At 37.9% G+C, this 66058-nt stretch overlaps 2 protein-coding genes across 2 annotated transcripts; both read right to left on the bottom strand.

Moving 5' to 3' along the window:
- Positions 1-4183: 4183 nt before the first annotated feature.
- On the bottom strand, positions 4184-21826 carry LOC147579328 (NKG2-A/NKG2-B type II integral membrane protein-like). Its single transcript, XM_086714089.1, has 6 exons — positions 21523-21826; positions 21117-21194; positions 20606-20659; positions 19971-20122; positions 4882-4985; positions 4184-4624 (listed from the first exon to the last, which is right to left on the bottom strand). Exons 1-6 carry the CDS (start codon positions 21707-21709, stop codon positions 4504-4506), a joined length of 696 nt encoding a protein of 231 aa, XP_086570215.1. The 5' UTR covers positions 21710-21826; the 3' UTR covers positions 4184-4503.
- An 11793-nt stretch (positions 21827-33619) lies between these two features.
- LOC112867257 (NKG2-A/NKG2-B type II integral membrane protein-like) lies at positions 33620-51932 on the bottom strand. Its single transcript, XM_086714088.1, has 6 exons — positions 51636-51932; positions 51238-51315; positions 50722-50775; positions 50022-50173; positions 34423-34526; positions 33620-34189 (listed from the first exon to the last, which is right to left on the bottom strand). Exons 1-6 carry the CDS (start codon positions 51820-51822, stop codon positions 34069-34071), a joined length of 696 nt encoding a protein of 231 aa, XP_086570214.1. The 5' UTR covers positions 51823-51932; the 3' UTR covers positions 33620-34068.
- Between the last annotated feature and the right edge of the window lie 14126 nt (positions 51933-66058).

Below are 66058 nucleotides of genomic sequence, written 5' to 3'. Positions count from 1 at the left end.
TATAGGTAGGATTAATCCAAAGCATTTATCAATGATGCCAAATCATGTAAAATTCACTAATGTCTTCTGAAGTTGGAGGTACTTACATCTATTATTCCTGTACTTATACACATTTAACTTTTAAATTAAACAATTTATATTCTCCTTTGTGACACGTAGACACATGGGTTCCCATTTTTGGTGTTTAACTGATATGAAATCTATGCCTAGCAGTATAAAAAACACCACACGCAAAATGACTCAAAATAATATGGGTAATTAGAGTTTACTTTTTGTGATATCAAGTATCTAACTATTTCTAATAATGGCAAACCAGGTGACCTAGGTACGACGGATGAACTAGATATGAAAATATCTTTGGAATATGATGGCAAGGTGAATTAGTTTTCAAGGACTCTTTTTAAAATAACTTCATTTATTTTGAGGGTGAGAGAGGGAGAGAGAGAAAAGACGGAGAGGCAGAGAGAGGGAGAGACAGAATCCCAAGCAGGCTCCATGCTGTCAGTGCAGAGCCTGATGTGATGTGAGGCTCAGTGTCATGAACCAGGAGATAATGAACTGAGCCAAAATCAGGAGTCAGACACTAAACCGACTGAGCCACCCAGGTGCCCCTAGAGATTTATCTCCAACTTTACACCCATTAGTTACCAGAACACAAAATTTTCATATTAGTAAATTTGGGACAAGAGATTCTGGATACACAGCTCAGTCCTTTCTGCATTATGGGAGCGAAAGTAATGAGCCCAATATGTACAATACCTATGCATATTGTCACAAGGTAGACACAGAGAAAAAAACCAATTTGATCTTGATATCCTGACTTCTGTGTGATTCTTTCTATTCTCAATTTATGCTTAATGATCATCTCCCTAATAATGTTCCATATTTATATATCTCCAGTGGTGTTTGTGGATCCCCTAACCCAAGCTCATAAATAATTTCCATGGCTTCATATGGGTATAAGTAATAATTTTTGCACTGTTTTATGCACATATGTAGAAATGTAAAAAATGCTTTGGGAGAAAACTGGGAGGGGTTCTGCATCAGAATATATTTAGCAGCGTCTCTTATTTGTCTCCATTCTTTATGGTAACAGATGCATACGTGTGGATGGGACACTCCAACATTGGAAGGGAAAGGACATTTCAATCCCTTCTTCACCTTGGACCCTATAGGATCTCCAAATCTACTAATCAAACAGGCTATCGTGTCACAGCTTGAAAATCCCCTTCAAATCCAAAAGAGACAGTCTTTACATATGTCCAAATAACAGACTTTGTGAGGAGACTGGGGTTCTTGGCCAATAAGGGAAAGAACAGTAATTGCGACTTGATTTCAAACTATGAAACACATATATGGAAGAAATTACTCTAGTGTCCATACATGATGTGTATTGAATTTCTCACCTTTTTTGATGCAGATTTCTTTGGTGTATATGGTCAAATTGGTGTCAGATTACATTTCTGATGTCCTGCTATTTCACTGGGTGGAAGGAAGAAGACAGAGCATCAGTTTTGCTGGAAAATGGCCTTTATTGAATAGTGGGAAATGCACAGTACAAAGAGATCACAGACAGGAAGAACTTAATGTACTTAGGCTTTATTTCAAGGATCTATAGGCATCATATTGTTTATTTGTATTTATTCCTACATAAGTTGTTACAATTAAGGTCATCATGTCACAGGTGATGGCACAAAAGCATCAAGCTCTTAAGCCAAAACGACTCAGATCTAGTGAACACACATGGGCCAAGAGGTACTGTTCAAATACTCTTCAAGTAACTATGAATAAGACTCTATTTCTTCCATAATTTCTAGCAGAGGAAACTGAGCCAGAGCAGTTACATAACTGAGCCCCAGGACTACAAGTGTGCACTTAGAAATTTCATGAAGTGACCGCGTTCACTGCCAATGTCCTTACTTTACACCTTTATGCTTATACCTTATTTGTAAGTTGATCAAGGACCGTGGTGAAAGCACCTATACCATTTTGTCTGTCACTGTAGAAAACGGCTTTAGGAGGATTTTCAGCACAGAAGAAAAAGACCCATTTGGGAAGTTAAGAAAGTACTAAATTTTTAATCCATTTCCCAATCATTTACTTTTGCAAACATATCTTTTAGAAACTATCCATATTTTCTTTTACAAACTTATCTAAATCAAGCAATATAATAAAAAAAAATTCCTATGGCTATAATGGTAGATTAGATTATTTTTAGTGAATCTACATTTCTTCCCTCTGACAACTTTGAAAAGAGTATACTCTACAGACAACCACGAGAAGGTGGCCCATGTGACTTGTTTTCACAATAGAATGTAAGGATGTGATCACTTGTTTCCACAATGTAATGTGAGTGGGAATGTGATAGCCCATGACTTCAGAGACCAGGCACTAAGAGAAACATTTCTGCTAGCTGTTATCTCTGCTATAAAATCGTAGACCAGGCAGTCCGGTCTTCTCATAATGAAATCTATACAGGGATCTGAGCTGAACGTGTATGCAGTCCGGATAAGGTCCAGCCTCGATCAGCTATAACATGTAGTCTGGAGTCAAGTCCCGCCTTGATCAGTTATAACATAGCCAAACCACAAACAGGTAAATGAAAAATTAATGTGTAATTTTCAATGTCATTTCAAACTTGGGTACTATGAAACACAACTTTAGTAATTAGTTACAGTTCCCATTAACAACTATATTCAATTCATTTTGAATATTCATATAATTTTTCTAGAAGACTATGAGGATTATGTACAGAGAATATAAGGAATATGTCTATCATCACAGATATAAATGTATGTGATATATGAATTTGGTTTGCATGTAATAATAGAGTTTAATCTCTTTCCCTCTTATAATTGAATGAGGGTAGAAATATCTCTGAATCATTATCAAATTACTCAAGTTTGTCTTGAATTCTGGCAATAACTAAACGTTTGACCCACACTAATTTCTGTAGATTTTAATTTTTTGTTTCTCTATTATTAACATTTCATTTTTTTTGCTCAAAGTATTTTTTAGCACGGTTGTAAAGACTGACAGAGGTGTAAAGACAAAGATGCATGAAAACCTTAAAAATATAAATCTTTTCCAAAATATCTGAATCCATGTAAGGAAAAAACAAATATGACACCGGTTATTATCCAACTACAAACCAATGTCTACCTCAAAATGAGTGTAACCTTTGATAGTGTGGCACCAAGACAGATTTGGAGAGTGCACTTTGGTTCCATCATCGGAGGAAGTGGGCCGATCGGAATGGCTCTTATACAGCAACCCTGTGGTTGTTCTATGATAACCTCAAGGGGCCTTTCATTTAGTACTCTCAGCTCCAAATCCACCCTCTGTGCCCTGTTGTCAGATAACGGTGGAAGATCCTATCCATTTTCTCTCTGGTCATCTCACATGAAGTTGACTTTTGTCTGTAAAAGACAATGGAGAGCCAGTGCAGCAGAAAGGGCTCTTCTTCCTGGCTTCATGGTGTTTTCTCTCCTTTGGCGGCCATGGCTTGGTTGCCAGTTGCAGTCTTGCAGGAAGTCACGTGTTTTTGTCCTCCAGCAAGTTCTTGTAGGTAATCTGTCAGATTCCTGTCTTCTGGTCTTTCCTCCTGACGCTCTGACAGGGAGCTCTTCCTGTTTGCCAGTCACAGCCTGAGATCCTTCCTCACCAAGTTCAGCCCTTGGAGTGTGGAGCTGATCTGTCCCAGGCCAATCCAGTGAGCCTGTCAGCCGTGAAGCTGTGTGTAGCCACATCGTCTTCAATGACATCTGAATCCCATCTTCAGAGAGTAGACATGGCTTCAGTGATCCGTCCTTTAATTCTAGGATATTCTTTGTAATTTTCTTTAGCTACTATCCTTTCCTTTTAGTAAGCTTTCTCTTATAAGTAGATAAATGTTTACTTCAAGTGTCCCCTTGTTTCTGTCTCCTGACTCATTTCTGACTGATAACCTCGTCACCCTGGGTGGTTCAATCCTCATTTGAGGTCCTTTAAGGGTTAGGACAAATTAATTACCTTGGAAATACAAATAGAATTATTCACTTTGTTGAGAGTTTTTACAATAATATCATGATTTGTAATATATATATATATATATATATATATATATATATACAGACATATACATATAATTAATGTTACTAAATAGCAAAAGCATAAGAAACAAATAATATATACCTGTTGAGAAACAGTTCTATACCACAAAGAATGAAGCCTCAGGTACACGTTGGACTTTGGGTGATATATATGCAACGATACGGATTCATCCTTGATAAAAAATGAAACGTTCTAGTGAATGATGGTGATAATGGAAGACCCCATGCACGTGTGCAGACAGGGGCAATAGAGGGTTCTCTGCAACTTCCTCTTAGTTTTGTTGTGAATCTAAAATTACACTAAAAAACATTATCTTCAAAATGTGCAACTAAAACAATGGTATGGCGCTTGAAGTAATGAGTGATGGATTCCTTATCAATGGTGAAACTGCATTCTACCAAAATGAGGTAACTAAAATGCCTGGTGCTTACAAACATATCGTCTTCTTATTGTGCACGGTTCAAAATAAAGTTGTTTTGTACGAAAATTGATATATGGACAATTCTTGTCAATCTCTGAAGATACTGACAACCTGAAATACAGAGAATTAAATCTCATTAATCTTACCATAAGATTACTTATATCTCTTACTATGTACCACAGTATTTTGAGGAATAAACCATCCATTTTGACTCATACTTATATATCTCCATCTCAAGATTTCCCATACCATTTTTCTCTGGAAAACCTTCAACTACTGTGCTTATCCTATTGTTCAAAAAATTGCTGTTTTTGTTTCTAAGAACAATTCTTGTGAGGCATAAAATAAAAAGTTGTCATGGGACTTACACTTCGGAAGAAAATGTTAAGGCTTTTGGCTGCACAGATGAACTATGATTGCTTCTCTGGGAGCCTCTAATCCATGGTGTAATAGAGAGTAAATTCAACAAAAACTATGAGAAAATAAAATTTATTGGGAGTCAAATACAAGCTCTTATTCTCATTTGAATTCTGTAATAACACAAAAAGTTCATCCTTTCTTCCTTTGTAGACACTTTGAAATTATAATATAATGTCACACAGTGGACACAAAAGTATAAAATTAACTTAGTAGGACTAAATGAAGAGGACAAACTGACCATGAAAACAATTTCAGAGTTTAGAAAATGGATCAAAGGTTAGTAACTTATGAAATATGGACAGTGGAGATTCAAGTCAGAAGCACATTTGTCATCTTCTCGCCTAGGATGCTCCCGTGTCTCCCCACCTGCCCACCCCTGGCTCGGTGATAAGAAGACTGAAATGTTACAACTGGGAGAAACTGCAAAGAGCAAGGGTGCTGGCGCCACAGGGGGACACCTGATCAGCGCTGGGGATGGGGACGGGTACCCATTGAATTTCAGCTCCAAGTGCTGATTTCGCTCGGAAATGATGAAGAAACCCATACTTGTCCTGGTCGGAGGTTGCAATGTTTGTGTCAAGCACCGTGACCCCCATAAATGTAATGGAAAGATACTGGATGTGAGAATATAATGGAAGAGTTGACATTGGCTCTCCAACACTCTTAGCTTATGGAAAAAATAGACACACATGGAGAGGAGACCAAGAGGAACCCAGGAGAAAGTAAGAGCAGAAGGAGACTTGGGAACTGAGAGTAAAGGTCTGAACAGTCCCCTCCCGCATTCACACACAGGCACTGAGGTCACACTGCAGAACGTGGAAGCTGTACTGACCTGCAGTATTTGAACACATCCTTTCTTAAACAAACAAACAAACAGACAAAAAACTAGTAATTAACATCAAGGCTTCAAAGTCACAAGGTCATAAAGGTAAGCAATAAGAACACCGAAAAATTGAAGAAAACTATCAGCAAACAGACTTCAGTGGAGAAGATGCTGCCATAAAGTTTTTACAACAAAAAAACATAGTAAATCTAGGAGAAATGAAACAGAATGCATATATACTAAGCTGTATTTTAAAAAGTGTCTACATAAAAAGTTAAACAATGAAAAGAGAAGTTGGAAAATATCTTCCAACAAAGGGAAAGCATAGTCATAGAAACTTCTAATGGGGTAATTGTTGCACATCTTAGAAAAAAGCATTTAAAAGTCCTACTTATAAAGATATGTAAACTATACAGAAAACTTAGTTGAAATAATTACAGGAGCATGTGATGGCAGTAATTTAGTAAGTAGGAAATATCAATAGACAAATAAAAGTATATGAAGAAACCACAGAGAATCTGAGTGAACAAATACATACCTGAAATGGAAAATTCACTAAATTTTCTCTACAGAAACTCTGGGAGGCGATAGAAAAGAACTGATGAAATTGGAGGGGTAACAAAATTTATTTATATCTTGGGTTGAGACAGAAAAAAGAGAAGAATTTACAGAATTCAGAGACTTTCAAAACAGTGTCAGGAAAGCCACTTTCAGGCTAAGTAGAACGTGAGAAGTAAAGAGGCAGAAAAAAAAAAAAAAACCAGGACAACAATCGTAAGGTACGACGAATGAACAGTTTACTAATATCATTTAAAATATTTATAGACACCAGAGACGTAGCAAGTGCTAACAGAATAAGCACGTACAAATCCACGTCTCATGACATCATAATGAAATGACCAAAGAACACTGGCAAATACAGACAAAGAAATAGTCTTGAGGGAACACAGTGGATTGTGAAGTGACTTAAGTCAGTGTGAAAATCAGGGTTGGGTGACACGTCTTCCACCCCCATCAGCCTTACGCCACACTATCTACCACAGAATCCATACACCTGCCCTGCACAATGGTTCTGACTGGAACAGGATACAAGCAGCAAGATGAAGGAAAAGAAAGACACAGATCTTAAATCCCCATGGAAACAATCCCTTAAAAATATCCAGATACAAACCCATGTATAATCGGTCTAATCAGGTTTCATAAGGATGCCAGAACGATTCAATAGGGAAACAATGGACCTTTTCAAAGGGTGTTTGGAAACTGACTACCCACATGCAGAAGAATGAAGTTGGATGTTTACATTTACACTGTATATTAAAATTAACTCCAAATGAACTAAAGACATAAATTTAGATGTAAAACTATCAAGTTCCTCAAAGAAAGAAGGGGGGATATTAAACAGCATTGTATTTGGCAATGATTTCTTGGCTATGCCACCAAAACCACAGAGCCAAGAGGAAAAGTCCATTGTAGATAAGTGGACAATATCAACCTGAAACATTTCTGTGCATTAAACGGCATGATCAGCAATGAAAATACAGAGTGGAAAAAAAACCACTTGCAAATCATATATCAAACAAGGGAATCATATCTAAAATACATAAGGAATCTACAAGTCAGAAATGACTACAGCAAACACCAGAAACACAATTAAAAAATGGGTAAAGAAATGAAATACACAAAGTTCTAAAGAATACCTACAAATGGTAAAAATCATATGAAAAGATGCTCAATATAGCTAATGAGTAGAGAAATGCAAATCAAATTCACGATGAGTTATCACCTTACACTCATTGTGATGGATGCAACATGCACACACACACACACACACACACATACACACACACACACATTTGTGTCGGGGCACCTGGATGGCTCAGTTGATAAAGTCCGAATCTTGGCTTTGGTTGAGGTCATGATCTCACAGTTTGTGGGTTTAGCCCTGCATCGGGCTTTTGTTGATGGCGTGGATCTGGTTTCAGATGCTCTCTCTCTCCCTCCTTTGGCACCTCCCCTGCTTGCTCTCTCTCTTTCTCTCTCTCTCTCAAAATAAATAAATAAACATTTCATAAAAATGTGTCAGTGAGGAGGTCGAAAAGGCGGAGACTCACACACGGTTGTTGGGAATGTAAATTTGTCATCCATTATGAAGACGTGTATGGAGCTTCTTCAAGAAATTAAAAATACAATTACCACATGAATCAGCAATCCCAAATGTAGGAAACTATCTAAAAGAATTGAAAGCAAGATCTCAAAGATATACATACACCCATGTTCACTGCAGCATTATTCCTTAGAGCCATGGGGTAGAAGCCACCCAAATGTCCACTAAGGGATGAATGGAGAAAGAAAGCGTGGTATACACATAACACTGTAATGTTATTCAGCTGTAAAAAGGAAGGAAATCCTATCACCTACTACAGTATGGATGAAACTCCAGGACATTATGCTAAGTGAAATAAGCCAGTCCTACATACGAAGTAAAAAATAAAACTGTATGATTCCACTTATATGAAGTATCCATAGTAGTAAAAGTGATAGACAGAGCAAGTAGAAGAGTGATTGCTCAGGGTTGAGGGGAAAGAGGAAAACGGGAATTATTGTTCAGTGAGTTGAGTTCCCGTTTTACAAGGTGAAATTTCTAGATATCTTTTAGGCAACAATGTGATAGTTAACACTCCTAACGTGTGCTTACGTTGGTTAGGATGCATGATCTAGCGAAATGCAATGTAAGATGTGAGACTGTATGATTCCCACTGTATCACCATCTGGAAAAAACAAAATTATGAAGACGGTAAAGACATCAGTGGTTGACAGGGTTTAGGGAGAAGGAAGGATGGATAAGTGGAGCACAGAGCATTTTGAAGGACAGGAAACTATTCTGTATAACTCCGTACGTGTCCTTATATATTTTTGCAAACATTTAAAATGCACAACATCAAGAGTAAACCTGACAGTGAACAATGGACTTTGGGTGATAAAGAGGTGTCAGTACAGGTTTAACAGTTGTAGCAAGTGAACCGCCCACGGAGGGATTTTGAAAATGAGAGAGTCTACGAACTGCTTGTGCCTTGACACCCAGACGGTAGGGGAATGCAGAAAACCTCTGTGCTATGTCTGAGTTTTGCTATGAAACTAAAACTTCTCTAACAAAGTAGTCTATTTTTTCAACATGGGTAATGTGGTAAATGTCATTTTGTTGTGTTTTGTTTTTTTTTGCAACAGCGTAAGAATAACATGAAAGGCAAGCCAAACAAAAATAGGTGATCACAGCAAGAAAAAGAGAAAAACAACTCATTATATTTAGGAAAATAACAATATGATTAATAGATAAGTTTCACCAGGAAAATACTTAAAAAAACAAAACAACAACAACAAAACCAACTCCCCGCACACACACATAAAAACCCAAAACAAAAGAAAACAAAGGAAAAAGACCTGTCAAACAAGAATTATAATTCAGCAAAGCTGTCTTTCAGAAAGAAAAGATGCATAAAGACCCCACATCAAACACAAAACTTAACAATTTTTCTTAGTACACCTGCCTTTCAGAAATGTTCTTCAAGCTAAAAGTAACTGATGCAGATGGTAATGCATACGCACAAGGAGGAATAGAGATCAGCAGAAACGACAGATGTGTCAGTAAATTTCAAAACCTGTGTATTTTTCTCTCTGAATTATGTTGAGAAAGAAGATTATCAAGGCCATTTTTACAACACTGTATGGTCGGATGTATACCATATGCCTTATATATATTAGCAGTTACTAACATTTGTGTTGCAAAGTCACCACGAATGCTTCATTTCAGGTCTCGAATGTGAAATCATGAAAGCAGAGAAGGTACGTTGATGAGTAACTGGTGTGCAGTAACCAGTGCTAGCTGGCCTCATTACAACGAGGGTAGAAGGACGGATTTCCCGTTCCCTCTGAAAGCAGATTGTTCCTATGAAAACTTTCCAAGGCTGAAATGGTGTAAAGTGAAAAAGGAAATAACATTGATTTAGATGGAAAAATGATAGAGCATTTCCTGATATAAAAAACAACCACCCCCAAAAGACCCATAACACATATAACCTCCCTAGGCTCTTGACACCTCAAGACACGCCTTGTGAGTGGATACAAAAAATAAATTGAGATGAAGCACAGACACTCAAAAATACAGTTCAAACCTATGCTTGATACTGATATACTGAGTATATAGTTTCTGAGAAATGAACTTGACAGGACGAATCTTGCTGCTTGGAGTGTGAGCTGACACTAAACAGTAAAACTAGCCCTGAACACAATTTTCACTTTTCGCCTTTTGTCCTAAACACAAAAATCCCCTTCAGATTTCTGTTGTTCAGAAAAAACTGGTATTCAGAGAGCTTTCAGAGAAGCAAAGTGAGGTAATCCAAATTTTTGGAAAGTTGAGGCATACCTACAATAGGTGGTGGAAAGGAGCTTGTTAGTGCTAATTATTATATTTTATCGGAAATTAGTCAGGATTCATGGGGCAGAGATGACAATCAGTTAATTGTATATATGTAAAGAGTGCCATGAGCAAGGTGGAGATCTAGTAGGTCATAATGCTCATCTGCCCACAAAATCAGTCAGAACAGTAACTAAACACCTTCAAACTAAAAACGGCTCAGGGAAAGCTCTAGACAACAAAGAAACACCAAAAATCTGGGGCCGATTAAAAATCCAGGATGGTCCCATGGAAAGCAAAGGAAGCATTTGGCCTGCATCACCCAACCCTGCAGCTGAGAGCCACTTGGCACCTGGAGGAATCCCCTCATGGAGAGTCACCTCATGGAAAGAAAGGGAGCAGGAGAACCCACTAAGCTTCAACTATGGGGATGTCTGCAGCTTTTGCAACAGAAGGGGCCCATCCATTCTAATCCCAGTTGTTGGAGCAGCCCAGAGCGTGCCCTCTACACCTCCTCCCAGAGGCTGGAGGTGTTGCTATGATGAGACTTGCCTTCAAGGGCTCCAATTCTGCTCGGGCCATAGCACGTCGTGTATACAAGACTAGAACTGCGTCTGATTTTTGCCCACTCTTGGTCCCAGGTTAGGGCATTGTGTCACATTACTGGGGCTGTTTCCTGAGACCTGACCCCAGATCCTAAGGTGTGCATTAACTGCCACTATGGGTGCAGATATTTGCTGCCTCGAGCTCCACTCACCATGTTCCATTTAATGACCCTGTGTCTTCATTGCAAAGGATGCTCTTGCTATTTGGAACCCCAAAACCTCCCAGGCCTAGACTCTGAACTGCCATGGCTAACACCTGAAGGCTTTTCTCCACCTATGGTAGCTCAAGGCTCTGACCCTGCATTGGTAGGCCAAGTCACCACTGCCTTGAGTCTCTTCTCTCCGGTCCAGCTGTAGGGCTCTGAATCCTCATTGCTGCTGCTATACCGCTACATCTCCCGACACGCTTTCAACTTCCACCCTAAAGCCTTAGCTGTCATTGGAGACCAAGAATCTAGAGGTCTGTGTCCAGATCCTTGGGTCCTGACACATGGCTTTCACAAGCCACCACTGGATCATGCTGCTGCTATCTTGGAACTGCCACTTGGGACAGAGTAGAAACTAGGACTCCCCATCCCCAGCATATGCTACTACCACACACTGCCCATGGCCGCAGTCACCAATGAACCTTGTCATCCAGGGCCTCTGTACTTGCTACAATCCTCTGCTAGCCAGAGTCGCAATGGTGAGCCCCTGAGACACAGGTACAGTTTGCGTGGAATATCTACACATGTCTCTAACCGAGACCCCAGCACCACAGCCACAACAAATGAACCTATGCACCAAAAGCCAGTTGCTTTGGTAGTTCCATCTGTGTCTGATCTTGGGCAACAGATCCAATACCGCTATGAAGGATCTGAGGTCAGCTTGCCGTAGCAGACCCCAAAGAGGATCATCTCACAAGATCTTCTTCCTGTAGAAATCAGGAGACAATGGACAATGGGATGTCATTCTGAAAGTGGTCAAAGGGGAAAAAAAAATGGCAACCAAGAATGCCTTACTCAGCAAATTGTCATTCAAAAATGAAGAAGAGATAAAGACTTTCCCGGCATCCTAGAGGATGGTGTATCAAAGTTTCAACTCTTGCCACAGATGGCAGTCAGGGGAAAGCAGCAGCATGACTCCAGTGGTGGTTTTTAAAGCCATGTGGCAGAAGAAATTAAATGTGCCCTACGGAAATGCTGAAAAGAATTCATTCAATTGAAACAAAAAGACAAAAATTGTGAACATTAAAATATATAACAAATAGAAAATCACTGGTATAAGCAAAAGGAAAAAGACCCTTGACTTTGGTGTAGGTAATGATTTCAGGGATAAGTCAGAAAAATCACAGCAAATCTAAAAAAGAAAAGAGGGACTGCATTAAACTAGAGACCTTCTGCCCAGCAAAGGAAAGAATCAAATAGTTGAGAGATCATGGAGAGAAGAGAAGAAAATGTCTGTAAACCAATATCAGATAAAGGACTAATATCCAATATATATAAAGAACTCATACAACAGAATAAAAACTAAGAGAGAAATCCAATGTAAAAAATGGGCTAAATGCCTCAGTATACATGTTTTTGAAGACATACAAATGGCCAATAAGTACATGAAAGTTGTTCAATATCAAGAATCATGGAAATGCAATCCTTTGGGATTGCAATTCCTTCAGTCCTTTGGAGGAAATGTAAATTGATTCTGCCACAATGGAAAATAGTACGTCACTCTTACATATGTGTTTACAGGAAGTGATCAATGGGGCACCTGGGTGGCTCACTCGTGAGAGTGTTCAACTTCAGCTCAGGTCATGATCTCCTTGTTCATATGGATGAGCCCCACATTGGGCTCTGTGCTGAAAGTTCAGAGCCTATAGCTTCCTTTAGATTCTGTGTCTCCCTCTCTCTCTGCCGCTCCTCCCCTCAAAAATATTAAACATTAAAATTTTTTTCAAAATAAACAAAGTAACTGATCAGCAGCTCAAAGGCATAGCTGCACACCCATGCTCATTACAGCATTACGTGCAATAGCCAAGAAATGGAAGGAGCCTGAGTATCTGGCAACCGGCATAAAGTTGAAGAAAGTGTGATATATATACACGTACAAACACACAGACACACACATACACTCACACTGAAATATTATTTAACCAGGTGAAAGATGGAAATCTTGCCATTGTAACAAATGGATGGACCTTGAAGGCATTTTGCTAAGGGACGAAAATCACACAGAAATAGACAAATATTGCATTGTCTTTCGCATGAAATCTGATAGACTGAACTGGTAAAAACAAAGATTAGAATGCGTTTATCAGGGACTGTGGGTTGGGGGTTTGTGAAGATGTTTAAGAATACAAATTTACGGGATTCCTGGGTGGTTTAGTCGGTTAAGCATCCGACTTCGGTTCAGGTCACGATCTCATGGTTTCTGAGTTTGAGCCCCACGTCGGGTTCTGTGCTGACAGCTTAGAGCCTAGAGCCTGCTTCAGATTCCGTGTCTCCCTGTCTCTCTGAACTTCCACCGCTCATGTCTGTCTCTCTCCCTCTTTCTCAAAAAATAAATAAACATTGAATTTTTTTTAAAAAGGAATACAAATTTATAGCTAATAGATAATTTTTGGAGGTGTAATGTACAACATATGATTACAGACAATATTGCTGTATTATAAACTTCAAAGTTGCCTAGACCAATTCTTAGCTTCTCTCAACACATACAAAAAATGATAAATATGTGACATGAAACAGTGTTATCTAACATAGCCATAGTAATCATATGGCAATACATAAATTTATCAAATGAACAGATTGTCAGCATTAGATGTATGCAATGTGAGATGCCAACATCATTCCCAAAAACAAACAAAAGATAGGTTTGTAATACCTACAACTATTGCTAAGGAAATAACTTAAGAATATACTAAAGACAACAGTAGAGGAAGTAAAATGGAACACTAATGTAGCATATGTTCAATACAAAAGATGTGAGGTAAAGTGGAAGAGGAAAACAAGACATAAGTATAGAATAAATAGCAAATGCGATTCCTAAATCCAAATATCCCAGTAATTATACTCATGTGAATTAAATAAATATTCCAATTATAAGATAGAAAGTGTCATCCTGAATAAGAGAGTAATATCCATCTATATACTGTCTGTCACAGACACACTGTAGATTCAGACACAAAGAGGTGAAAATAAAGGGATAACAAAAAGTAGACCCTACTACCAGTAAGCAAAGATGTGAGCAGAAATGGCTGTTCTAATATCAAAGCAGCTGTTAAAACAAGAAATATTAATAGAAAGTACAAGAAACATTTCCAAATGTTAAGCCTGTCAATATAAGAGGAAGTTCAAACAATTAAAAACATACATTATTTACCTAAGAACAGAACCCTTAAACACAGGAAATAGAAACTGACAGAATTCGAAGGGGAAGTAAACAATTCAATGAGTATAGCTGAAGACTGAAATCTCTTCCTTCAGTAAGTAAGACCAGCTTGTCACAAAAGCAGGAGGACTATGGAAGACTGTCAAAACAGTGGAACCAGCTTGACTTCACTGACGTATGTAGAAAGCGTTCTAGGTCATCCATAGGGATCAAAAAGTTTAAGGATGGAAGCATGGAAATATTCAAAGTATTTCCTCTGAAGACAAGGAAACAAATGAGAAGAAACAATGCAAAGAAATCTGGGAAAGGGGCGCCTGGGTGGCGTAGCCGGTTAAGCGTCCGACTTCAGCCAGGTCACGATCTCGCGGTCCGTGGGTTTGAGCCCCGCGTCGGGCTCTGGGCTGATGGCTCAGAGCCTGGAGCCTGCTTCCGATTCTGTGTCTCCCTCTCTCTCTGCCCCTTCCCCGTTCATGCTCTGTCTCTCTCTGTCCCAAAAATAAATAAACGTTGAAAAAAAAAATTTTAAATAAAATAAAAAAAGAAATCTGGGAAATTTCCTAACATGTGGAAAGTGAGAGACTTCTGAAACTTGTACAGTTCAAAGATGAAATCTTGGAAAGTATCTTGTACTGGATGAGAGAAATCACCTTGTACTGGATGATAATAAACTGAAAATACATCAAAGCTTTTAGGATGAAGCTAAAGTAGTGTTTACAGACAATGGGTACCTTTGTCAATCACACACAAAGGAAGAATGTTATCAATGCACGATCTCAATTGCTTCCCTCTCAAGCAGCTATAAGAGAGGAGCCAGGTAAGGTTATAGAGGGAAGAAATGACACACACACATTTAGCTAAAAGCTGATCGTGAAGGATGTATAGTAGAATAACTCAAAGCAGCCCCAAATGACCAACACCCAAATATCCAAGAGCATCCGCAATAGAATGGGCAAATGCAACGTAGGACAATCCGACAACAACAGAACAGCAAAGAGATGTGGACCATTGACAACTTCATGCAGCTACATATGGATGAACCACACAAGTTTGGCTTCGCCTGAAAATGCTAAACATAAAATATGCATACTCTATGATTCTATTTCTATAAAGTGTTTTTAAAAGGCAGACAAGAAGTTGGTAGGGGCATTTCTCAGTGTTGGTAATATTCATTTTCTCATTCCACGCAGTGGTGACACTGAAAACTCGGCCATCTGTTGGCACGTGTACCATGTGACCCATCTGTATGTGCCTTGTACCACAGTAAAAGTATCAGAGGACGATATTATGAAGAAATGCGAATATATTTAAAACTAGACGGAACACTGGAAAAAATCCTACCAAATACAACGTGTGAACCAAAAGAAATAGATATAAAAATATCAGAAGTGTCTTAAAATGTCTACTACAGGGGGCGCCTGGATGGCTCAGGCTGTTAAGCATCCGACTTCGGCTGAGGTCGCGATCTCGCGGGTGCGTGAGTTCGAGCCCTGCATGGGGCTCTGTGCTGACAGCTCAAAGCCTGGAGCCTGTTTAGGATTCTGTGTCTCCCTCTCTCTGTGCCCCTCCCCCGTTCATGCTCTGTCTCTCTCTCTCTCTCAAAAATAAATAAACGTTAAAATATTTTAAAAAATATAAAATTTCTAACAATTTTTTCTGTAATTCAGAAAATTTTTCACACTCAGTTAGAAAGTATTTAGATGTTTATGAATAAAGAAAAATGTAATGCCAGTTTAAAAAGCAAAAAGAAATCATTGTAGGGTCAGAAAAGGAGGCTAATAAAATATGTGTCATATACATTTTGATGGGAATACTAAAAAAAGAAGGAAATTACATAGTGGGCCAATGATAAGTAGATTTATTGAAGTAGTACCATGTTGTATTTACATTTGAAATGCCATAAAGAATCTTCATTTATCACATTAGCAAAGAAGATCAATCGATGTGATTTCCGTGATACAGAAGGTAAATGATAAAACTAATATTTCTCTTTATGTTTAAAAAACCTTTCTAAAGGGGTGCCTGGGCGGTTCATTGGTTGAGTGTCCAACTCTTGATTTGGGCTCAGGTCATGATGTCAGGGTTTGTGAGTTTGAGCTCCGCATTGGGTTCTGCACTGACAGAGCAGAACCTTCTGGGAAGTTATTCTGTCTCCATCTCTCTCTCTCTCTCTCTCTCTCTCTCTCTCTCTCTCTGTGACCTTCTCCCATGCATTTTCTCTCTCACACAAAATAAATAAATAAATAAATAATAAACATTAAATAAAACCTTTACAAAGATAGAAATGAATAGGAAACATCCATGCAACGATCCCGAATAGGTAACATAACTCTGAAAATGAACTTGAATAAATTCACAGTTTAAAAAAGGACAATATTGTGGGCACCAGGGTAGATCAGTCATTTGTGCCTCTGAGTCTTGATTACTGCTTATGGTTCCTGAGATGGAGCCCTAAGTCAGGCTCTGTGCTGACACCATGGACCCTGCTTGGGATTCTCTGCCTCTCTCTCTCTCTCTGCCCCTCCCTCTGCTGGCATTCTCACTCTCTCAGAATAAATTAAGAAACATTTAAAATAAAAAGGACGATTTTTAAGGTACAAAACAGACATAAAAATACATAAGGACATTAATTACACAGATGAGAAAGGGCAACATTTGTACCCACACAATACGAAATGCACAATTGCACAAAAATGCAAAGTCATTCAGTGGAGAGAGTATAGTCTTTTCAACAAATGTTCTGGAAACAATGGAGTATCAAATATGATTAATGATTATATACTTTATACTACACTAAAGTGCTCAAAATTGATCACACATAAAAAAATTCAAATCTTTTATTAAAAACGCATGACCTACAGTTGGCCAGAGATTTTATAGAGTACCAAAAACACGATCCATAGAAGAAGATATTGATGAAGTGTAGTTCGTCAAGATAATATCTGCTCTTGGAAGAGAAAAGACAGTCATAAACTTGTGAAGAAACACTTAGAAACCATACATCCAATAAAAGACTTGCCCCCAGGGTACATAAAGAATTCTCAAAATACAATGAAAAAAAAGTAAAACTATTAGCAAAATATTTCAATAGATATGTCACCAAACATATATAGAACATGTATAGATGGCAAGTGAGTACAGAAAAATAGGTCCAACACTGTTAATCTTAGGAGCATTCAAATGAAAGCCACCGCAGACCCGACTTTCTATTTTGGAAAGACGGAATGGATAGACTTTTCCCTACTCCTGCCGCCAATACAGCTACAATCCCTGAGCGTTACACATAAGATGACATAAGATTCAGAAAGCTAATGAGAAAGCTGACAGATCCCAGCCCTGGAGACCCGAGGAATGGCATGGTGGTGAGCTCCCCGGAATTTCCCTCTACCTCACGTAGACTGGTGTCAGAGAGCCTAGCAAACCACAGACATCAACAGGTACACACCGAAGTCTCCAAAATATTTTTTCTCTCTGGTCAAAATAACAGAAAAAGAGGCGTGCCAGGAAGACAGAAAATTTTAGACACGAACTGCGTGATTCTAAAAAAAAAAAAAAAAACACTTTTTTATTAAAAAATAAAAAAATAAAAGGCATTGACTATCCACCAAAAAAATGAACAGGCATGCAGGGGGAAATCAAGACATTCTCTGATAAAGGAAAACTGAGAAAATGTATCACCACCAGACCTGCTCTGACAGAACTCCTAAAGAGAAAAATTGGTAAAAGAAGGCCTCTTGAATCATCAGGAAGAAAATGAGAACAAAAGAAAGAATAAAACTCTCATTAGGTCTAATGGACTTTCCTTCACTGGGTTTTCTAAATTGTTTGATATTTGAAGCAAAATTATCAGTGAAGCAAAATTGTAACATCCATGTGATTCTCAATGTAAGTAGAGAAATACTTAGGGCACTTATAGTATAAATAGGACACGGTAAGGGTCCATAGAGGCAAATAAGTCTCTGTGTTTTACTCAAACTGCCGTGAGTTGTGATGGGCTGTATAGACTGTGATCTATGAATATACAATTATCTGTATAAAGATATATAATATCTATATTCTTTATATAAAGGAGATTAGATCATACGTGTACCTATATACAACTTTAGGTATATGAAGTTGTTTATGAAGAAAAGACCTACTTTGCTATATGATGCTCTGTCAATAAGATCATAATTTAGAAAAATATAACCTTCACTTTTATCTCACAGCATCAGAAATATAGCATCACTAAAAATAATTTCTAATTGGATCATAAACCATAATTAAAACCATAAAGCATCCTTAAAACCATAAAGAAATACAGAAAAAGGTAAATCAAGGAAAGTAATATCGGAAATCATATTCATGAACTTTGGCTAACTTCTGAAATAGATCCCTAATAATCATTGGAAGACACAAAACGCTAAGTAGGACCATGGGAACATTAAAATTCTGATCATTAAAAGACTCCAATATGAGAGCAAAAATGCATGTCACAAGTATTTGCATCTTAAAATCTCAAAAAAGAGCTCGTATCTAAAATATGACAGCGACTTTTAAGAAGAGAAAAGAAGACACTGCCCTGGAGAAATGGGCAAGAGACACAACCCAGCATTTCTTATCCCACAAAACAGAATCGCCTTAAGCTTTACAACCCAGGTAAATGGTATTGTTTATAACCATCAGAACATACTAATTAATTTTATGGAGTTTGGGATCAAAGGATGATTTGCTATAATGTACATTTACACAATAAAATAGAAAAATGTAGAGATAATTCAATATATTGAAATATACACATATCCATGACTGTACAAGTTCATACTAATGGTTACAGGGTAGTGTAGTATGAACATATGTAAATACAATTATGGTATACACTTTTATCTTATTATGAAACCCATAACATTTATATAACATAAATATACTATGTAATATGTCGCTATGTGTAATAAGTGATTATAAATATGATAGGTGGAGGAAGACAAAGAAAAGACTTTTCTTAACATAATAATTCATAATACCCACATGCGAAAAAGGAACTAAATTTCTGAGAATGGTTTTTAACATGTCATATTCATAGGAGAGCAGTGAAAATTCTCAAACTATAGACAAATGTGTTAATATAGATGGATTGCAAGTAGCACCTGGGAGAGAAGAGAGACACACATAAAAATGCACCCTGAATGATTCCATTGATATACAGCCCCAAAAGAAGCAGAGATATTTCATAAAATGAAAATGGGCAGGCCTCATAAAGGCTCTAAACTTCTGTCTCATGATGTAATTTAGAATTGTGTGATTCTAAGTCTATTGTAATCAATGTGCACGATCGTATGTCTAGTTTCCTTGATGTGTTGTAAAATGAAATAGTAAAGTTAATTTCAGACAAAAGAGCATTTCCAGAAGAACAGGTTTCTATGAAAAGCAAGAACTGGAAATTATCAAATGTACATTCAAGGTATAAAAGTATAAATAATGTGTCAGAAAGTCAAACCATGGGATATTAAAGACTTTAAAAGAAATAAACGACAAATACATATAAAACTATTGATGAATTCTGGAAGCATAATATTAACTGAGAAGCTTTTAAAAATTTTTTTTAATGTTTACTTATTTCTGAGAGACAAAGAGAGAGCATGAGCAGGGGAGAAGCAGAGAGAACAGGGAACTCAGAATCTGAAACAGGCTTCAGGCTCTGAGCTGTCAGCCTGACAGAGCTTGATCTGGGACTCGAACTCACCAACCTTGAGATCATGACCTGAGTAGAAGTCAGATGTTTAATAGACTGAGCCACCCAGGCGCCCCATTAACTGACAAGCTTTTAATAGAATCTGGAAACATTTGAAAACTTACCTTGTCCTCTTCATCATCATAGTAGAGCAGGTTAGAGTTCTTAGAAGCACAGGTCGTCAAACTCTCATTCCACGATTTTCCCTCAGTGCTAATGTAATAGCAATTGTTGGAATACGTAAACCACTCTTTCGGACAATGACAACAGAGACACGCTGGAGAGAGATTGTGAGATATTATCCAAAAAGCTTTGAATATTACAAAATGAAACTTTACATAGTGTATATGGATACACATATGTGTACATAACATTCGTAGACCCTCACAAGCTGGTAAAATTAAAACAAAACACACACACACACACACACACACACACACACACACACACACTCAGAGAAGAGTCAGGCTTTCATCCCCTAATTTATGTGCCCATATAAAGCAACCAGAAAAATGTCCATCAATACATGTCCTGAGAGTCACTGAACAAAATCAGCTTTATGGAATGATTTATCTTTTATCATGTTATAGGAGGAGGAAATGTGAAGCAATTGGTAACAATGGCTATGGTGATTTTAAATGAGTATTTCTTCATATTGTTGTCTAAGAAGTAATACTCTCCTATAATCATTATTACCTACCTTAAGACAGAGATAGAAAGACACTAAACTAATAGTAGAATTTTGCAAGGGATATTGTACCTTTCTGGATCATTGTTTCCAGGGATGTTTTGTTCTGCTCTGGTCCTTCAGTAGCTAGAACATTAAAGCAATTCTCAAAAAACATAATAATAAATAAAATAAATCATAATAAGTTGAGTTTCTTACTTTAAAATTGGGTGTGCTATTTTACCAGACAAATTTAATAAAGTAATGAACATGGGAGGGGGGGGAACAATTCAAAAGCTTAAAGAACGAAACTTCACCATCTCTTACAATATTTGGTTTAAGCAATCTCAAGAATTCATGCATATTTCACCATAAAGTCTCTTGTATGAGTTGCCTTTGAGTTATTAAATACAAATATATGTTTAATTCTCCCTGTATTTATTCTCTTATTTCTACGTTAGATAACCTCTAAATGATCATTCCACACTTAGAGCACACATGCATTAAAATGAGATAATAAATTCAAAGTGCTATACAATATGTCGAGAAACTAATAATCAGTAAAGTGAAAAATTCCCTTTTAGTCATTCAAACACGTACTTACAGGGAATAACAGCTATTGTTACCACAGTGGACATCAAGACGAGGCAGAGGATTCCCAAGATACCGGCAATGAGCTTCTCTGAACATGATGGTGAGTAGTAGGAAGAGAAATGCAAACACTGAGAAAGGATGCCTGGAAACAATCATTTACGAGATATACAAGCAAGAGAACTGACAATGCACAGGGAATCACATACAATAACCTGCACCTCAAACCCATCACTCTCATTGGAATCTTCTCTCAGAATATACCAATGCGTTCAATTACAATACCATATTCCAACCTCCAGCTCTGGTCTTCACAAATGAAAACTATGTGAGATCACTTCCTACTCTTTCCCTACACCCCTACACCCCAACTTCAAATCCTAAAACAGACATACTTGTCTGCATTAAATGTTTTTTACCTTTGCGGGGAGAGTTCTTGCCATTCCCTTGAAGGTCCCGAGAAGCATTTTGAAGATTCAATTCTGCATAGGTTATCTCCTCCTCAGTTACTGAAATGGAACTTTTCGTGCCCTTAGGTTGCACTTGCTGTCTTTTTGAGCCCTTAGCATGATGGAGTTCCGCATAAGTCACGCCTTGGTTGTTCATGTCTGCAGCTGAGTAGTGTCAGCTACAATGTGGATGAAACTGCCCTGAAGGTCTTGATCAAGAGTGTGTGTCATGTGCTGACGACATTGCTAGTACAGTGACACCGTGTGGGGTGCAGGGTGAGGGATACTCCTCATTTGCAGTTGAATAATGTAAAATCTGGTACTAACTTCCACAGAGCTTGAAATAAGTGTTTCATGATAGCACAAATGTTTTTTTTTTTTACAATAATAGCGTAATAATACTGATGGAAAACAAGTAAGGCACTAAATTAGTGAAGAAAGGAACTCATGAATAATACTGTCCTCGTGAATGTAAGGAGTTTCCACAGACATATTTCAACAGTATTAGAATATTCAGGTTAAAATTAAAATGTTGTATGAGAAACAAAAGTGTTGCACCAATTTTTTGACAATGTGAAAGCCATTATTGGTTAAAAATTAAATGCTCTAGACGGGAGAATATTATTTTTAGCATATATTGGAATTTCCTGTTGCAAATGCCTTTGATTTAGATATCTTTACTAAAATATTGCTATCAAAGCAATATTTTATTTTGAACATCTATGGAGTCGTGAGAATCGTTAAATTTTAGAAGAAATATTTTATATGTTGCAAAATGTTACATGACACACTAAAATTACCCAAAGCAGGAACAATGGTGAAAACAGAAAGAAACAAAGCATTTTTTAAAAGCGGACTTAACATCAGAAAGTGACAACTGATTTAGTGGCAAAGATATGAAATCATAAAATGATGAATAAATGGGTAGATCATTTATGAAAGCACACATTTGTCACAAGCTTCTAGAAAGTTCTATGTTTTCAAAGGCAGTGATGGCAGCTCTAGGTGTATAGTTATGCTAATAAATCACAGAAATGTGTTTTCAGACTTCAGTCAAGGAGTTGTGCAGTCAGTGAACTCTGGAATTACTCCCGTCTCTCCAAGTACAAAGTACCACCTTTAAAAATTATTTCCTGTCTAGCTATCTGGTTTACTAATCTAAAATAGGAAATAAAATATGTAAAATATAATGCATATAAAGCAGTTAAACTCAATCTCTCTGTTGTAGGGTCTCAATAATATATTAGTTATTTTATTTTTTTAACACCATAACCATTCATCATTACTGATTCACCTCGTTAGACCATGGAAGATAATTCATCACACAGGAGTGTCTTTCAGTATTGAGTAACTTTCTTGGCCAAGTTTTGTTCAATTTTATAAAAATTCTTTGGATTCTTTACAGTTAAGTTTAAATTAACATTTTACAGAGAGTACCTCACTTGCATTTTATGAAAAATCAAACTGCTTTCTTTTATCAAAGTGAATGTGTGAGGCATTACATTTGACCATAAAGGTCATAAAGATGTATCATAAAGATATAACGGATTCATTTTAAGAATCTATTTTTGAAGGCCGGGTAAACATTGAATAATGTGTAACACATCCTTGATGACAATTGATGACAAATCCAAATTAAGTGTCCTTTGTCATGATGCTTATGTGACCGCACCCAAAATTCTCTTGACATGCAAACCCAATTTTGCATATGCATATGCTCTTCACGACTTCTCTACAGGTAAGAATTTGAATATTTTCAGATCTCTGATATATTTCATGCTCATTCTTGTTTGTTACCCTGAATTGTTGGAATACAGATACCAATGTTCTCTGTGATTTCATTGTATATTAGCTGTGCCTCAGGTGCATCCCACCAGCATTTATAATCTCCCACTCACTGGGGTGACTACTAGAAAGGCAGGACCCTGGTGACACATACCTTCTGCTGGCCAGTCACGCATCGTCCAGAGGGAACCAGGTTCCTCTTGTAAACAGAAAATATCTGTGGCCTTCACAGACTGCTGGCCCTGTGGGACCTCCGAGTGAGGCAATAGTGGAAAAAGTAGATTTCACATCAATGTGTCACTTCAAATTTGAACAGGAAATTCTTACCCTTGGCCTATTTTAAAGACACTTTATCTCCTCACACACCTCCAGAATGTAGAGGCTTTGAGCTTGCAGTGTGTCATTTAGTTTGTGCCTCAGCAAAGGCCTCTGACAAATTTTATGTTCCACAACACATTGGGGTCAGAGACTTGACCCCCAGGTTGTTCCCTTGTTTCCACCTGCATGACAAACACTGAGCATTTCGGTAGGCCTTGTGTAAAATATCTTTGATGTTTAAGTGTTATTTTTAGGCAAGGTTGCTACATCTATATATTATGTGCTTCTTTTTCTTATGCCCTTGATGTGTCATTTCTATTATACTGAAAATATTCTAAACTCATCAACCTATCCACAGGCATTTAATTATATTTGACACTAATAGTGAAGAATGACTACATTTTCAATTTTTTTTAACTGCCATAAAGACATCAATTTCTGGATTTATCTGCTCAATTTTTCTACCTTTGTTTTTAATATATCTACATTCTATTTATATTATATGTAAATAAGATATTGAAGCTTCTGCTGGAAAAAATAAATGCCTGTGGGAAGGATAAAACATAAAATAATATTGAGCAGCAGCATCATGCCAGAGATTTGAATATTAAATAATTATTCATGCTATTTACTTATTCATTCTCCAATGGTAACTAGGTGTCTGTATTTAAATAGGAATATTTGTTATAAATAAAAAAAGTCTTACTATGTAGGGGAAAAATTAATGAATGTTTAACAATTTCACTTAACTCAAAATACTGGGGCAGGGCAGAGAAAATACTTTTAAAAGACAATTAAATAACATGAACATCCAAGCAATAAAACTTTATATCTAAATTACCTACTTTGCATCAATGGAATTCTTTTGCTTTTTGCCATTGTTGGATTTGATATGCTACTAATTGTGGGCATATTTACCTGTATGTTTCTTTTGGTCTGTAGTTCTGTTTTGTTTTGTTCTTTGTAAAATGGGTTGACAATACTATTTTCATTTTCATGTATTTATTTTTCATGCTGTGTAGTTAACATGGGATATTACATTAAGTTCAGGTGTAGACATAATCATTCATCATTTATACACATTATGCTATCATCATCGTGATAAATCAGCATGATCACCCATCACCATACAAAAGTAATATAAGAGTATTGACTATATTCTCTATGTTGTGATTTACTGTGGGAAATAAGCTTAGGAATCCCCTGGGCTTACACCAATGGGTTAACAAGGCATAAAGAAATACAAAGCCAAAGGACGCTCTCACGTAAGTTTGGGTAAACAAGACAAGGCAACCATGAATAGGGAGGTGCAAAGGCAACCCAGAATAGAGAGGGGGTGCAGAGCCCCCAGAATAGAGAGGGAGGGGCAAAGGCACCAATATAGAACGTAGGTATATGAAATAAACAAGATTAGATATTCAGGGTGGAAACACCCCCAATTTAGTACTAGAGCAGAAAGATGCTTTCACAAGAAGAAAGGGCCAAGTTAGGTAAACAGGTAAGTTGGGCTATAGATCGCAGTTCTCCAGGTGAAGCAGCCCAGAGCAGAGATGATTAACAAAAAAAAAGGTGCCTTGTTAACTCTGAGGGTATTTCCCCTCCTGCCTCATCCCCTAGACTAGCTAAGATATACAGAGGTGATGCCTCATGTCCGCTGTAAACAACCTTCCTCCCGACTGCCAGGCGCCCAGATTGTGTTTTGTTTTAACCCAAACCCCTAACCCCAAATATCTTCAAGAACCCCTTTCCCTCACGTCCACAAGTTAATGTTCTCAGATTCATTGTCTCTTTGTGCACATCCGTCACCATGTTTGTAAGCCTTCTGACTGTAATAAAAATGGGGCAAGGACCCTTATTCGGAGCTCTTGTGTTTTCCTGGACATTAGCCATCTCTCATTTTCCATCCTGTGTCCCCCTCTCTTGTCAGAAAAGAGAGAACTTTAGACCCAGAGTCTACAACAATTTACATCCCTGTGAATTATTTATTTTACAGCTGAAAGTTTGTGCCACTTACTTTCTTTCAACCATCCCTTGTCCCCACCCCCCTACAGAAATCAACAGCTTTGGTCTCTCTGTATATGAGTCTATTTATTTTGTCTGTTTATTTGTCTGTTTCTTTGTTTTTGATTAGACATCATTAGGTAAATCATATGGTATTTGCTTTTCTCTGTCTGCTTCATTTCATTTAGCAGAAAACCCTCTTGGTCCATCAATGGAGTCAAAAAATGAGAAAAGTTTTTGAGGAACCTCCATATTGTTACCCATTGTGACTATATCAATTTAAAATCCCACCAACAGTCCGTACGATTCCCTTTCTCCACATTCACACCAATATTTGTTATTTCATGTGTTTTTGATTCAGACATGTGTGAGGTGCTATCTCATTATGGTTTTGATTTAATTTTCCTGATGATAAGTGATACTGAGCATCTTTTCACATGTCTGTTGGTGATCTGGATGTCTTCTTTTAGGAAATATCTATTCAGGTCCTCGGTCCATTTTTTAACCACGTGTTTATATTCCTTTTGTGTTAAGATGTAGGAATTCTTCATATATTTTGGATATTAACCCCTTGTCCAATATATCATTTGCAAATATCATCTCCCATTCAGTAGGTTGCCTTTTTGTTTTGTTGACAGTTTCCTTGACTGGGCAAATGCCTTGTGGTTTGCCATATTGTTTATTTTTCATTTTGCTGCCATTCTCTATGAAAACAGAACCAAAAGAATAAGGATGAGAACTATCTCCATGAGTTCATTGACTATGCTTTCTTTAGGAGTTATTGTTTCTGGTCTTACCCCTACATCTTTAATTCATTTTAGGTTTCTTTTGGGTTTGGTGTAAGCAAGTAGTCAAGTTTGATTCTTTAACACATATTTTTCCAGTTTTATAAACACCATTTACTGAAGACTCTCTTTTCCCTTGTGTCCCTTCTTGCCTTCTTGTCACATTTAATTGATCACATAGACACAGATTTATTTCTGGGCTTTTTACTCCATTCCTCTGATCTATGTGTCTTTTGTTGTCCCATACTGCTTGGATTGCTAGAGCTTTGTAGTAGACTTTGAAATATGTTTCTTCCAGTTTTGTTCCTCTTTCTGATGATTGCTTTGGGTATTCAGAGTTTCTTGTAGTTCCGTACAAACTTTGAGGTATTTATTCTAGTTCTATGAAAATGCTATTAGTATTTTCATAATGATTACATTGAATCTATACATCATTTTGCATAATATGGGTGTTTTCACAATATCATATCTTCCATTCCATAAGCACAGTATATATCATCTTATTTATTTCTTTGTGTCATCCTCAAATTTCTTCTAACAATAGCTTAAACTTTCAGCGTTTAAGAATTTCACCTCCTTGGTTAAAATATTCTTTGGTAATTGATTCTTATAAATGCAATTATAAATGTGATTGTTTTAATTTCACTTTCTCATAGTTTATTACTACTGTATAGAAGTGCAACAGATTTCTCTTTATTTTGTATCCTGCAATTTAACTGATTTCATTTATTAGTTTTAATATGTTTCTTCGGCATAGTCTCTCAGTATATTTTTTTTTCTAGAGAATTATGTCATCTGCAAATAGTGACTTCTTAGTACTTTCCATATCAGCATGGGTGTCTTTTATTTATTCTTCTCAGATTTCTGTGTCTAGGACCTCCAGTGTCGAATAAAAGTTGAATAAATGCTGTAAGAGTGGACTTTCTCATCTTGATCCTGATGTGAAAGGAAAAGCTTTTGGCTTTTCACTGTTGCAAATGATGTTAGTTGTAGGTTTGTAAAATATGAACCTTATTATATGGTGGGACATTCCTTCTCCACACACATTCTGGGAAGTATTTATTATAAATGAATGTTGATTTTTGTCAAGTGCTTTCTCTCCATCTATTGAGATTATCATATGAGTTTGATTTTCAGTCAGTTAATGTGGTGTGTCAAGTTGATGGGTTTGCAGGTCTTGAACCATCCTTGCATAAGTGGAATAAACCCATGTATCATGGTGTAAGATCCTTTTCTTGTATTGTGGAATTCAGTTTGTTAATATTTAGGTGAGGATTGTTGCATGTTGATCAGGGATATTGGCATATAATGTGGTGTGTGTGTGTGTGTGTGTGTGTGTGTGTGTTGTGTCCTTGTTTGGTTTTGATTTCAGGGTAATGCTGTCCATATGGAATGGATTTGGAAACTTTCCACTGTCATCAGTTTTGACTAATTTAAGATGAAGATGTATTAACTCACTTTAAAAGTTTTGTAGAATTGAGGCACTGGGGTAGCTCAGTCAGTTGAGACTCTAACTCGTGATTTGAGCTCAGGTCATGATCCCAGTGTCAAGGGATCGAGCCCCACATCTGGCTCTGCACTGAGCATGGAACCTGCTTCAGATTCTCTTTCTCTCTCTCTCTCTCTCTCTCTGACCTGTCCCTCTGCCTATTCATGCATTCTTTTTCTCTCTAAACAATAAAAGTAAATAAAAATAAATTAAAATATAATTAATTCTTTGTTGTTGTTCTGTTTGCATGATTTCTACTACCTTGTCTTCCAGGTAGATGATCTTTTCTGCATCACCTAATCTGTTATAGATTCATTCTAGTGTATTTTTAAACTTCCATCATTGTACTCTTCAAGTCTGATTGGTTCTTTTTTCTATTTTCCATTTCTTTGTTGAAGTTCTCACTGTGTTCATCTACCCTTTTCTTGGGTTTGGTGAACATGTTTATGATCCTTCCTTTGAACTGGTTATCAGGTACGTTGTTTATCTCCATGTTATTTCAATCTTTTTCTCAGATTTTATCTTATTCTGGAATTTGGAACATAGTCTTCTATCTCCTCATTTTGCTTCACTGTTTCTTTCTATGTATAGGTAGGATTCGAACAAAACATTCATTAATGATGCCAAAGAATGTAAAATTCACTAATGTCTTCTGAAGTTAATGTCTTATATCTATTATTCCTGTATTTGTACACACTTATGCTTTTCATTACATAATTGATAATGTTCTTTGTTACATGTAGCAATGTGGGTACCCGTTTTTGGCATTTATCACTAATGAAGGTCTATGCCTAGCAGTATAAAAGACAACACACTCAAAATTACTCAAAATAATATGGGTAGTTAGAATTTACTTTTTGATATAAAGGTATATGTTTAACTATTTCTAATAATGGCAAACCAAGTGACCTAAGACAGATGGATGAATTGGAAGTCAAAAAAAGTGAAAATATGTTTGAAATATGATGGCAAAGTGAATTTGTTTTCAAGGATCATTTTTTTTAAATGAATATATTTATGCTGGTGGGGGGAGAGGCAGAGGGCAAGGGAGAGAGAGAAAGGAAGAGAGAGAGAATCCCAAGCAGGCCCTGTGCTGTCAGCGCAGAGCCTGACGAGCTACTCGATATCATGATCCATGAGATAGTGAACTGAGCCAAAATCAAGTGTCAGACACTAAACCGACTGAGCCACCCAGGTGTCCTTCGAGTTTTCTCTCCAACTACATGCATTAATTACCAGAAAACAGAATTTTCAGATTAGTAGTACCTTTGGTACAAGAGATTACGGATACACAGCTCAGTCCTTCCTGCATTCTCCTTGGCAATGGCTGCCTGCAAAGAATACATTGTCTGCTCTGTTCCAACAAAAGTCGCTTTTAAAAGGGCACCATCCGGGGCGCCTGGGTGGCGCAGTCGGTTAAGCGTCTGACTTCAGCCAGGTCACGATCTCGCGGTCTGTGAGTTCGAGCCCCGCGTCAGGCTCTGGGCTGTATGGCTCAGAGCCTGGAGCCTGTTTCCGATTCTGTGTCTCCCTCTCTCTCTGCCCCTCCCCTGTTCATGCTCTGTCTCTCTCTGTCCCAAAAATAAATAAAAACGTTGAAAAAAAAATTAAAATAAATAAATAAATAAATAAAAGGGCAACATCTTCCTCTGAATTTATTACTAAATGGGTAATTTAATTATGGAATCCAAAATAACGAGTCCATTATGTTCGATACCTATGGCTATTCTCACAAAAGTAGACACAGAGAAAATTACCAATTTGATCCTAAATCCCTGACTTCTCTGTGACTCTTTCTATTCTCAATCTATTCTTGATTAGCAGCTCCTTAATAATGTTCCAGATTTATATATCGCCAGTAGTTTTTGTGGATCCCATAACCCAAGCTCAACAATAATTCCCATGGTTTCTTAGGGGTACAGGTAATAATTTAGGCACTGTTTTATGTATGTATTTAGACATGTAAAACATGCTTTGGAAGAAAATGGTAGGTGTTCTACATCAGAATGCATTTAGCAGCATCTCTTAAATTTCTCCATTCTTAGTGGTAATAGATGCATATGTGTGGATGGGATACTCCAACATTGGAAGGGAAAGGACATTTCGGTCCCTTCTTCCCCTTGGACCCTGAAGGATCCCTGAATCTAGGAATCAAACAGGCTATCATGTCACAGTTTAACAATCCCTTTCAAATTCTTCAATTCCAAAAGACACAGTCTTTGCATATGCCCAGATAACACACTTTGTGAGGAGACTGGGGTTCTTGACCAATAAGGGAAACAACAGTAATTCCAACTTGATTTCAGAACAGGAAACATATACGCAGAAAAAAATTACTCTAGTGCACATACATGATGCGTATTGAATTTCTCACCTTTTTTAAGGGCAAATTTCTTTAATGTATATGATCAAAATCGTTGTCAAATTACATTTCTGATGCCTGGCTCTTTCACTGGCTGGAAAGAAGAAGACAATTATATGGCTTTGGTTTTATTGGAAAATGGCCTTTATTGAACATTGGGAAAAGCAAAATATGAAGAGATCACAGACAGCAAGACCTTCATGTGCTTGGGCTTTATTTTAAGGATCTGTAGGCATTATATTATTTATTATTATTTGTTCCTCAGAACAGCCTATGAAAGTGTTATAGTTCAGATTATCACAACACAGGTGATGGCACAAAAGCATCAAGATCTTAAGCCGAAATACCTGAGAGAGAGTGAATACTTATGGGCCAAGAAGTACTGTTCAAATAATCTTCAAGTAACTATGAACAAGATCCTCTTTTTATCATATTTTCCTTCAGAGGAACCTGAGCCAGAGCAGTTCTGTAACTGAGCCCCAGGGCTAAGAGTGTGCACTTAGAAATTACATAAAGTGACCAGTTTCACTGCCAATGTCCTTAGACTTTATTTCCTTCTGCTTATACCTTATTTGATCAAGGACCATGGTGAAAGCATCTAAACCGCCATGTTTGGCACTGTACAAAACTGCTTTACAAGGATTTTGGGCACAGAAGCAAAAATTCCAGATGGGAAGGGAAGACAGTACTAAATTTTAAATCTAAATTTCCCAGTAATTTTCCTTTACAAGCTTATCTATCTCATGAAATGTAATAAAAAAAAAATCCCTATGGCTACAATGTTAGATTAGGTTACTTTCAGTGAATCTACATTTCTTCCCTCTGACCACTTTGAAAAGAGTATACTCTACAGACAACCATGAGAAGTTGGCCCATGTGATTTGTTTTCATAATATAATGTAAGGATGTGATCACTTGTTTTCACAATATAATGTGAGTGGGAATGTGATATCTTATGAATTCAGAGACCGGGCAATAAGAAACCCATTTCTGCTAGCTGTTACCTCTGGTATAAAAGATCATATGCCATGTAGCTTGGTCCTCTAAGAATGAAATCTATAAAGAGATCTGAGCTGAATCTGTATGTAGTCTGCAGTCAAGTGCATGCACGCCCAGCCTCAATCAACCCTACCATAGCCCAACCACAAACAGGTGAAAGAAAAATAAATGCTTAATTTTCAATGTCATTGTAATCTTGGGTTGTATGAAACACGACTTTAGTAATTAGTTACAGCTACCATTAACAATTATTCATATTGAATGTTCATATAATTTTTCTAGAAGAGCATAAGGATTATGTACAGAGAAAATAAAGAATATGTCTATCTCCACAAACAAAAGTATATATGAAATATGAATTTCTTTTGCAAGTAATTATCGAGTTTCAACTCTCTCCTTCTTGTAATTGATTTGGGCTGGAAATATCTCTGAGTCATTATCAACTTACTCAAGTTTATCTTGAATTCTGGCAATAACTAGCTGTTGGACCCATGCAAATATCTGTCGATTTTAGTTTTTTGTTTTCTCCATTATTTAGCATTTTTTTTTTGCATTGTTTTAAAGACTGTGAGAAGTGTGTGCATAAAAACATTAAAAAAACTAAATATCTTCCAAAATATCTGAACCCAGGTGAAGAAAACAACATACAAGACACTGGTTATTATCCAATTAGAAACCAATTTCTACCTTGAAATGAGTGTAACCTTTGATCGTGTGGCACCAAGACAGATTGGGAGAGTACACTTTGGTTCCATTCTCGGAGGAAGTGGGGCTGATCTGAATGGCTCTTATACACCAACTCTGTGGTTGTTCTATGATAATCCCGAGGGGCCGTTCATTTAGTACTCTCAGCTCCAAAACACCCTCAGTGCCCTTTTCTCAGATAACGGTGTAAGACCCTATCCATTTTCTCTCTGGTCATCTCGCATAAAATTGACTTTTGTCGGTAAGAGACAATGGAGAGACAGTGCAGCAGAAAGGGCTCTTCTTCCTGGTTTCATGATATTTTCTCTCCTTTGGCCACTATGGCTTTGTTGCCAGGTGCACGCTTGCAAGAAGTCCTGTGTATTCGTCCTCCAGCAAGTTCTTAGAGCCAATCTGTCAGTTTCCTGTCTTCTGGTCTTTTCTCTTGATGCTCTAACAGGGAGTTGCTCCTGTTTGCCAGTCACAGCCTGAGATCCTTCCTCACCAGGTTCAGGCCGTGGAGTGTGGAGCTCCTCTGTCCCAGGCCATTTCAGTGAGCATGTCAGCCGTGAAGCTGTGTGTAGCCACATCGTCTTCAATGGCATCTGAATCCCATCTTCAGAGAGTAGACCTGGCTTCAGTGATCCGTCCTTTAATTCTATGATATTCTTTGTAATTTTCTTCATTTTAGTAGGCTTTCCTCTTCGTAGACTTTCCCTTCCAAGCAGATAGTAATTGTTTACCTCAACTTCCCCTTGTTTCTGTCTCCTGCCTTAATTCTGACTCATACCTTTGTCACCCTGGGTTGCTCAATCCTCATTTGAGGACTTTTAAGGGCTAGGAGAAATCAATTAAGTAGGAAATGTAAGTGGAATTACTCACTTCATCCAGAATTTTACAATAATATTATGATATCTAACTTATATATAATTTGTTTTACTAAACAGCAAAAGCTTAAGAAATGAGTAATATATACCTGAGTATATTTTTTTACATTAATATAATTAAATTGGAGAAACAGTTCTGTGACACCAATGGTCCAAGTACACTTTGGACTTTGGGTGATATATATGCATTGATGTGGATTCATCCTTTAACATTTTTTTTTTATTTTTATTTATTTTGGAGACAGAGAGAGAGAGACAGAGCCTGATTGGAGGAGGGGGCAGAGAGAGAGGGAGACACAGAATCTGCAGCAGGCTCCAGGTTCCGAGCTGTCAGCACAGAACCTGATGCGGGGCTCAAACCTACAAACTGTGAGATCATGATCTGAGACGAAGTCGGACACTTAACTGACTGTGCCACCCAGGCGTCCCAATGCAGACTCATCCTTGGTAAGAAATGAAACCTTCTAGTGAGTGATGGTGATAATGGGAGAGTCCATGGATGTGTGCAGACAGGGACAATATAGGAAATCTCTGTACCTTCCTCTTAATCTTGTTGTAAACCTAAAATTACACTAAAAACCATCTCTTAAAAATATGCAGAGAAAATGATTGTATGGCTTTTTAAAAATTTTTTTTAATATATGAAATTTATTGTCAAATTGGTTTCCATACAACACCCAGTGTCATCCCAAAAGGTGCCCTCCTCAATACCCATCACCCACCCTCCCCTCCCTCCCACCCCCCATCAACCCTCAGTTTGTTCTCAGTTTTTAACAGTCTCTTATGCGTTGGCTCTCTCCCACTCTAACCTCTTTTTTTTTTTTTCCTTCCTCTCCCCCATGGGTTTCTGTTAGGTTTCTCAGGATCCACATAAGAGTGAAACCATATGGTATCTGTTTTTCTCTGTATGGCTTATTTCACTTAGCATCACACTCTCCAGTTCCATCCACGTTGCTACAAAAGGCCATATTTCATTTTTTCTCATTGCCACGTAGTATTCCATTGTGTATATAAACCACAATTTCTTTATCCATTCCTCAGTTGATGGACATTTAGGCTCTTTCCATAATTTGGCTATTGTTGAGAGTGCTGCTATAAACATTGGGGTACAAGTGCCCCTATGCATCAGTACTTGTATGGCTTTTAAAGTAATGAGAGATGTATTCTTTATAAATGATGAAATAGCATTATGCCAAAATGAAGCAACTAACATGCCTGGTGCTTACAAACATACAGTCTCATTCCAAAGCAGGGTGCAAAACTAATTTGTTTAAAATAAAAAGGGAAATATGGGCATTTCTTGTCACTCTCTGAAGATAATGACAACCTGAAATAGAAAGAATTATACCTCATTAATCTTAACAATATATACCAGGGTATTTTGTTGAATAAGCCATTAACTTGACTAATAGTTATATACGTCAATCTGAATATTTCCCATACTATTCTTCTATGGAAAAACATCAACAACTCTGTTTATCTGATTCTACACATATTGCTCTGTTTCTTTCAAAGATTAATCCTTTAAGGCATAAAATACAAAGTTGTCAAGAAACTTACACTTTGGAAGAAAATGTTAAGGCTTTTGGCTGCACAGATGAACTATGATGGCTTTTCTGGGAGCCTCTAATCCATATAGTATAAGAGAGTAATTTCGACAAAAACTATGAGAAAATAAATTTCATTAGAAGTCAAATACAAGTTCTTATACTCAATTAATTCTGTAAAAGCAAATAAAAGTTCATCTTTTCTTCCTTTATAGAAGCTTTCAAATTATAATATAATGTTATGCACTGGACACTAAAGTATAAAATTATCTTAGTAGGACTAAGTGAAGAGGACAAACTGACCGTGAAAACAATTTCAGAGTTTAGAAAATGGATCACAGGTTAATAACTTATGAAATATGTACATTGGAAAAAATCCTGGAGATTCAAGTCAGAAGCACATTTGTCATCTTCTCGCCTAGGATGCTCCCGTGCCTCCCCACCTGCCCACCCCTGGCTCAGTGATAAGAAGACTGAAGCTGTTACAACTGGGAGAAGTTGCAAAGAGCAAGGGTGCTGGGAGACCTGATCAGCACTGGGGATGGGGACAGGTACCCATTGATGTTTCAGCTCCAAGTGCTGATTTTGCTCGGTAATGATGAAGAAAACCCATTCTTGTCCTGGTCAGAGCTTGCGGTGTTTGTGTCAAGCACTGTGAGCCCCATAAATACAATGCAAAGATACCGGATGTGAGAATATAATGGAAGAGTTGACATTGGCTCTCTAACACTCTTAGCTGATGGAGAAAATATGCGCAGATGGAGAGGAGACTAAGAGGAACCCAGGAGAATGTAAGAGCACAGGAGGTCAGAGAATTGGTAGTAAAGTTATGAACAGTCCCCTCCCACACTCAGGCACACGTGTGCAGACCTCACATTGTGGAAGGTGGAAGCCTACTGACCTGCAGTGTTTGAACACACCCTTTCTAAAAAAAAAAGCTAGTAATTAACATCAAAGCTACAAAGTCACATGGGCATAAAGTAAGCAATAAGAATTGGGAAAAATTGAACAAAACTATCAGCAGGGGGACTTTAGTGGAGAAGATTCTGCCATAAAGTTTTTGCACACAAAAAAATAGTAAATCTAGGGGTGTTGGGTGGCTTGTTGGTGAAGCATCCAGCTTCGGCTCGGGTCATGATCTCCCAGTTGGTGAGTTTAAGCCCTGCGTGGGGCTCTGTGCTGACAGCTCAGACCCTGGAGACTGTTTCAGACTCTGTGTCTCCCTCTCTCTCTGTCCTTCCCCTGCTCTCACACACACACACACACACACACACACACACTCTCTCTCTCTCTGTCTCAAAAATAAATAAAACATAAGAAAAAAATTAAAAATAATAAATCTAGGAAAAATTAAATAATGCGTGTTTCCTAAATGATATTTTATTTTATTTTATTTTATTTTTTTTTAACGTTTATTTATTTTTTTGGGACAGAGAGAGACAGAGCATGAACGGGGGAGGGGCAGAGAGAGAGGGAGACACAGAATCAGAAACAGGCTCCAGGCTCTGAGCCATCAGCCCAGAGCCCGACGCGGGGCTCAAACTCACGGACCGCGAGATCGTGACCTGGCTGAAGTCGGACGCTTAACCGACTGCGCCACCCAGGCGCCCCCTAAATGATATTTTAAAAAGTGTCTATCTAAAAGTTAAAAAATATGATGAGAAATTGGAAAATGTCTTCCAACAAAGGGAAAGCATAGGTCAATAGAAACTTCTACTGGGATAAGTTGTTGTACATATTACAAAAAAAAAGGATTTAAAAGTCTTATTTATTGTACATACTACAAAAAAGTATTTAAAAGTCATATTTATAAATATATGTAAACTACACAGAAAACTTAGTTGAAATAATTACATGAACATGTGATGGCAGAAATATAGCAAGTAGGAAAGATCAACAGAGAAATAAAACTATATGAAGAAACCACAGAGAATCTGAGTGAACAAATACATACCTGAAATGGAAAATTCACTGAATTTCCTCTACAGAAAATCTGGGATACGATAGAAAAGAACTGATGAAATTGGAGGAGTAACAAAATTTATTTATATCTTTGGATGAGACAGAAAAAAGAGAAGAATTTACAGAATTCAGAGACTTTCAAAACAGTATCAGGAAAGCCAGCATAGGTCTAAGTAGTATATGAGAACAGCAGAGGCAGAAAAAAACAGGACAATAATCATAAAGTGCAATGAATGAACACCTTACTAATATCATTTAAAATATTTATAGACACCAGAAACTTAGCAAACTGCTAACAGAATGAACACGTACAAATCCATGTCTCATGACATCATAATGAAATGACCAAAGAACACTGGCAAATACAGACGAAGAAATACACTTGAGGGAAGAGAGTGGATTGTGAAGTCACTTAAGTCAGTGTGAAAATCAGGGATGGGTGACACGTCTTCCATCTCCATCAGCCTTATGCCGCATTATCTACCACAGAATCCATACCCCTGCCCTGCACACTAGTTCCGACTGGAACGGGATACAAGCAGCAAGATGAAGGAACAGAAAGAGACAGACCCTAAACCCCCCATGGAAACAATCCCTTAAAAATATCCAGACACAAACCATGTATAATCAGTCTAATCAGTTTTGATAAAGGTACCAGGACCATTCAGTAGGGAAAGACAGAATCATTCAAAAAGGGTGTTTGGAAACTGGCTACTCACATGCAGAAGAATGAGGCTGGATGTTTACATTTACACCACACACTAAAATTAACTCAAAATGGACTAAAGACATAAATGTAAGTTGTAAACCTATAAACTTCCTCAGAGAAAAAATGGGGGAATATAAACAACATTGCATTTGGCAACGATTTCTTGGCTATGCCACCAAAACCACAGAGCACAAAGGAAAAGTCCATTGTAGACAAATGGGCGATATCAACCTAAAACATTACTGTGCATTAAAGGGAATGATCAACAATGAAAAGACAGAGTGGAAAAAACACTTGCAAATCATATATCAAAGAAGGGAATCATATCTAAAATATATAAGGAATCTACAAGTCACTAACGACAACAACAAACACTGAAAACACAAAGCAAAAATGGGAAAAGAAATTAAATAGGCATATTTCCAAGGAAACATACAAATGGTGAAAAATCATATGGAAAGATGCTCAATATCGCTAATGATCAAAGAAATGCAAATCAAATCACCATGAGTTGTCTCCTCATACTCATTAGGATGGATGCTATAAAAAAAAATGTGTCAGGACGACTGGGTGGCTCAGCTGGTTACGATCTGACTCTTGGTTTTGGCTCACGTCATTGTCTCACAGTTTTTGGATTTGAGCCCCACATTGGGCTCTGTGTTGATGGCGCAAAGCTGGCTTCAGTTGCTCTCTCCCTCCCTCCCTCTACACCTCCAGTGCGCGCTCTCTCTCTCTCTCTCTCTCTGTCTCTCCCTCTCTCAAATAAATAAATACATATTTTTAAAAAATGTTTCAGTGTGGAGGTAGAAAAGGAGGAGACTCACACACTGTTGTTGGGAATGTAAATCGGTCAACCGTTATGAAGAAGTGTATGGAGCTTCTTCAAGAAATTAAAAATGCAATTACCACATGGATCAGCAATCCCACATGGAGGAAACTAAAAGAATTGAAAGCAAGATCTCGATGATAGGTGCACACCCATGCTCAGTGCAGCATTATTCATAACAGCCACGTGATAGAAGCAGCCCAAATGTCCACTGATGGATGAATGGAGAAAGAAAGCGTAGTATACACATAACACTGTAATATTATTCAGCCAGAAAAAGGAAGGAAATCCTACCACCTACTACAATATGGATGAGACTCCAGGACATTATGCTAAGTGAAATAAGCCAGTCATACATACGAAGTAAAAATAAGACTGTATGATTCCACTTATATGAAGTATCCAAAGTAGTAAAAGTGATAGACAGAACAAGTAGAAGAGTGATTGCTCAGGGTTGAGGGGAAAGAGGAAAAGGGGAATTATTGTTCAGTGAGTTGAGTTCCAGTTTTACAAGCAGAAAGTTCTAGATACCTTTTGGGCAACAATGTGATAGCACTCCTAGCCTGTGTGCTTAAATTGGTAAGGTGCATCATCTAGTTAAGGCAAGCGTAAGATGCGAGATAGTGTAAGATTCCCACTATATGACAATTTCGAAAAAGCAAAATTATACAGACAGTAAATACATCAGTGGTTGACAGGGTTTAGGGGGAAGGAAGGATGGATAGGGGGAGCAGAGAGGATTTTGAAGGAAGTGAAACTCTTCTGTATAACTCCATAATGGTTGATACGTGTCATTCTATACGTCTCCAAACTCCTAAAATGCACAACATCAAGAGTAAACCTAGACCACCCCACTGAGGGCTTTTGCAAATGAGAGAGTCCATGAACTGCTCCTGCATTGACACATAGGAGGGGAATACAGCATATATCGGTGCTATGTCTGAGTTTTGCTACGAACCTAAAACCGCTCTAAGAAAGTAGTCGATTTTTTGAACGTGGGTAATGCGGTAGATTTATGTTATGTGGGCTTTTATTTTGCAACAGCTGAAAAATAAAATGAAAGGCAAACAAACAGAAAGAAGTGATCTTGACAAAAAGCAAGGGAAAAACAACTCATTATATTTAGGAAAATAGGAATGTGATTAAAAGAGGAGTTTTCACCAGAAAAATACTGGAAAAAAAAAAAAAACAAAACAAAGCAAACCCACTCCCTGCACACACACAGGAAAAAAAAAAAAAAACAAAAACAAACAAACAAAAAAAAAAACAACACCCGTCAAACAAGAATTATAAATTCAGCAAAACAGTCTTTCACAGAAGAAGATACACAAAGACCCCACATCAAACACAAAACCAAACAGGGTTTCTACTTAGGACACCTGCTTTCCAACAATGTCCTTCAAGCTTCAAGTAAATGACGCTAGATGGTAATGCATATCCACAAGAAAGAATAGAGATCAGCAGGAATGATACATATGTCGGTAAAATTTACAATCTCTGTGTGTATTTTCCTTTCTGAGTAGCTTTAAAAGATAAGATATTTGAGGCCATAATTATAGCAGTCACTGTATGGTGGGATCTATAGCATAAACCTTATAGTTTTTAGCATTTGTTCCTTTTTGTGGTGGAGTCTCCACAAATGCTTCATTTCAGGGACCCAATATGAAATCATGAAAGCAGAGAAGGTAAAGATGTGAACCATTTGTGTTCAGAAACCAGGGCTAGCTTTCTTCAGGACAGCACTGTTAGAAGTACATGTTTCTCATTCTCTCTGAAAGTAGGTTGTTCCTTATGAAACCTTTCCTAAGCCGAGGTGGTATAAATTGAAAAAGCAAGTATCATTAATTCACATGGGAAGATTGTTGAGCTTTCCCCGATGCAAAAAATAACCAGCGCCCAAAAACCCAAATCACAAAAGATACCCTCCCTTAGGCTTTTCTGACACCTCAAAACACACCTTGTGAGTGGATGCACAAAATAAATTGAGATGAAGCACAGACACTCAAAAATACAGTTCAAACTTCTGCTTGATACTGATATACAGAGTATATAGTTTCTGAGAAATGACAGGACGAATCTTGCCGCTTGGGGTGTGAGCTGACACTAACAGTAAAACCAGTACTGAGCACAATTTCCACTTTTCGCCTTTTCTCCTAAAAACAAAAGTCCCCTTCAGATTTCTCCTCTTCAGCAAAAACTGGTACTGATGTCGTTCTTTCACAAGAGCAAAGTGATGTCATGAAACTTTTTGGAAAGTTGAAGCATACCCGTAACACGTGGTGGGAACGGAGCTATGTTAGTGTTAATTTAATATATTTTGTCGGAAATTAGTCAGGATTAATGTGACGTAGATGACAATCAGTTAATGATACACGTATAAAGAGGGCCATCAGCAAGAAGGAGACCGAGGAGGCCGTAATGCTCATCTGCCCACAAAATCAATCGGAACAATAAACCAACAACGTCAAGCTAAACACGGCTCAGGGAAAGCTCTAGACAACAAAGAAGTCGCAAAAATCAGGTGCTAATCAAATCAAATCAGGTGCAAATCATTTTTGGCACCTAGTGCCAAAAATCAGGTGCTGATCAAAAATCCAGGATGGTCCCGTGGAAAGTAAAGGAAGCATTTTGCCTGCATCACCCAACCCTCCAGCTGAGAGCCACTTGGCTCCTGGAGGAATGCCCTCTGGGGGAGTCACCTCATGGAGAGAAGGGGAGCAGGAGAACCCAGCAAGCTTCAACTATGTGCATGTGTTCAGCTTTTGCAGCAGAGGCACCTCACCAATGCTGATCCCACTTCATGCACCAGCCCAGAGTGCCCCCTCTACACCTATTCTCAGGGGCTGGAGCTGTTGCAACAGTGAGGGTTGCCTTGAGGGGCTCTTCTCTTAGGGATTGGTTGCCATAGCTCCTCGTCTGTAGGAGACTAGAGCTGCCTCTGATTTTTGCCCACTCCTGTCCTAGTTGGGGCTTTGTCTCACACTACCGGGGCTGTTTCCTGACCCCAACGTCTTAATATGGGCCTTAGCTGCAACTAGTGGTGCATATGTTGCTGCCCTGAGCCCCACTCACCATGTTCCATTTTATGACCCTGTGTCTTCATTGTAAAGGATGCTCCAACACCAAAACCTCCCAGGCCTTGACTCTGAACTGCCATAGCTAACACCCGAAGACTTTTCTCCGCCTATGGTAGCTCAAGGCTCTGACCCAGCATTGGTAGGCCAAGTCACCACTGCCTTGAGCCCCATCTCTTCGGTCCCACTGTAGGGCTCAGACGCTTCATTGCTGCTACTATACTGCTGCATCCCAAGACACTTTCAGTTTCCACATGACCACTTAAGCTGTCATTCGAGGCCATGTGGCTAGAGGTCTGTGTCCAGATCCCTGGGTCCTGATACATGGCTTTAACAAACCACGAATGGATCATTCTGCTGCTCTCTAGTGACTGCCACTTGGGACAGACTTGAACCTTTGACTCACCGTCCCCACTATATGTTGCTACCACACGCTGACCACTGGCTCCAAGCCACCACTGTACCTTGTCATCCAGGGCCTGTGTGACTGCTATATTCCTGTGCCAGTCAGCGTTACAACAGTGAGCCCCTGAGACCCAGGTATAGTTGCCATGGAATATCTACACATGTCACCTCCCTAGTGCCACAGCCACAACAAGTGAACTTATGTACCAAGACCCAGTTGTTATGGTAGTTCCATGTGGTGCCTGGTCTTGGGCAACAGCTTCAAAAGTGCTTTGAGGGCTCTGAGGTCAGCATGCCATGCCAGACACCAAAAAGGAACATCTCACAAGATCTTCTTCCCATAGAATGACAGAAGAAAGCGGGATGACATTTTGAAAGTGGTCAAAGGGAAACAAACAGTCAACCAAAAATACCTTAATCAGCAAATCTGTCATTTAGAAATGAAGAAAAGATAAAGACTTTCCCAGCATCCTAGAGGGCGGTGTGTCAATGTATCGACACTTGCCCCATATTGCAGTCAGGGGAAAGCAGCAGAATGAGGCCTGTGGTGGTTAAGGTCAGGTGTCAGAAGAAATTAGACCTGCCCTATGCAAATGTTAAAGGGCATTCATTAAGCTGAAACTAAGAGACAAAAATTGGTCACATAAAACATATAAAAAATATAAAATCACCGGGAGAGACAAAAGGGAAAAGATCCTTGACTTAGGTAATGGTTAGGTAATGAACTCAGGGATAAGCCCTCAAAATCACAGGCAACAAAAACTAAAATAAAAAAAGCAGGACTGCTTTAAATGAAAGACCTTCTGCCCAGCAAAGGAAAGAATCAAATAATTGAGAGATCATGGACAGAAGAGAAGAAAATATCTGGAATCCAATATCAGAGAAGGGGCTAATATCACATGTATATAAAGAACACAAACAATGAAATAAAAGCAAAGAAAGAAATCTAATATAAAAATGGGCCAAGGGACTCAGTATACATTTTTCTGAAGACATGCAAATGGCCAATAGGTACATGAAAGGTGCTCAAAATCACTGATCAGGGTAATACAAATCGAAACCACAATGAGATATCACCTCACAGCTGTAAGAGGCTCTTTCCAAAAGATAAGAGAGAATTAATGTGGTGAGGATGTGAAGAAAATGAAATCCTTTGGGGGAAATGTAAACTGGTGCTGCCACAAAGGAAAATAGTATGGCAGTTTTTCAGTAATGTCACTTTTACATACGTATTTAAAGGAACTGATCAGTGGGGCACCTGGGTGGCTCCTAAGGTTGAGTGTTCGACTTTGGCTTTGGTCATAATCTTGTTTGTGGGTTCAAGTCCCCTATTGGGCTCTGTGCTGAAGCTCCAAGCCTGGAATGTGCTTTGGATTCTGTGTCTCCCTGTCTCTCTGACCCTCCCACTCCTCTCAAAAATAAATAAACATTAAACATTTTTCAAAATAAATAAAGGCACTGATCAGCTCCTCAAAGGTCTATCTGCACACCCATGCTCATTGCAACATTATTCCCAATAGCCGAGAAATGAAAGGAACCTAAGTATCTGCCAACTGACATATAATTAAAGAAAGTGTGGTATATATACACGTACATACCCATATACACACACATACACACACAAACACTGAAATATTATTTAAGCAGGTAACAGAAGAAAATCTTGCCATTTGTGGGCAAATGGAAGGGCCTTGAAGGCATTATGTTGAGTGACAAAAATAAGACAGAGAGAGACAAATATTGTATTCCCTTACATAGGAAATCTAAAAAACTGAACTGGTAAAAACAAAGAGTAGAATGTGTTTATCAGGAGTTGGGGGTTGGGGGGTTTCGGAAGATATTTAAGAATACAAATTAACGGGGCTCCTGGGTGGCTTAGTCAATTAAGCACCCAACTTTGGCTCAGGTCATGATCTCACGGTTTCTGAGTTTGAGTCTCATGTCGGGTTCTGTGCTGACCGCTCAGAGCCTGGAGCTTTCTTCACATTCTGTGTGTGTGTGTCTCTCTCTCTGACCCTCACGCACTCATGTCTGTCTGTCTGTCTCTCTCTCTCAAAAAATAAACATTAAAAAAATTTCTTAAAGAATACAAAATTATAACTAGCAGATAACAATTGCTGGAGGTCTAATATGCAATGTAGTGATTACAGACAACATTACTGTTTTATAAACTTTGAAGTTGCTGAGACTAATTCTTAGCTGTCCTCAACACACACAAAGAATGATAAACATGTGACATGACAAAGGTGTTACCTAACATGGCCACAGTAGTCATATGGCAATACATAAACTTATCAAAGGAACACACTGTAGACCTTAAATGTATACAAGGTTAGACGTCAATTTCATCTCCATAAAAACAAGCAAAAGATATGTAATACCTACCACTCCTACTAAGGAAAAAGCTTAAGAATATAGCTAAGACATCAATAGAGGAATTAAAATGGAACTCTAATATATGTTTAATACAAACGATATCATGCAAATGGAAAAAGAAAACAAGACATAAATATAGAGTAAATAGCGAATGGTATACTTAAATCCAACTATCCCAGTAATTGCATTCATGTGAATTAAATAAATATTCCAATTATAAAATAGAAAGTGTCATTCTGAATAAAAGAGTAGCATCCATCTATATGCTCCCTGTAATGGACACATGGTAGATTCAAAGGCAAAATTGGAGAAAATAAAAGGATACCAAAAAAATAGACCCTACAAGGAGTAATCAGAAATGGCCAATAACAAAGCCAATATTCTAATGACAAAGTAAGTGTTAAAACAAGAAATATTGGTAGAAATTAAAAGAAACATTTCAAAATGTTAAGGCTGTCAATATGAGGAAGATAAAACAATTATAAACATAACATTATTCACCTAACAACAGAATCCTTAAACACATGGAATAGAAATGACAGAATTAGAAGGATAAATAGACAATTCAATGAGTTTAGTTGAAGACTGAAACCTTTTCCTTCAGGAAGACCAGCTATTCACAAAATCAGGAAGACTAAGGAAGACTGTCAAAATACTAGGAACTAGCTTGACGTAACTGACGTACATAGGAAGAGTTCCAGGTCATCGATAAGCATCAAAAATTTTGAGGATGGAAATATTCAAAGTATTTTCTCTGAAGACAAAGAAATCAAAGAGAAGAAACAATGGAAAGAAATCCAGGAACACGTGGAAAGTGATAGACTTCTGAAAAATTTACCTTTCAAAGATGAAATCTTTGAAAATATCTTGTGCCGGATGACAGAAATTACCTTGTACTGGTTGATAATAAACTGAGAATACATCATAACTGTTAGGATGAAACTAAAGTCGGGTAGAGACAATTTTGACCTTCGTCAATTACGCTACAAAGGAAGAACATTATAAATGCATGGTCTAAGTTGCTTCCCTCTCAAGAAGCAAGAAGAGAAGGGCCACTTAAGGTTATAGAAGGAAGAAATGATACACATACGTTTAGCTAAAACCTGACTGTAAAAGATGTGTAGTAGAATAAATCAAAGAAGCCCCAAATGGATCAATACCCAAATATCCAAGAATGTCAGCAATAGAATCAGTGAATACATTTTAGTAGAATCCGACAACAGAACAACAAAGAGATGTGGACAATTTACAACCGGTGCAGCTATAGGGATGAATCACACAAGTTTACCTTCACCTGAAAATGCCAAAAATACAATATGCATACCGTATGATTCCATGTATATAGACCGTTTTTAAAATGCAGAAAAGAACTTGTTAGTGGCATTTTGCAATGCTGGTAATATTCATTTTCTCATTCCATGCAATGGTCACACTGAAAACTCAGCCCGTCTATTGGCATGTATAGCTGTGATCCATCTGTATGTACATTATACCACAATAAAAACTATCAGAGGAGAATATTATGAAGAAACGCAAATATATTTAAATGTGATTCCTCTGATGAAGAAGGCACCTGAAAAAACTAATATTTATTCTCATTTTTAAAAAGCCTTTAGAAAGGGGCACCTGGGTGGTTCCATTGGTTGAGCATCCAACTCTTGATTTTGGCTCAGGTCATGATCTCAATTTGTGAGTTGCAGCCCTGCATTGGGCTCTGTGTTGACAGCGGGAACCTGCTTGGAATTTTCTCTCTCTTCCTTTCCCTCTCTCTGTCCCTCTCCTGTCCACTTCCCTCTCACACAAAATAAATAAATAAATGTAAACATTTTAAAAAAACTTTAGAAAGATACAAATGAATAGGAAACATCCAGGAAGATCCTGAATAGATAAAATAACTCTGAAAATGAACTTGTATAAACTCACCGTTTACCAAAGGACAATTTAGGGGGCAACTGGGTAGATCAGTCAGTTGTGCTCCTGCCTAGGTCATGATCGGATTGTTCCTGAGATGGAGCCCCAAGGCAGGCTCTGTGCTGACCCCCTGCCCCTCCCGCCATTTGCATTCTCACTGTCTCAAAATAAATACATAAACATTTAAAATAAAAAGGAAGGTCTTTTTTAAAAAAAATTAAGCTTTATTTATTTGTGTGTGAGTGTGAGAGACAGAGAGAAAGAGAGAGAGAGAGCGAGTTAGTGGAGGAGGAGCAGAGAGAGGGACACACAGAATCCAATGCAACCTCCAGGCTCTAGCAGTCAGCACAGAGCCTGACACAGGGCTCAAACCCATGAACCGCGAGATCATGACCTGAGCCAATGTTGGACGCCCAAATGACTGAGCCACCCAGTCACCCCCAAGAAAGTATTTAAATTATGAAACTAACATTAAAAAAAACATAAGGACACTAATTAAACACATGAGAAAGTGCAAAATTTGTACCCACACAATACGAAATTCAGATTTCCAAAAAATGCACATTCATTGGAATAGTATAGTCTTTTCAATAAAGGCTGTGGAAACAATGGAGTATTAAATACTATTAATAATTATATACTTTAAGTATAAAGTATTAAAATGCTCAAAATTGATCACACATAATTGAAAACAAAATCTTTCGAAAAAAATTTTTTTTAATGTTTATTCATTTTTTTTTAATTTTTTTTTTCAACTTTTATTTATTTTTGGGACAGAGAGAGACAGAGCATGAACGGGGGAGGGGCAGAGAGAGAGGGAGACACAGAATCGGAAACAGGCTCCAGGCTCTGAGCCATCAGCCCAGAGCCTGACGCGGGGCTCGAACCCATGGACCGCGAGATCGTGACCTGGCTGAAGTCGGACGCTTAACCGACTGCGCCACCCAGGCGCCCCTAATGTTTATTCATTTTTGAGACAGAGAGAGACAGAGCATGAATGGGGGAAGGGCAGAGAGAGAAGGAGACACAGAATCGGAAGCAGGCCCCGGGCTCCGAGCCATCAGCCCAGAGCCCCACGCGGGGCTCGAACTCACGGACCGCGAGATCGTGACCTGAACTGAAGTCCTACGCTTAACTGACTGAGCCACCCAGGCGCCCCGAAAACAAAATCTTTCAAGACGTATTATAAAAAGTGCATGACCTACAGTTGGGCAGAGATATTTTACACAAAATACCAAGAACACAATCCATAAAAGAAGAACTTGATGAAGTGTAGTTCATCAAGATAATGTCTGCTCTTTGAAGAGAAAAGAAGTCATAAACTTGTGAAGAAACATGTACAAATCATACATCTAATAAAAGGCTTGCCGCCAGGGTACGTAAAGAGTTCTCAAAATACAATGAAACAAAGTAAAAATATTACCAAAATATTTCTATAGATACTTCACCAAACACCATGTGGACATGGCCAATGAGTACAGGAAAAGATGCTCAACACCATTAGTCTTAGGAGCATTCAAATGAAAACCACCCCAGACCAAACTTTCTGTTCTGGAAAGATAGACTGGATAGACTTTTCCCTATTCCTCCCACCAATACAGCTACAATCCCTGGGTATTATTCCTAAGACAATATAGAGTCAGAAAGATAACGAGAAAGATGACAGATCCCAGCCCTGGAGACCCAAGGAATGACATGGTGGTGAGCTCTCCGGAATTTCCCTCTACCTCACATAGACTGGTGTCAGAGAGCCTAGCAAACCACAGACACCAACAGGTACACACCCAAGTCTCCAAAATATTTTTTCTCTCTGGTCAAAATGACAGATAAAAGGCATTCTAGAAAGGCAGAAAAGTTTTAGACACTAATTGGGTGATTCTAATAAAAAACCATTGACTATCCACCAAAAATATCAATAGGCATCCTAATCAAGACTTTGTCTGATAAAGGAAAACTAAGAAAATGTATCACCACCAGACCCCTCTGAAAGAACTCTTAAAGGGAATAAATGGTAAAAGAAGGTATTTTGGATCATAAGAAAGAGAGAAGAAAACTAAGAATAAAATTCTTACTAGGTTAATGGATTTTCCTTCACCTCCTGTGTTTTTGAAATTGTTTGATATTTGAAGCAAAATTATCAGTTGAAGCAAAATTATAAATTCCATGTGATTCTCAAAGTAAGTGGAGAAATAGAACACTTAGAGTATAATTGGGACATGGTAAGGGGTCATAAAGGCAAGTAAATCTCTACATTTTACTCAAACTTCTGTGGGTTGTGATGGACTGTATAGACCGTGATCTATGAATATATACTTCTCTATATAAAGATATATAATATCTATATTATTTATATAAAGTAGATTAGAGAATATGTATACATATATAACTTTATGTATATAAAATTATTGATGAAGAAAAGACCTACTTTGCTATAAATGATGCTCCATCACAGAGGTAATGATGTAGAAAAATATAACCTTCACTTTTATCTCAGCATCAGAAATATAGCATCACAAAAAATAAATTCTATTTGGATAATAAACCATAATTAAAAGTTAAAACATAAGTAAATAAAGAAAAAGGTAAATGCAGGAATATAATAGAGGAAATTACATTCATGAACTTTCGCTAACTCCTCAAATAGGTCCGTAATAATCATTGTAACACACAAAATGCTAAGTAGGACCATGGTAACATTAAAATTCTATTCATTCCAGAGAGAGAGAAAGGAAAATGAAGAAGGAGGTGGGGAAAAAGAAAAGAAAAGAAAATTGACCAAAGAAACTATACGGCTTAAGGTACAATGCTGAGTGAAATAAGTCAGTCAGAGAAGGACAGATATCATGTTTTCACTCATATGTGGATGTTGAGAAACTTAAGAATAGACCGTGGTGTAAGGGAAGGGGAAAAAAATAGTTACAAACAGAGAGGGAAGGAGGCAACCCACAAGACACTCTTAAATACAGAGAACAAACTAAGGGTGGATAGTGGGGTGGGGGATAGAAAAAATGGGTGGTGGGCATTGAGGAGGGCACTTGCTGGGATGAGCATTGGGTGTTGGATGTAAGCCAATTTGTCAATAAATTATATTTAAAATAAATAAATAAATAAATAAATAAATAAATAAATAAATAAATAAAAATTCTGATCATTAAAGACTCCAGTATGAGAGTGAAAATGCAGATGCAGGTATTTGCATCTTAAAAGCTCAAAAAAGAGATCATATCTGAAATATGACAAAGACTTCTAAGAAGTGAAAAGAAGACACCATCCTGGAGAAGTGGGCAAGAGACACAACCCAACACTTCTCATTCTCACAAAAGAGAAGAGCCTTGAGATTTACAACCCAGGAAAATGGTACTGTTTCTAACCATCAGAACTTTCAATTCATTTTTCTGAGACTGCTGAGCTTTGGATCAAAGGCCTATTTGGTACAACATATTTTACACCATAAAATAGAAAAATATAGGGATAATTTAGTATAGTGAAATATACACATATCTATGTGCAATTTCCTACTAATGCTTACAGGGAAGTGTAGTATAATTATACATAAATACAATCATTTTACATTTATACATCATTATTTTATTATGAAAACCATATTTATATTACATAGTTATAATATGTATATTATATATATTATGTAGTTATATATGTTATGTAGTTATATATATATGTAGGTATATATAATAAGTGATTATGATATGTTGAGGAAGACATAGAAAAGAATTTTCATAAAATTTTATTCATAATATCCACATATTAAAAAAAACTAAATTTCCGAGAATGGTTTTTAAAATGTCATATTCATATAAGACAGCAGTGAAATTTCACAAACTATAGACATATGTGTTTATATAGACCCATTACAGATAGTATCTGGGAGAGAAGGAAGACACACAGAAAAATGCACATTGAATGATTCCATTTATATAAAGCTCCAAATAAACAGAGATATTTCATAAAATGAAAATGGGCAGGCCTGATAAAGGCTCTAAACTTCTGTCTCATGATGTAATTTGTAACTGTGTGATTCTATTTTGTAATCAATTTGCACAATCGTATGCCTAGTTTCCTTGATGTGTTGTAAAATTAAATGTAAAGTTTATTTCAGGAAAAAGAGCATTTCTAGAAACACAGGTTTCTATGAAAAGTAAGACCTGGAAATTATCAAATGTACATTAAAAGTATAAAAATGTAAATAATGTGTCATAGAGTCAAACCATGGAATATTAGACTTTAAAATATGTAAACTATAAATACATATGTAACTATGGATGAACTCTACAAGCATAATATTAACTCACAAGCTTTTAACAGAATCTGGAAATATCTTGAAAACTTACCTTATCCTCTTCATCATCATAGTAGAGCAGGTTAGAGTTCATAGAAGCACAAGACGTCAAACTCTCGTTCCATGATTTTTCCTCAGTGCTAATGTAATAGCAGTTGTTGGAATACGTAACCCACTCTTTCAGACAATGACAACAGAGACACGCTGGAGAGAGATTATGAGATATTATCCAAAAAGCTTTGACTATTACAAAATGAAAATTTACATACTGTATATGGATACACATACATGTACATAACATATTCGTAGACCCTCACAAGCTGGTAAAATTAAAGCAAAACACACACACACACACACACACACACACACACACACACACACTCAGAGAAGAGTCAGGCTTTCATCCCCTAATTTATGTGCCCATATAAAGCAAACACAAAAATGTCCATCTCTACATGTCCTGAGAGTCAGTGAACAAAACCACCTTTATGGAATGATTTATCTTTTATCATGTTATAGGAGGAGGGAACGTGAGGCAATTGTTAACAACAGGTACGGTAATTTTAAATGAGTATTTCTTAGTGTTGTTGCCTGAGAAGTAATACTCTCCTATAATCATTATTTCTGAAAGTTCATTAGGCAATTTCCTAATTCACTTTTCCCAAAAGAATCTATTATCCTCTTTGCCTAGTTGAAGATAGAGCTAAAATAGACACGAAACTAATATCAGAACTTTGCAAGGGATGTTGTACCTTTGTGGATCCTTGTTTCCAGGGATGTTTTGTTCTGTTCTGGTCCTTCAGTAGCTAGAACATTAAAGCAATTCTCAAAAAACATAATATTCAATGAAATAAATCATAATAATTTGAGTTTCCTACTTTAAAATTGGGTGTGCTATTTTACCAGACAAATTTAATGAAGTAATGAACATGAGGGAGGAAATACTTCAAAAGATTAAAGAACCAAACCTCACCATCTCTTACAATATTTGGTTTAAGCAATCTCAAGAATTAATGCATATTTCACCATAAAGTCTCTTCTATGACTTGCCTTCGAGTTATTAAATCCAAATATATGTTTAATTCTCCCTAAATGTATTCTGTTATTTCTACTTTAGATAACCTCTAAATAATCATTCCACACTTAGAGCATGCATTAAAAATGCGTTAAAATGAGATAATAAATTCAAAGTATTTACACACTATGTCGAGGAACTAATGATCAGTAAGGTGAAATATTCCCTTTTAGTCATTCAAACACGTACTTACAGGGAATAACAGCTATTGTTACCACAGTGGACATCAAGACGAGGCAGAGGATTCCCAAGATACCGGCAATGAGCTTCTCTGGATATGAAGGTGAGTAGTAGGAAGAGAAAGGCAAACACTGAGAAAGGATGCCTGGAAACAATCATTTATGAGATATACAAGCAAGAGAACCGATAATGCACAGGAAATCACATACAATAACCTGCACCTCAAACCCATCACTATCATTGGAATCTTCTCTCAGAATATACCAAGGCATTCAATTCAATACCATATTCCAACCTCCAGCTCTGGTCCTCACAAATGAAAACTATGTGAAATCCTATTCTTTCCCCACACACCTGCACCCTACCTTCACATCCTAAAACAGATATACCTGCTTGTATTAAATGTTTTACCTTTGCAGGGAGAGTTCTTGCCATTCCCTTGAAGGTCCTGAGAAGCATTTTGAAGATTCAATTCTGCATAGGTTATCTCCTCCTCAGTTACTGGAATGGAACTTTTTGTGCCCTTAGGTTGCACTTGCTGTCTTTTTGAGCCCTTAGCATGATGGAGTTCCGCATAAGTCACGCCTTGGTTGTCCATGTCTGCAGCTGAGTAGTGTCAGCTACAATGTGGATGAAACTGCCCTGAAGGTCTTGATCAAGAGTGTGTGTCATGTGCTGACGACATTGCTAGTACAGTGACACTGGGTGGGGTGCAGGGTGAGGGATACTCCTCATTTGCAGTTGAATAATGTAAAATCTGGTACTAACTTCTACAGAGCTTGAAATAAGTGTTTCATGATAGAATAAATGTTTTTTATTTACAATAATAGCACAATAATACTGATTGGAAAACATGTAAGGCACTAAATTAGTGAAAAAGAAAGGAATTCATGAATAATAGTGTCCTCATTAACGTAAGATCAGATTCCACAGACATATTTCAACACTATGAGAATAACCAGGTTAAAATTAAAATGCTGTATTAGAAACAAAAGTGTTGCACCATTTTTTGACAATGTTAAAGCCATTATTGGTTAAAAATTAAGTGCTCTAAGATAGGAGAATATTATTTTTAGCACATGTAGGAATTTCCTGTTGCAAATGACTTTTATTTGTGGTTTTAAATTGTGTTTCTAAAAAGTAATGCAGTACTATCAAAATGATATTTTATTTTGAACATCTGGTTAGTTCTGAGAATTGTTAAATTTTAGAAGAAATATTTCATATGTTGCAAAATGTTACATGGCACAATAAGTTATCCAAAGCAGGAACAACAGTGGAAACAGAAAACAAAAAACAAAAAACAAAAAACCATTTTTAAAAGAAGACTTAATGAACATCAAACAGTGACAACTGATTTAATGTCAAAGATATGAAACCTTTATGATAAATAAAAGGGTAGATCATTTACGGAGGAACACAATTGTTACAAACTTCTAGAAAGATCTTATTTCAAAGGCAGTGAGGGTAGACTCTAGTTGTACAGTTATACTAATAAATCACATAAATGTAATTTCACACTTCAGTCAATGAGCTCTGCAGTCAGTGAACTCTGGAATTACTCCTGACTCTCAAAGTGCAAAGTATCACCTTTAAAAATTCTTTCATGATGAGGCGCCTGGGTGGCTTGGTCGGTTAAGCGTCCAACTTCGGCTGAGGTCATGATCTAATGGTTCATGGGTTGGAGCCATGCACTGGGATCTGTGCTGACAGCTCAGAGCCTGGAGCCTGCTTTGGATTCTGTGTCTCCGCCTCTCTCTGCTCTTCCCCCACTCGCGCTTTCTCTATGTCTCTCAAATATAAAAAATTGCTAAAAAAATTTTTAATTATTTAGTGTCTAGCTATCTAATTTACTAATCTAAAATAGGAATTAAAATATGTAGAATGTGATGCATATAAAGCACTTAAACTCAATCTGACTGTTCTAAGATCTCAATAACATATTAGTTATATTAATTATTTTTAACACAATAATTGTTTATCATTAGTGATTCATATCATTTAGACCATGTAACATAATTCATTAGACAGGAGTGTCTTTCAGTATTGAATATCTTTCTTGGCCAAGTTTTGTTCAATTTTATAAAAAGTCTTTGGATTGTTTACAGTTAAGTTTCTAAGTTAGCATTTTTACAGAAGGTACCTCATTTTGCATATTATAAAAAAATCAAACTGCTTTCATTTATTGAAGTAAGTGTATGAGGAATTACATTTGACCTATATGATATAATGGATTCATTTTAAGAATCTATTTTTAAAGGCTGGGTAAATATCAAATAATATGTAATATATCACTGATGACAAATCCAAATTAAGTGTCCTTCGTCATGATGCTTATTTGATCTCACCCGAAATTATATTGCTTTACAAACCCAATTATGCATATGAATATGCTCTTAATGACTTCTCCACAGGCAAGAATTTGAATATTTTAAGATCTCCAACATATTTCATGCTCATTCTTGTTTGTTACCCTGAATTGTTGGAATGCAGATACCAATGTTCTCTGTGATTTCATTGTATATTAGCTGTGTCTCAGATGCATCCCACCAGCATTTATAATCTCCCACTCACTGAGGTGACTACTAGAAAGGCAGGACCGTGGTGACACATACCTTCTGTTGGCCAGTCACGCATCTTCCAGAGGGAACCAGGTTCCTCTTGTAAACCGAAAATATCTGTGGTCTTCACAGCCTGCCAGCCCTGCGAGAGCTCAGAGTGAGGCAATAGTGGAAAAAGTAGATTTCTTATCAATGTGTCACTTCAAATTTGAACAGGAAATTCTTACTCTTGGGCTATTTTGAAGACACTTTATCTCCTCACACACCTCCAGAATGTAGAGGCTTTGAGCTGGCAGTGTGTCATTTAGTTTGTCCCTCAGCAAATACCTCTGACAAATTTTATGTTCCACAAGATACTGGGGTCAGAGACTTAACCACCCAGGCTGTTCACTTGCTTCCCTCTGAATGACAAACACTGAGGATTTAGGCCTTGTGTAAAATATCTTAGATGTTTAAGTTTTACTTTTAGACAATTTTGCTACATCTTGACATTATGTACTTTTTCTTCTGTCCTTATTATGTCATTTCCACTATACCAAAAATATTCTAAAATCATCATCCTATCGACAGATATTTAATTATATTTGACACTAATAGAGAAGATTGACTACATTTTCCATTTTATTGTAACTGTCATAAAGACATCAATTTCTGAATTTATCTTATCAATTTTCTACCTTAGTTTTTAACATACCTACATTCTATTTTTATTATTTGTAAACAAGTTTAAGTTACTGCTAAAAAAAAAACAAATCCTGTGGGAAAGATAAAATAATAGACAATATTGAACAATAGCACGTATGAGAGATTTGAATATTAAATAATTATTCATTTTATTTATTTATTCCTCCTCCAATGATAACTAGGTGTCTGTATTTTAATGGGAATATTTGTTGGAAATGAAAAAAAGCCTAAGTCTAACTATGTAGAGGATAATTAACAAATGTTTAAAAATTTCACTTAACTCAAAATATTAGAGTAGGACAGAGAAAGTACTTTTTTATTTTTTTAATGTTTATTTTTGAGAAGGCAGTGGTAGGGGTAGAGAGAGAGGGAGACACAGAATCCGAAGCAGGCTCCAGGCTCTCAGCTGTCAGCACAGAGCCCAACGCAGGGTTTGAACCCACCAACCAGGAGACCATGACCTGAAGTTGGATGCATAACCAACTGAATCACCGAGGCGCACCTCTCATTGTGGTTTTGATTTGCATTTTCTAGATCATTAGTAATGTTAAGCATCTTTTTATGTGTCTATTGCCTATCTGTTTATCTTCTTTCAAAGAATATCTATTCAGGTCCTCAGTCCATTTTTAATCACTTGTATAGGTTCCTTTGGTGTTGAGCTGTAGAAATTCTTCATATATTTTAGACTTTAACCTCTTGTCAGATATATCATCTGCAAATATCATCTCCCATTCAGTAGGCTGCCTTTTTGTTTTGTAGGTAGTTTCCTTGGCTGGGCAAAATCTTTGTAGTTTGATGTATTATTTTTCATTTTGTCACCATTTCTATGAAGACAGACCCAAAAGAATAAAGATGACACCTACCTCCTACAGTTTATTACCTACACTTTCTTTAGGAGTTTTATGGTTTCAGGTCTTACATCTATGTCTTTAATTCATTTTACATTTATTTTTGTGTATGTTGTAAAGAAACAGTCCAGTTTTGTTCTTTAACATATAGTTTTCCAGGTTTTTTTTAATTACCATTTACTGAAGACTCTCTTTCCCCCTTTGTCTCTTCTTGCCTTCTTTGTCATATATTAATTGACCATATGGACAAAGGCTTATTTCTGGGCTTTCTGTTCCATTCCTTTGTTCTATGTGTCCATTGTTGTGCCATACTGATTTGATTGCTAGAGCTTTGTAGTATAGTTTGAAATGTAAGGCCATGTTTCTTCCAGTTTTGTTCGTCTTTCTAATGATTGTTTTGAATATTCACAGTTTCTTGTAGTTCTATACAAACTTTTAGATAATTTATTCTAGTTCTGTGAAAATGTTATTGGTGTTTTCTGTGGGGGGGCCGGGCCCCAGCGCCAGGCTGAGACCGGGTCGAGCAACGTTCCCTGTTGACTTAGCCAACCCGGTGGTTCCCCCTCCCATTCCCCCACTTTCAAGGGCATACGAAAGCCTTGTCAAGGCTGAGAAAGTTAATTCCTGAAGCCTGTGGTCTGCGGGTGTTGGCAGTAATGCTACCTCCCTTCTTCTACCCCGAGTCAGATAGACACAAACATGGGAACTGTGTTTTGCTAGCAATCTTATCAACAAGGTCTTGTGACCCGTTCAGAAAGTTCACAAGGTACACAGAACTAAATGTTTTGGCTGGCAGTGATCATGTGAAACCTGTTTATTCTTAGAATGACCTGATCCATAAGAGTCTTATATTATAAAAGATTGTGTACAGCAACAATAAAGCCGTCACTTGGGCCATCAGCCCAGGGGACCCTCCTGTTCCCAAACTTTCTCTTCTCTCTTTTTTTCTTGCATTCCCCTACCCTCAGGACCCTGACCTCGGTGTTTGTCACACAGGTCGCGACAGTTTTCATAAAGGATTACATTGAATCTATAGGTCATTTTGCATAATATGGACATTTTCACAATATTAAATCTTCCACTCCATAAGCATAGTATATATTTTCCCATTTATTTATTTGTATCAATTCAAATTTCTTCTATCTATGGCCTATGGGTTTGGAGTATAGGAATTTTACCTCCTTGGTTAAATTTATTCTTAAATAGTGTATTCTTATAAATGCAATTATAAATGCAATTGTTTTCTTAATTTCTTTTCTCACAGTTTTTTTTACTAGTGCATAGAAATCTAATGATTTCTGTATATTAATTTTGTACCCTACAACTTATCTGATTTAATTCATTAGTTCTAACAGGTTTTTTTTGGTGGAGCCTCTCAGTTTTTTATCTAGAGAATCATGTCGTTTGCAAATAGTGGCTACTTTGCATTTTCCTTATCAATTTGGGTGTCTTTTATTTCCTTTTCTTTTCAGATTTCTGTGCCTAGGAACTCCAGTACTATGTTGAATAAAAGGGATATGAGTGGACTTCCTTGTCTTGATCCTGATCTGACAGGAAAAGCTTTTGGCTTTCCATTATTGAAAATGTTGTTAGTTGTGGGCTTGTAATATATGGCCTTTATTCTGTGGAGGTGTAGTCCCTCGCTACACTCTTTGTTGGGGTTTTTACCATAAATCAATGTTGAATTTAGTTGAATGCTTTCTCTGAATCTGTTGAGATTACCACATGATTTTGATCTTTCAGTCAGTTAATATGGTGTGTCAAGTTGTTTGATTTGCAGATACTGAACCATTCTTGCATATATGGAATAAACCCCACTTGATCATGCCGTATGATGTATGGTGGAATTCTGTTTGCTAATATTTTGGTGAGAATTTTTGAATGCGCATCAGCAATATTGGCCTAAAATATTCTTTGTGTGTGTGTGTTGTGTCCTTGCTTTGTTTAGATATCAAGGTAATGTTGTCCATGCAGAGGTAATTTGGAATTTTTCATTTGTCTTAAATTTTGGGACTAATTTGACAAGTGGTTTAAGTCTTGTTTAAAAGTTTGGTAGATGGCACAAAAACAGACACATAGACCAATGGAATAGAATAGAAACCCCAGAACTAGACCCACAAACGTATGGCCAACTCATCTTTGACGAAGCAGGAAAGAACATCCAATGGAAAAAAGACAGTCTCTTTAACAAATGGTGCTGGGAGAACTGGACAGCAACATGCAGAAGGTTGAAACTAGACCACTTTCTCACACCATTCACAAAAATAAACTCAAAATGGATAAAGGACCTGAATGTGAGACAGGAAACCATCAAAACCTTAGAGGAGAAAGCAGGAAAAGACCTCTCTGACCTCAGCCGTAGCAATCTCTTACTCGACACATCCCCAAAGGCAAGGGAATTAAAAGCAAAAGTGAATCACTGGGACCGTATGAAGATAAAAAGCTTCTGCACAGCAAAGGAAACAACCAACAAAACTAAAAGGCAACCAACGGAATGGGAAAAGATATTTGCAAATGACATATTGGACAAAGGGCTAGTATCCAAAATCTATAAAGAGCTCACCAAACTCCACACCCGAAAAGCAAATAACCCAGTGAAGAAATGGGCAGAAAACATGAATAGACACTTCTCTAAAGAGGACATCCGGATGGCCAACAGGCACATGAAAAGATGTTCAGCGTCGCTCCTTATCAGGGAAATACAAATCAAAACCACACTCAGATATCACCTCACGCCAGTCAGAGTGGCCAAAATGAACAAATCAGGAGACTATAGATGCTGGAGAGGATGTGGAGAAACGGGAACCCTCTTGCACTGTTGGTGGGAATGCAAATTGGTGCAGCCGCTCTGGAAAGCAGTGTGGAGGTTCCTCAGAAAATTAAAAATAGACCTACCCTAGGACCCAGCAATAGCACTGCTAGGAGTTTATCCAAGGGACACAGGAGTACTGATGCATAGGGGCACTTGTACCCCAATGTTCATAGCAGCACTCTCAACAATAGCCAAATTATGGAAAGAGCCTAAATGTCCATCAACTGATGAATGGATAAAGAAATTGTGGTTTATATACACAATGGAGTACTACGTGGCAATGAGAAAAAATGAAATATGGCCTTTTGTAGCAACGTGGATGGAACTGGAGAGTGTGATGCTAAGTGAAATAAGCCATACAGAGAAAGACAGATACCATATGGTTTCACTCTTATGTGGATCCTGAGAAACTTAAGAGAAACCCATGGGGGAGGGGAACAAAAAAAAAAAAGAGGTTAGAGTGGGAGAGAGCCAAAGCATAAGAGACTGTTGAGAACTGAGAACAAACTAAGGGTTGATGGGGGGTGGGAGGGAGGAGAGGGTGGGTGACGGGTACTGAGGAGGGCACCTTTTGGGATGAGCACTGGGTGTTGTATGGAAACCAATTTGACAATAAATTTCATATATAAATAAAAAAAAAATAAAAAAAAATAAAAGTTTGGTAGAAAAGGCCAATACCCATCACCCACCCTCTCCTCCCTCCCACCCCCCATCAACCCTTAGTTTGTTCTCAGTTCTCATCAGTCTCTTATGCTTTGGCTCTCTCCCACTCTAACCTCTTTTTTTTTTTTTTTTTTCCTTCCCCTCCCCCATGGGTTCCTGTTAAGTTTCTCAGGATCCACACAAGAGTGAAACCGTATGGTATCTGTCTTTCTCTGTATGGCTTATTTCACTTAGCATCACACTCTCCAGTTCCATCCACGTTGCTACAAAAGGCCATATTTCATTTTTTCTCATTGCCACGTAGTACTCCATTGTGTATATAAACCACAATTTCTTTATCCATTCATCAGTTGATGGACATTTAGGCTCTTTCCATAATTTGGCTATTGTTGAGAGTGCTGCTATGAACATTGGGGTACAAGTGCCCTATGCATCAGTACTCCTGTGTCCCTTGGATAAATTCCTAGCAGTGCTATTGCTGGGTCATAGGGTAGGTCTATTTTTAATTTTCTGAGGAACCTCCACACTGCTTTCCAGAGCGGCTGCACCAATTTGCATTCCCACCAACAGTGCAAGAGGGTTCCCGTTTCTCCACATCCTCTCCAGCATCTATAGTCTCCTGATTTGTTCATTTTGGCCACTCTGACTGGCGTGAGGTGATACCTGAGTGTGGTTTTGATTTGTATTTCCCTGATAAGGAGCGACGCTGAACATCTTTTCATGTGCCTGTTGGCCATCCGGATGTCTTCTTTAGAGAAGTGTCTATTCATGTTTTCTGCCCATTTCTTCACTGGGTTATTTGCTTTTCGGGTGTGGAGTTTGGTGAGCTCTTTATAGATTTTGGATACTAGCCCTATGTCCGATATGTCATTTGCAAATATCTTTTCCCATTCCGTTGGTTGCCTTTTAGTTTTGTTGGTTGTTTCCTTTGCTGTGCAGAAGCTTTTTATCTTCATAAGGTCCCAGTGATTCACTTTTGCTTTTAATTCCCTTGCCTTTGGGGATGTGTCGAGTAAGAGATTGCTACGGCTGAGGTCAGAGAGGTCTTTTCCTGCTTTCTCCTCTAAGGTTTTGATGGTTTCCTGTCTCACATTCAGGTCCTTCATCCATTTTGAGTTTATTTTTGTGAATGGTGTGAGAAAGTGGTCTAGTTTCAACCTTCTGCATGTTGCTGTCCAGTTCTCCCAGCACCATTTGTTAAAGAGACTGTCTTTTTTCCATTGGATGTTCTTTCCTGCTTTGTCAAAGATGAGTTGGCCATACGTTTGTGGGTCTAGTTCTGGGGTTTCTATTCTATTCCATTGGTCTATGTGTCTGTTTTTGTGCCAATTCCATGCTGTCTTGATGATGACAGCTTTGTAGTAGAGGCTAAAGTCTGGGATTGTGATGCCTCCTGCTTTGGTCTTCTTCTTCAAAATTACTTTGGCTATTCGGGGCCTTTTGTGGTTCCATATGAATTTTAGGATTGCTTGTTCTAGTTTCGAGAAGAATGCTGGTGCCATTTTGATTGGGATTGCATTGAATGTGTAGATAGCTTTGGGTAGTATTGACATTTTGACAATATTTATTCTTCCAATCCATGAGCAGGGAATGTCTTTCCATTTCTTTAAATCTTCTTCAATTACCTTCATAAGCTTTCTATAGTTTTCAGCATACAGATCCTTTACACCTTTGGTTAGATTTATTCCTAGGTATTTTATGCTTCTTGGTGCAATTGTGAATGGGATCAGTTTCTTTATTTGTCTTTCTGTTGCTTCATTGTTAGTGTATAAGAATGCAACTGATTTCTGTACATTGATTTTGTATCCTGCAACTTTGCTGAATTCATGTATCAGTTCTAGCAGACTTTTGGTGGAGTCTATCGGATTTTCCATGTATAATATCATGTCATCTGCAAAAAGCGAAAGCTTGACTTCATCTTTGCCAATTTGGATGCCTTTGATTTCCTTTTGTTGTCTGATTGCTGATGCTAGAACTTCCAGCACTATGTTAAACAACAGCGGTGAGAGTGGGCATCCCTGTCGTGTTCCTGATCTCAGGGAAAAAGCTCTCAGTTTTTCCCCGTTGAGGATGATGTTAGCTGTGGGCTTTTCATAAATGGCTTTTATGATCTTTAAGTATGTTCCTTCTATCCCGACTTTCTCAAGGGTTTTTATTAAAAAAGCGTGCTGGATTTTGTCAAAGGCCTTTTCTGCATCGATTGACAGGATCATATGGTTTTTCTTTTTTTGTGTGAATGTGATGTATCACGTTGATTGATTTGCGAATGTTGAACCAGCCCTGCATCCCAGGAATGAATCCCACTTGATCATGGTGAATAATTCTTTTTATATGCTGTTGAATTCGATTTGCAAGTATCTTATTGAGAATTTTTGCATCCATATTCATCAGGGATATTGGCCTGTAGTTCTCTTTTTTTACTGGGTCTCTGTCTGGTTTAGGAATCAAAGTAATACTGGCTTCATAGAATGAGTCTGGAAGTTTTCCTTCCCTTTCTATTTCTTGGAATAGCTTGAGAAGGATAGGTATTATCTCTGCTTTAAACGTCTGGTAGAACTCCCCTGGGAAGCCATCTGGTCCTGGACTCTTATTTGTTGGGAGATTTTTGATAATCGATTCAATTTCTTCGCTGGTTATAGGTCTGTTCAAGCTTTCTATTTCCTCCTGATTGAGTTTTGGAAGAGTGTGGGCGTTCAGGAATTTGTCCATTTCTTCCAGGTTGTCCAATTTGTTGGCATATAATTTTTCATAGTATTCCCTGATAATTGTTTGTATCTCTGAGGGATTGGTTGTAATAATTCCATTTTCATTCATGATTTTATCTATTTGGGTCATCTCCCTTTTCTTTTTGAGAAGCCTGGCTAGAGGTTTGTCAATTTTGTTTATTTTTTCAAAAAACCAACTCTTGGTTTCGTTGATCTGCTCTACAGTTTTTTTAGATTCTATATTGTTTATTTCTGCTCTGATCTTTATTATTTCTCTTCTTCTGCTGGGTTTAGGCTGCCTTTGCTGTTCTGCTTCTATTTCCTTTAGGTGTGCTGTTAGATTTTGTATTTGGGATTTTTCTTGTTTCTTGAGATAGGCCTGGATTGCAATGTATTTTCCTCTCAGGACTGCCTTCGCTGCGTCCCAAAGCATTTGGATTGTTGTATTTTCATTTTCGTTTGTTTCCATATATTTTTTAATTTCTTCTCTAATTGCCTGGTTGACCCACTCATTCGTTAGTATGGTGTTCTTTAACCTCCATGCTTTTGGAGGTTTTCCAGACTTTTTTCTGTGGTTGATTTCAAGCTTCATAGCATTGTGGTCTGAAAGTATGCATGGTATGATTTCAATTCTTGTAAACTTATGAAGGGCTGTTTTGTGACCCAGTATATGATCTATCTTGGAGAATGTTCCATGTGCACTCGAGGAGAAAGTATATTCTGTTGCTTTGGGATGCAGAGTTCTAAATATATCTGTCAAGTCCATCTGATCCAATGTCTCATTCAGGGCCCTTGTTTCTTTATTGACCGTGTGTCTAGATGATCTATCCATTTCTGTAAGTGGGGTGTTAAAGTCCCCTGCAATGACCACATTCTTCTCAATAAGGTTGCTTGTGTTTATGAGTAATTGTTTTATATATTTGGGCGCTCCGGTATTCGGCACATAGACATTTATAATTGTTAGCTCTTCCTGATGGATAGACCCTGTCACTATTATATAATGTCCTTCTTCATCTCTTGTTACAGCCTTTAATTTAAAGTCTAGTTTGTCTGATATAAGTATGGCTACTCCAGCTTTCTTTTGGCTTCCAGTAGCATGATAAATAGTTCTCCATCCCCTCACTCTCAATCTAAAGGTGTCCTCAGGTCTAAAATGAGTCTCTTGTAGACAGCAAATAGATGGGTCTTGCTTTTTTATCCATTCTGATACCCTATGTCTTTTGGTTGGCGCATTTAATCCATTTACATTCAGTGTTATTATAGAAAGATATGGGTTTAGAGTCATTGTGATGTCTGTATGTTTTATGCTTGTAGTGATGTCTCTGGTACTTTGTCTCACAGGGTCCCCCTTAGGATCTCTTGTAGGGCTGGTTTAGTGGTGACAAATTCCTTCAGTATTTGTTTGTTTGGGAAGACCTTTATCTCTCCTTCTATTCTAAATGACAGACTTGCTGGATAAAGGATTCTCGGCTGCATATTTTTTCTGTCTAGCACACTGAAAATCTCGTGCCAATTCTTTCTGGCCTGCCAAGTTTCAAAAGAGAGATCAGTCACGAGTCTTATAGGTCTCCCTTTATATGTGAGGGCACGTTTCCCCCTTGCTGCTTTCAGAATTTTCTCTTTATCCTTGTATTTTGCCAGTTTCACTATGATATGTCGTGCAGAAGATCGATTCAAGTTACGTCTGAAGGGAGTTCTCTGTGCCTCTTGGATTTCAATGCCTTTTTCCTTCCCCAGTTCAGGGAAGTTCTCAGCTATTATTTCTTCAAGTACCCCTTCAGCACCTTTCCCTCTCTCTTCCTCCTCTGGGATACCAATTATGCGTATATTATTTCTTTTTAGTGTATCACTTAGTTCTCTAATTTTCCCCTCATACTCCTGGAATTTTTTATCTCTCTTTTTCTCAGCTTCCTCTTTTTCCATAACTTTATCTTCTAGTTCACCTATTCTCTCCTCTGCCTCTTCAATCCGAGCCGTGGTGGTGTCCATTTTGTTATGCATTTCGTTTAAAGCGTTTTTCAGCTCCTCGTGACTGTTCCTTAGTCCCTTGATCTCTGTAGCAAGAGATTCTCTGCTGTCAGCTAACTGTTTTCAAGCCCAGCGATTAATTTTATGACTATTATTCTAAATTCACTTTCTGTTATATTATTTAAATCCTTTTTGATCAGCTCATTAGCTGTTGTTATTTCCTGGAGATTCTTCTGAGGGGAATTCTTCCGCTTGGTCATTTTGGATAGTCCCTGGCGTGGTGAGGACCTGCAGGGCACTTCCCCTGTGCTGTGGTGTATAACTGGAGTTGGTGGGCGGAGCCGCAGTCGGACCTGATGTCTGCCCCCAGCCCACCGCTGTGTCCACAGTCAGACTGGTGTGTGCCTTCTCTTCCCCTCTCCTAGGGGCGGGATTCACTGTGGGATGGGGTGGCCTGTCTGGGCTACTTGCACACTGTCAGGCTTGTGATGCTGGGGATCTGGCGTCTTAGCTGGGGTGGGTAGGCAAGGTGCACGGGGGCAGGAGGGGCAGGCTTAGCTTGCTTCTCCTTAGGTGATCCACTTCAGGAGGGGTCCTGTGGCAGCAGGAGGGAGTCAGATCCGCTGCCGGAGGTTTGGCTCCGCAGAAGCGCAGAGTTGGGTGTTTGCGCGGAGCGAGCAAGTTCCCTGGCAGGAACTGGTTCTCTTTGGGATTTTGGCTGGGGGATGGGCGGGGGAGATGGCGCTGGCGAGCGCCTTTGTTCCCCACCAAACTGAGCTCTGTCGTCAGGGGGCTCAGCAGCTCTCCTTCCCTTTGTCCTCCAGCCTTCCCGCTTTCTGAGCAGAGCTGTTAACTTATGACCTCCCAGCCGCTAAGTCGCGCTTGCTGTCAGAACACAGTCCGTCAGGCCCTTCCGCTTTTTGCAAGCCAGACTCGGGGGCTCTGCTTGGCCGGCGAGCCGCCCCTCCGCCCTGGCTCCCTCCCGCCAGTCCGTGGAGCGCGCACCGCCTCGCCGCCGTTCCTACCCTCTTCCGTGGGCCTCTCGTCTGCGCTTGGCTCCGGCGACTCCGTTCTGCTTGAAAGGAACAATCCAAATGACCTGTTGAGCATTTTTTCATGTGTCAGTTGGCCATCTGGATGTCTTCTTTGGAGAAGTGTCTATTCATGTCTTTTGCCCATTTCTTCACTGGATTATTTGTTTTTTTGGTTGTTGAGTTTGATAAGTTCTCTATAGATTTTGGATACTAACCCTTTATCTGATATGTTGTTTACAAATATCTTCTCCCATTCCATCAGTTGCCTTATAGTTTTGCTGATTGTTTCCTTCGCTAAAAAACGTTTAAAAAAAAAAAGAAGAAGGAAAGGACCCATATAAATAAAATAAAGAATGAAAGAGGAGAGGTCACAACCAACACAGCAGAAATAAAAACAATAATAAGAGAATATTGTGAGAAATTATATGCCAATAAAATGGGCAATCTGGAAGAAATGGACAAATTCCTACAAACATATATACTACCAAAACTGAAACAGGAAGAAATAGAAAATTTGAACAGACCCATAACCAATAAAGAAATTTAATTAGAAATCATAAATATCCCAAAAAACAAGAGTCCAGGGCCAGATGGCTTTCCAGGGGAGTTCTACCAAACATTTAAGGAAGAGTTAACACCTATTCTCTTGAATCTGTTCCAAAAAAATAGAAATGGGAGGAAATTTTCCAAACTCTTTCTATGAATCCAGAATTATATTGATTCCAAAACCAGACAGAGACCCCACTAAAAAGGAGAACTATACACCAATTTCCCTGATGAACATAGATGCAAAAAACCTCCACAAGATATTAGCCAACTGGATCCAACAATACATTAAAAAAATTATTCACCACGACCAAGTGGGATTTATACCTGGGGATGTAGGGCTGGTTTAATATCTGCAAAACAATTAATGTGATACATCACATCAATAAAAAAAGGACAAGAACCACATGATCCTCTCAATAGATGCAGAGAAAGCATTTGACAAAATACAGCATCCTTTCTTGATCAAAAACCCTCAAGAAAGTAGGGATAGAAGGATCATACCTCGAGATCATAAAAGCTATATATGAACGACCCAATGCTAATATCATCCTCAATGGGGAAAAACTGACAGCATTCCCCCTAAGGTCAGGAACAAGACAGGGATGTCCACTCTCACCAGTGTTATTCACCATAGTATTGGAAGTCTTAGCCTCTGCAATCAGACAACACAAAGAAATAAAAGGCATCCAAATCAGCCAGGAGGAGGTCAAACTTTCACTCTTCGCAGATGACATGATACTATATATGGAAAACCCAAAAGATTCCACCAAAAAATTTGTATGGATATGAAATCAAAGCACAGAAATCGGTTCCATGGAGGGTATTATGCTAAGCGAAATTAGTCAGAGAAGGACAAATATCATATGACTTCCCTCATGTGAGGACTTTAAGAGACAAAACAGATGAACATAAGGGAAGGGAAACAAAAATAATGTAAAAACAGAGAGGGGGACAAAACATAAGAGACTCTTAAATATGGAGAACAAACAGGGTTACTGGAGGGGTTGTGG

Source organism: Puma concolor, chromosome B4, assembly GCF_028749965.1.
Source record: "Puma concolor isolate L17-30 chromosome B4, mPumCon1.1.hap2, whole genome shotgun sequence".
NCBI classification, from domain to species: domain Eukaryota; kingdom Metazoa; phylum Chordata; class Mammalia; order Carnivora; family Felidae; genus Puma; species Puma concolor.
This window is presented reverse-complemented; position numbering and strand designations above follow the sequence as displayed.

Bases quoted from the DNA above. Each gene is read 5' to 3' on its own strand.
- LOC147579328 (XM_086714089.1), bottom strand. From the start codon at position 21,709: ATGAACAACCAAGGCGTGACTTATGCGGAACTCCATCATGCTAAGGGC. The intron at 21,195-21,522 runs GTAAAAAACATT...CATCATGTTCAG, and splicing joins CAAGAACTCTCCCCGCAAAG to AGAAGCTCATTGCCGGTATC. The intron at 4,625-4,881 runs GTAAGTCCCATG...TCTGTATTTCAG, and splicing joins TTAACATTTTCTTCCGAAGT to GTTGTCAGTATCTTCAGAGA.
- LOC112867257 (XM_086714088.1), bottom strand. From the start codon at position 51,822: ATGGACAACCAAGGCGTGACTTATGCGGAACTCCATCATGCTAAGGGC. The intron at 50,174-50,721 runs GTACAACATCCC...ATCTCTCTCCAG, and splicing joins GGAAACAAGGATCCACAAAG to CGTGTCTCTGTTGTCATTGT. The intron at 34,527-50,021 runs GTAAGTTTTCAA...ATTTTCTCATAG, and splicing joins ATGATGATGAAGAGGATAAG to TTTTTGTCGAAATTACTCTC.